Source organism: Canis aureus, chromosome 10 (genome assembly GCF_053574225.1).
Source record: "Canis aureus isolate CA01 chromosome 10, VMU_Caureus_v.1.0, whole genome shotgun sequence".
Lineage (NCBI taxonomy): Eukaryota > Metazoa > Chordata > Mammalia > Carnivora > Canidae > Canis > Canis aureus.
This window is the reverse complement of record NC_135620.1, coordinates 2,608,671-2,676,457: the sequence shown is the minus strand read 5'-3', so window position 1 is coordinate 2,676,457 and position 67,787 is coordinate 2,608,671. Positions and strand designations below refer to the sequence as shown.

At 44.3% G+C, this 67,787-nt stretch overlaps 1 protein-coding gene across 6 annotated transcripts; it reads right to left on the bottom strand.

Annotated features, from left to right (window-relative positions):
* Positions 1–12,472: 12,472 nt before the first annotated feature.
* Positions 12,473–63,899, bottom strand: MAPK9 (mitogen-activated protein kinase 9). Of its 6 annotated transcripts, none has more exons than XM_077911099.1 (13): positions 49,061–49,201; positions 48,416–48,651; positions 37,585–37,714; positions 34,918–34,976; positions 34,603–34,739; positions 32,538–32,676; positions 25,473–25,638; positions 24,087–24,158; positions 20,781–20,963; positions 19,440–19,564; positions 18,313–18,376; positions 17,230–17,301; positions 12,473–15,575 (listed from the first exon to the last, which is right to left on the bottom strand). In XM_077911099.1, exons 5-13 carry the CDS (start codon positions 34,638–34,640, stop codon positions 15,433–15,435), a joined length of 1,002 nt encoding a protein of 333 aa, XP_077767225.1. In that variant the 5' UTR covers positions 34,641–34,739; positions 34,918–34,976; positions 37,585–37,714; positions 48,416–48,651; positions 49,061–49,201; the 3' UTR covers positions 12,473–15,432. The 6 variants fall into 6 exon arrangements, with proteins under 6 accessions (XP_077767225.1, XP_077767226.1, XP_077767221.1 ...); XM_077911100.1 differs by having other exon boundaries at positions 48,416–48,615; positions 49,061–49,200; XM_077911095.1 differs by lacking the exons at positions 24,087–24,158; positions 34,603–34,739; positions 48,416–48,651 and adding exons at positions 24,501–24,572; positions 63,759–63,899 and having other exon boundaries at positions 49,061–49,232.
* Between the last annotated feature and the right edge of the window lie 3,888 nt (positions 63,900–67,787).

Here is a 67,787-nt window from a genome sequence, read left to right as displayed (position 1 = left end):
GTCCCAGTGGGGCAGTGGGTGGGGCTGTGCCCTGTGGTGGGAAGAAACGGTCCCGCGAGGTCTGCTGTGTCTCTTCCTGCTGCACAGGAGGTCAGGTGGATGCCAAGGGAGCAGCACAGCCCTGCAGCCCCTTGAGCCGAGTCCTGATCTGGCCTTGGACAGGGCCACTCCAGGGGAGCTCTGGCTGCTGGCGCTGTGTCTGGGCCCTGCAAGAGGTCAGGCCCAGTGTCCATGCCTAAAGAGGAGGAGAGGGTGCGAGACAGAGCAGGAGCCCAGGTGGCAGGCGGCAAGGCCAGGCCGGGGCATCCTGGGGTATGAGAAGCTGGGACTCTGTTCTCCGGATGTGGCCCAGGGGAGGTGAACTGTCCCCAGGTGTATGGTCTTGGCATCCACGAACCCTTTCCTCACACCCCTCGCCCCTCTCCTGGTGGCCCTGGGCTCAGATGGTATGTCTCCTACCCTGAGACTCTGAGGCCACCTGAGCTTGCTCCACTGGCCCAGCACTGGGCTGGCAGGGCTGGGGTCCTCATCACCAGAGGGTGGAGGAGAGGGAGAGGGTGGTGGGCAGGGGAAGGGGCAGCGCTGGGGGTTATTGCCAGAGGAGAAGCGTCCGGGTGATGAAGGATGAGAAGGATGCCTGAGGAGTGACAGAAGTGGCTGGGGCCTGGCCAGAGTGGCTAGAGTGGACAAGGATCTGCTGAGACTGGGGTCAGGGAGGATACGAGGAGGACGCCTGGAGTCTCCTGGGCTGGGGTGCTGGGCCCTTCGTGGGCCGCCAGGGCTGGAGGGAGGGGACGCTGGGGTTCTCTGCACCTGGAGCCTGCGAGAGATGGCAGCATGTTTGTCCCAACCCTTGGCCCAGCAAGAGCAGATGACTCAGAAAGGAACCTGACCTGAGCAGGGCAGCCGAATGGTGTCACCAATAACATTTGTGAGTGGTGCAGACAGAACTTTGGGCTCCAGCCAACATTGTATTAGTGCAACTCCGAACTCATCTGTCCTTGGGTCTGGGGCAAATCCTCCACGCTTATAGCAAGGGCAAGGCTCCAGGGGAGAGCCAGCCACTGGCGGGGGTCACTGTGAGTGAATGGGACCCCTCCTTCCATTCATGGGTTGAAATCCTCAGCCCCAAGGTGATGGTATTAAGATGTGGGCCTTAGGGAGGTGGCGGTCTGGGTCCAGTGAGTGAGCCCTCATGAACGGGGTTAATGCCTTTCTATAAAAGACACCCCAGAGAGCTCCCTTGCCCCTTCTGTGAGGACACAGGGAGACAGTGTCCATCTGTGCACCCGGACATGGCCCCCCACCAGAACTCAGTGATGCTGGCTCTCTGACCCTAGACCTCCAGCCTCTAGGACCGTGAAAAGTAAGTCTCTGTGGTTTATGAGCCGCCTGGTCTGTGGCCCTTTGCTATAGTGGCCTGATGGGACCAAGACAGCCACATTTGATTCTTGTTCATGGGCCAGGGTCCTGACTACGCACCGATGCCCCCTGAGTGAGGGTCAGAGAGAGGGAGGGTGTGCACTTTTGCGTGTGTGTTCTGGTGTGTGTTCCGTCTATGTGCATGGTGCATGCATATGGCACAGGCATGTTTTATGTGAGTGTGTGTGTTCTGTGTGGTGTGCATGTGTGTGTGGGGGGATGAATGTGACTGTGTTCCCCATCTGCTCCTCACCCCCCCCCCGCCTGGCACAAGGCTCCAAGCGGGGCTGGTCTGAGGACAGAGGCAGGCATTAAAGGTGGGGTCCCCTGGTGGCAAAGCCTGAGGTCTGTGCAGATGGTTTGTGTGGGTGAGGACCCCGGGAATCCAGGGAGAACAGAGAGACAGAAGTAGAGAAGGGGGAATAGCCCGCAAAGGGTGCATTACTGGGATGGGTACACTCATGGCCAGCATGGGCTCAGATCTTGGGAAACTGTGTGGGGAGTGTCCCCGCCTCTTTTGCTGAGAGAGCTTAGTTATGTCCCCTGTACTTCCAGATGGCTCCTGCAGGAAGGCTGAGCAGACTTTGTATATCAAGCAGAATCCGAGGTGGAAACGCAGAACGGGAGGTGGGCCGCTCCTGACACGTGCACGGAGCCATCCACCCAGGCTCTGAGCTAGGTGGGACTCAGCATGGGGTGCAAAGCTTGCCAGCAACAGTGCCCCCACCTAGGAACATTCAGATTCCCTCAGGTTCCACGTTAGGTCCACATGGTCACTCCCCTCCTCCGCCACTCCCTGGATCCTCCGTACCCGCAGGCAGCAACTCCACTAGCCTAGGTGGCCACTGGGGACACCTGCTGTCCTGGAGGTATAGATCAAAGGAGATATAGATCAGAGGAGCCCCCACTGGGTCCCGGGGGCAGCATCCAGCACAGCCTCAGTCTGTGGGCCCGGGAAGCACCTCCCTAGCAACCTCAGCCTCCAAGCTCAGGGAGGCAAAGTTGCAGTGTGATGTGACTGCTGGGTTCTAAGGGGACTGATGGCATGAGCCTCCTGCCCCCTCTGAGTGCTCCTAGCTCCTGCCACACTGGAGACCTCGCTTTTCCAGGCTGTCCAGTGCCACCATGCAGAGGCATCACCCAGAACTTTTGGAGAGGCAGCACCCCAAGACCCCCATCGAGACTCAGGTTTGGGCATCTTAGTGGTCCCTCAGTCCCCGGGTAACGCAGATGCTGGCAGGAGATGGGGCACATTCTGGAAAAACACTGACTGTAGGGGATGCAATGTGACCACCCCCATTTGTGGTGGGCAGATAGCGGCCCTCAGGGGCTGTCCACATCCTGATCCCTGGAACCTGTGAGTAGGTGACCTGACACAGCAAAGGGCACTTTGCAGGTGTGGTTCAGTTAGGACTCTGAGATGGGCACATGCTCCTGGATTATCTGGGTGAGCCAAGGAACGTGGCCAGCCTCTGGAAGTGGGAAAAGGCAAGGAACAAATCCCCCCTCACCCCACCCCAAGCCTCCAAGAGGACCTGGTCCTGCACACAGCTTGCTTCAGCCTACTGAGCCCCGTGTGGGACTTCTGACCTACAGAACTGCACGATAACGTGCTTGTGTTGTTTTGAGCCATTAAGTTTGTGGTAAGTGGCAACTTGAGACAGCAGCCAGTAGGAAACTAAGACACCATTCCACAGAAGAGGCTCAGAGTGGGCAGGCAGTTTGTGCAGGTGGCCCAACAGAGCCAGCACCCAAGTCCTCCCTGCCTTCCTCTGGCTGCCCCGTGTGGGGTGGGGGAGGCAGAATGGCTGGGGTAGGGAACTGTCCTCCGCAGGGCCCACGCATGGCTGAGCAGAGAGGATGTATGCTCGGCCTGGTCCTGGGAGCTCATTTATGACACAGATGCTAGAGACCCTATCAAGGGCTGAGACTCAGAGGGTCCGGTGGGCACAGGAATCTGCATCCTACAGCAGTGGCACCATCACTGCAGCATCAACATGGTACCGGCCTTCGGTTCTTTATGATGGACCAGCAGAGAGAACACAAAATGCGCTTTTGGGACATCCATCGGTCCTAAACATGATGCTGGTGACCCCAATAATATACAGGTAAAGGTGTAGCGGTGGCAGTGGGTGGGGACTCAAGTTTGAAAAACAGCCATGTGGTCCACTGGGACCCACAGAGGTTGCCATGGAGTCAGTGGCACGGTGGTCACGGCTGTGTCCTGGAGGCTCATTCCAGGGCTGGGTGAAGGGCAGGCAGTAGCTGGACAAGAGTGGATGCCGGGAGACCCTCTGGCACAACAGCCGAGGTCCCTACGCATAAGGACAGGGTTGCAGCCCGGTGGTGGTAGAGATGGGGAGAAGGCAGCAGAGCTGACTTATCTTTTGGTGATGGAGGTGAGGGGTTAGGTCCTCCTTCACCCAGGTGACTTCTCCTTGTCTTCAGTTGTCAACTCTCCTGCATTAAGTGTCTGATTGCAGCCACAGAGCAGAGTGTCCAGGGGTAGGGTCTGTGCTGGTTTATGGTCCAGGTATTTATGAGCTGCTCGGTAAGCATTTGTGGAACTAAATAAAGGAATGGCCTGTGATTGGGTGAGGAGAAGAGGGGATGGGGGCGGGGGGGGGGGGGTGGACCTGGGAAGGGGAGCTGGGGAAGCACTGCAGCCCGGGTGAGGAGGGTTAGGATTCTGCATGTGGTCCTGTGGAAGGATGCATCTTCGTTTGCACGGAGGCAGCAGGACTTCCCTGGGGACCAGGGCTCTCTACCTCCAGCGGAGCGGCTGTCTGGGGCATCGGCAGGCTAACAGGACACAGGCACTGCACCTCAGCAGTGCTAGGCCTGGTCTCTGTCCTCTCACCGGGTGCAGCCACTGCCTACTTCTCCTGGTTGGTTGGGTGCCAGGCGGTCCCTTACTGGTGGTGTATCATGCGTTTCTGGTGGCCAGCTCATATGTGGGTACACACACACACACACACACACACACACACACATATACATGCATGTGCTCCAGTCTCCATCAGGAGGTGGCTTCAGGCTGTGGCTTTGGGATGTTTGACATTTCTGCTTCCCCCTGCTCTTCCCTGAATAAGCCCTGCCACTCCCCAAAGGAAGCTCTTTTCAGAGTTTTCTGAGCCCTTTTTTTTAAAACAAAAATAGGTTATTTATTGAAACAGTTGTGTTGAGTTACCCTCCCATTCTGGAAGCCAGACAATGTTGGATTCAGTCAGCATCCGTGGAAAGGGCATATGATCTTGATTTTTTTCCTTTTTTTTTTTTTTTTAAGATCTTATTTATTCATGAGAGACACAGAGAAAGAAAGGCAGAGACACAGGCAGAGGGAGAAGCAGGCTCCATGCAGGGAGCCTGACATGGGACTGGATCTCAGGTCTCCAGGACCACACCCTGGGCTGAAGGCGGCGCTAAACCACTGAGCCAACCGGGCTGTCCTTTTTCCAGTTTTGGAATCAAGAGGATACCAACCTCCTAAAGGTAGTTGGGTGGTTTGGAAATCTTGGATTAGGTAAGGTTTTTCTGTTGTGTGGCAGTTTAGTACAAACTGGCTTGGAAGACTGATTTGTCCTGGAGAAATTTCAAGGGGTAGGGGTGGCCTTTGGTTGCCACTTCCCCTTCTCTGATGGTCACTGGTCTGTTGGACTTTTCTGGAGACTGTCCAGAACTTGCAGTAGCTATGAGCATGGGACTGGCACCTACCTGACTGGTCCAGACCCTGTTTGCACATAAGCTGGCTGTGGGAGCTCATGTTGTCTGCCTGCCTCTGTCCCCCAACTTCACGATGGAGAAAATAATGCTGAGCTCACGGGAACTATAGAGAGTGGATAAATTCACCTGTACCGTATACTCAGTCGTCACTCTTGAGACAACTGCAGTCTTTTTAGTGCTATTGAAAATGATCTTTTTGCAGATTATCATATGCATTGGAACATTGCAAATATCACATCTATGATTATCTCCCTTCGCTGTTACTTGTATATTCTTTTTTTCCTTGACTGGTATTGCCAGAGATTTGTCTACCTTAGTAGTGTTTTGATTTTGGTGATTTTCTCCTCTCATTTTTATTTTTTAGTTTCTTATCCTTGTCCTGTTTCTATTACTCTTACTTTTTTGTTTCTTTGGGCTTTGCTCTGTTGCTCTTCTGCCAATCCCTCCAGTTGGATATGAACTCAAGTGTAACAGTTTGTCTTGTTTTTTTTTTTTTTGAAGATTTTATTTATTTATTCATGAGAGACAGAGAGAGAGAGGCAGAGACACAGGCAGAGGGAGAAGCAGGCTCCCTGCAGGGAGCCCGACGTGGGACTCGATCCCAGGACCCCAGAGTCACGCCCTGTGCCGGAGGCAGACACTCAGCCGCTGAGCTATCCAGCCATCCCTAGTTTGTCTCGTCTTATGATAAATGTATTTAGGTCTTAGCTGAGGGCTACCAGATATGGTATGTTGTGTTTTTGAGAGGCCATGCTCTTTTAGGAATATCTCAATTTTTTTTTTCATGATTTCAGCTCTTTCACGTAGATTGCTTATAGTGCACTGCTTAGTCCCCAAATGGGGGAGATCTTTTCTAATTATTTTAAATTTTACTGCATTATCATAGAAAAGCAGTTGTGGGGCACCTGGGAGGTTCAGTGAGTGAAGCATTTGCCTTCAGCTCAGGTCATGATCCTGGGGTCCCAGGATCGAGCCCCACATTGGGCTCCCTGATCAGTGGGGAGTCTGCTTCTCCCTCTGCTCTTCTGCTATGCCCTCTCTCAAATAAATAAAATCTTTTATAAAAGAAAATCAGTTGTATATTGCTTGACTTTGGGATTTACTGAGATGCCCTCTGTGGCCTGGCACATAGTCTGCTTTCCTTTAAGTTCTATGTGTGATGAAAGGGAATTTGCCTATTGGGTATAACACTGTGTATGAGCCCAAGTTAAATTGGCATTCCAATCTTCTAGATCTTTGCTCATTTTTCACCTGCTTGACCCGTTAGTTTCTGAGAGGAATGGATTCCAACTATACTTTTTTTTCTCTCTGTGGTACCATCAGTCATTTTACACACACACACACACACACACACACACACACAGATTCTTCAGCAGATTTTCTCAAGTCATGTGGACACATTTACCCACAAGAACGCTGCTTATTATAAACCCTATGAACACACCCACTTTTGATATATAGGTGTTTATGTGCATGTGTCTCTGTGTACTTACATTTTTGTCTGCAAAGTGCAAGCATGCACCTCAGGTATGCATGAGATTATAGATTTTAAAAAGTCTGGTTGCCCGTATGTAAAAATAAGTAGGGGGAGATTTGTGACTATAGATATATCAGCATAAATGCATGTATTACCTACACAGGTATATACCCTGCGCAGATACAGAGAAGGCTAAAGTGCATGTGGTAAAGTGTTTGTATCCTGGGAACCTGGGTGAAGAAAGGTATACAGGGAATCCTTTGAATATTTTTGCGACTTTTTTGTCACTCTGAAACTACTTCATTATCACTATTTTTAAAATTTTCAGTAGGCTCCAGGCCCAACATGGGGATTGAACTCACCACTCTGAGATCAAGAGTTGCAAGCTCTAGCAACTGAGCCAGCCAGGTGTTCCCACTCTGAAACTACTTCAAAACAAAAAGTTAAAAGCTGAATGCGGTCAGAGGACTGGTGGGAATCAGGAATTGAGGAGCTTCCCTGGCCACAGTTATGGCCATTTAAGTCTCAAAAAGAATGGTTTGAAGGGCACTTGGGTGGCTCAGTGGTTGAGCATCTGCCTTCAGCTCAGGTTGTGATCCTGGGGTCCTGGGATCGAGTCCTACATCAGGCTTCTCACAGGGAGCCTGCTTCTCCCTCTGCCTATGTCTCTGCCTTCTCTGTGTCTCTCATGAATAAATATTTTAAAAGTGGTTTGAATACTCAACGAGAAGAGAAAACAAGCCCTCCTGTGATACCACTTGAGGCAGCGATTAAACCCACATCCTACTCTGAAAACTGGTGGCTGGAGAGAAGGGACAGGTGTGGAGTCCACCCTTCAGCCAGGCTGCCCTTGGGGGCCACCAAGCAGCCCCAGCTGATGCCATGAGGCTCTCCCTGAAAGCGGAACCCCAGTAATGGTGTCAAGAGGTGGGGGAGGGCAGAATCATGGGCCTCCATCTTCCTTTAGCTCTCATGAGATTCCTGCTTGTGGCAAGGATGACCACCTGGGGTTGGCAGCACATGGCACCCCCAAAGTAAGCCCACATGGATGACCTTCTGGTCAGGGGGAGAAAGATTGTGACTCTATATGGCTGTAGGATACAGGAATGGGCTGGAGACCCCCAAACCCAGAGGGCAATTTTAGCATCTCCCACAGTGGGTTAAAAAGAATGAAAAGATCTTCTGATGGGAGTTCATGCAAAGGACACAGTATCACCCAAATGAATTATAACTAAAGACATACATGTATCTATCAAACCTTTAGATAAAATCTGCTAATCCAGCAAATGCTGGAGATGAGGAACAGGGTCAATGCACCACTGTGGAAGCAGCCACATGGCGCTAGAGGGCGCCCACATTCTCAGGACAGTCTGCTGGGTCCCACAGGCCACTGTCCTGGGAGATTAGAAGTTTTTTAGGGACACAACAAGCAGAAACGGCATGGGGGGAGGGGGGGGCACCTGGGTGGCTCAGTTGGTTATGCACCTGCCTTCAGCTCATGATCCTGGGATCCTGGGATCGAGCCCCACATTGGGCTCTCTGCTTAGTGGAGAGCCTATTTCTCCCTCTCCCTCTACTGGTCTCCCTGCTTGTGCTTGCTCTCTTCTCTTGCTCTCTGTCAAATAAATAAAATCTTGAAAAAAAGAAAAGATAAAAAAGGAAAAGAAGAAAGAAAGGAAAAGAACAAATGGCACCAGGAATGTGAGGGCCGGATATACCATTAAAAGACTTTGGGGACACTAGGGAAATCCCAATCCCTAGGTACTAGGCTGGATGAGAACTTGCAGGCACGGATAGTTAGAGATCAGTAAATGAAGAATGCAGGTTATAAAAAGCATGTACAGTAGGACCTCATTTGAGCAAAACCAAAAAACCCCAAACAAAAAAAAACCCCGTCTGGATGTGCATATGTCCATAGACCACCATCTGAAAGATACAGAACAAGGTTATTAACAGTGGTCATTTCTCAATGGGGGAATAGAGCATGTTTAGTTTCTCATCTTTGATTATACTTTCTAACATATATATATGAGGAGAGAACATATATATTTCACATTTTTTTAAAACAGGGAGCTGATGAGAGGTGATGAGGTGGAGAAAGTGAATATAGAGTGCTCTTGATTTGTGTTGCAAAGAGGAGCGAGTCAAGGGGGATGTCAGGTTAGGAGCTCACTCCCTCTAACATGCGTGACTGGAGGTGGGGAATGGGGCAGGAGACTCTACTGCACATCCGGAGAGGGACCACCTCTGATGGGATGTGAAAATAAACTCATACAGCTGAATATTGCTGCTCAAATACTTCTTACAGATTCTTGACAGTAGTGTGATGGTTATTCCTTGAAGAGAAAACCAAGGAGGCCTCCCGAAACGGCGTGTGTGCTCAAGGCGCTAAGCCTCTGCACTCATCCGAGGCCGGGGCCAGGCTCTGCCTGACACATGCTTCTGTCGTGGATGGGCCACGTGAGAGCGTCTCAGTGTCGGGGCCAGACACGGAGACAGGGTAAGGCCACCATGTGCTTCTACCGTGGCCCCTACCCACTGACCTGCTGATACTAGGACAACTGGCCATGGGCTGTCAGGAACATAGATATAGAAGAGGAAGCTGGCGCTCTGCACCTGCTCTGCCCAAGAGAAAACGAAAGCATGAATTCTGAGCACCAGTGCACAGTGACAGATGCCTTTCTCCTCCTGAGATGTGACCAGGAAGTAGCTCACAGGATGCTGCCAAAGTGCCTTCATGATTTCTGTGTGGCGTCCATCAAGGTCCTGCTTCCTGACCTGGTGGCAAGATGACACGCTGCACGAGCTGGATGACGTCGCTGTTGAGCGGAGGGGCTGTCACCAAGGAGGCGACAAAGCACTGGCCACCTGGGTGCCTCTCTGTGACAGATGGGGTCAGCCTCGAGGCTCTGTTCTGCCACTCAAGGCTGTTAACACTTGGATGAATTTTCACGAGGCATATTCATGTTCTTAAAAACTGACAGAGGTCACAAGCTGACGGAGAGAATGCTTGTGAAGGATGACAGAGTCAGGATTAACTGCAAGAGCACAAAATCCAGTGACCCCAATGGACTCCAGGCATCATGTGTGCCATGCTGGTCAAGCTAAGGCCCCCGAGACTGTCAGTTGCAGACTGTTACACTGCTCAGGCTCTATCTGGAACATTACATTCGCCTTGGAACCCACATTTGTAGGGGCACCAAGATGGTGAGGTTCTGGGGTGGGGTGGGGTCATGTGGGAGAGGGCTGGACAAACTCTGAGTTGAAGCTAGAGAGATGAAGATTTAGAGCTTAGCTTCTCAACAAATGGAGGGAAGCCTGTCTCCTGAGATGGATCAATTTCTTCTGTTTCACACAAGGGCGCCTGGGGTGCCGTCATGGAAGCTGTGGGAGCCAGGATTCAGTTTTGTTTAAGGAAGAACTGACAGTCAAAACTACACAAGACTCCGCGCACATGCGTGGAGGGCCTTCCTTTCATTAAAGCCATCTAAGTGGAGGATGGGCAGCCCCCTCAGTTGATTTCCTGCCCTTGAGCCAGGTGTTGACTGGAGGGTCTGTCCATCCATCCTCACTCTTTTAAAAATTTTTTATTTTATTTATTTATTCATGAGAGACACAAAGAGAAGCGGAGACATAGGCAGAGGGAGGAGCAGGCTCCCTGCAGGAAGCCCAACGTGGGACTCAACCCCAGGACCCCAGGATCACGTCCTGAGCCAAAGGCAGACGCTCAACTGCTGAACTACTCAGGTGCCCCACGAACTACTTCTTTAAAATGAAGAGATGGGACTTAATTTTATCCGTTTATCCATGAAGTCTGTAATATAATCCTAGAGCACCTTTCAATCTTGCACTTAAATTCCACATGGAAGGAATAATAGAAATGATCCATTTCATGGGACTTGAACCCCTATGTTCTCTTTTTGAAACTACTGACTAGTGCTGGGGCTCAGAGTGAAGACGTCCCTGATGATGTCTGACATCCGTGTGAAAGTGTCACAGTTGGTAAGAGTGGAACAGGCTTCTTGTGCAGGCTCTGCTTCCCTTCCCACACACAAAGCATCTAGAAGCTGCTTCTAGAATGGAGCTCTTCACACAGAAGCCACCAGGGGCCAAGACTCCTCGAAAAGTATGGCAGAATTTTGTGCTCATGGCATTTTCTTGGGAGGGAGTACCATTTGCCTCAGCCCCCCTCTCCTCCAATGGGACTTATAACTAAAAGATGAGTTGGTTCTATACCTGCACGAACACCAGGTGTGCTCGGAGGCATGCCTGTGCTCCCTCCTCACTCAGCCTCCGGGTTGTGCGGGGCTGGGGCTATGTTAGAGAACTCACTCTGAACTTCCCTCTCATCTTTAAAGCACCAGCAGAGAAAGGGCAGAAGCAAACACCCTTGCTCACAAGGACTCCAGGCCCTCAAAGCCTTGCTCTTTCAAAGTGTGAAAGGAGTGTGTGGCCACGGGCCTTGAGGACACAGCGAACAAGTTCCCAATGGCCACTCGCAACAAGATGTGATCGACCGCTCTGTCAGTCTGTTACCAGTTTTCCTTACTGGAAGCAAAATATTGAATAACTGCCTTATTGCCAAAGATAACCTTATGCTTAAATTCATACAATAGCCAGAGGAGCCTCAGGAACTTTTGAAAGATTACCCTCCCCCCTGCCAAAAAGCTCCTGCTCCACTCCATTTACCCTTTCAGTCCATATAAAAAAGTATTTTAGTACTGTCTGCATTGAAAGTCTGAAGGGTGTAGGAAAAAATGGGACCCAGATCTGTATCAAGAGAAATATTTTCCTTCTCTAGAGAACTTTAAAAATAAGACTAGGGCAGCCCGGGTGGCTCAGCGGTTTAGCGCTGCCTTCAGCCCAGGGCATAGTCCTGGAGAACCCAGGATCGAGTCCCACATCAAGCTTCCTGCATGGAGCCTGCTTCTCCCTCTGCCTGTGTCTCTCTCTGCCTGTCTCTCTCTCTCTCTCTCTCTCTCTCTCTGTGTCTCTCATGAATAAATAAAATCTTTAAAAAAAAATAAGCCTAACTCTGGGAAACGAACTAGGGGTGGTGGAAGGGGAGGTGGGCAGGGGGTGGGGGTGACTGGGTGGCGGGCACTGAGGTGGGCACTTGACGGGATGAGCACTGGGTGTTATTCTGTATGTTGGTAAATTGAACACCAATAAAAAATAAATTTATTAAAAAAATAAGACTAACACTCATCTATCTGGAACGATTCTAGCTCTTTTAAGCAGAGAAGAGAAAGCGAGGCACTGAGGACCCTTGTAGTCCTGTGATTTTAAATAGTGAACATCTTTTTTAAGTAGGCTTCATGCCCAGCATGGAGCCCAAAGCAGGGCTTGAACTCATGACCCTGAGATCAAGACCTGAGCAGAGATCAAGTTGGACACCTGACCAACCGAGCTACCTGGTTGCCCCGGAGTAGTAAATATCTTCAAGTACCTCAAAACTAGGAGTGAAATCAAAGTGGCTCATCCTGTTCACAAAACTATAAGCACATAGGCACCATTAAGGATTCTAAGTAAGACAAGGAAAGACCCCTCGGTGGATCCTCCTGGCCACACCTTGTGAGAAAAACACTTATACCAATACTCGGGAATATCTGATTAGTATACTTGCATATTTTTGAAAACTTGAGATTCAGAAATTTGCAGGACATTTTTAGCAACAGACGAAAAAGAAACGTTTTGCCTTTTGATTAAAAATATTTGCTAATATTGGAAGGAAATGACGACACTCCAACATCCACCCGTGTTCACGTTAAGTCTGTAATCAGAGATGGTGATGTAGAAATATAGCCAAGTGTCACTTAGAAACACACAAGAACTGGACATGCTATATACTTCTCTTTTAAAATGTATCTGTATTATTTTCACTAATCAAAACACACATAATATATTTTATTATAAAACATTAGGCAATGTTACTTTTGAGATCTGCAATCTGAAGGTCACACCTGTATTTACTACCAGCATGAAACACCAGAGGAGGACATTAGAAATCAACCAGACAGACTCATACATGGTCACCATGACTTACACAGTATTGAATCTGGATTAAACTGCTGGATTATCCCATCCAGAGGTTCAACCAGGGACTCTGGGTGTCAGCAGGGGGCCCTGCCAAGGGTTTTCTCCTTCCAGCATGGAGGCTCTGAGTTTCATGTCCCCAAGAGAAGAACAGAGCCCCACTTCCATTTCTGCGACCACGACTGATCAGCACTGAGCAGTCCGTGTTTCCACAATGTTCTCCTGCTCTGATAGACCCTCTCTGCTCTCTGAAACCTGCACCTGAGGTCAAGACCTGACATAGGGGAGGCAGTCGTTTCCTTTTTGACTGAAAACTAAGCCAACAAATAAAATAAACCTAGTCCCAATTCCAGGCTAATAATAAATTACCTGGTTTATAAAAATATGTGTCCAAAATAGTTACTTCCAGGGTTGTGTACAATATAAATTACAAAAATAAAATAGAAAAGATGAAAAAGCTGAGCACGTTTTAGTTCTTTTCCCAACATCAGCATTCATCCATAGACAGCAGTTTGAAACTGTCTGCAATGCACCAGGACCCTGGCACATTTTGGCTCAGGACGGAGGACCATGATGGGGGCTGAGGTATTTCTATGGGAGCTGTGCTCTCTGCGGCCAGTGGCCTGTCCCACCCTGGTGCACTCCTGCTGTCTGATGGGTGGTGGGCATGGCAGGAAGCCCACCCACGCCCAGACAAGCTCCATCCAAGAATATGCAGGAGGAATGATAACTGAGTAAAAAGCCAGTCTGCAGAGGCACCCAAGCTCCTCTCAGGATCCAGACCTTGGATGGATCCCCAGGCCGCGTTCACAGAAGCCAAGGGCAGTTCATACATTTAAAAAATTCTCCTCTCTCTTTTTCTATTTAAAGATAGATTTAGTGAAGTCTTTTTAAAGAATATGTATTAGAGAAAAGGCCATTTTAAGATGTTTATATATAGATAATGATAACTTTCTTCACTATACCATCAGGCCTCCAAAGCCAAAACCATCCTGAGCCATATCATAATAGGTATTTCTCCTTTAATCCAAGTCAGAATTTCCATCTTATACCTGAATGTGTCTAAACCTCACAATATAAAACTATTACCTTCAATAATAATTTTGTTCATCAAGGGTTCCAGTTTCCAGTGATCAGACCCACCAATAAGATACAACTGGTGCGAGAGAATCATATCTTTTTGATAATATTTATAATAAAATTTCTTATCAAAGTTCCTCCTCAGAACACATTCCTATAGAATGCTGACCCAATAGCTTCCAAAAACAGTAAAACACAAGATATGAATTTTTAACAGAATAAGCTCATGGGGCAAGCATTAGGAGCACAGGTAACCAAAAAAATGTGATCATTGTAACTCCATTTCTGCAGTGACACTTCAGTACTCAGTAGCTTAGTGAACTCTGAATAATTTCCACATCAGAAAGTCTGAAAGCATCAATTTCAGGTGAGCAGTTTTAAATCAGAAAGTACTCAATGGTTAATCACCACTCTTGAGGGCACTTCCTCCAAAAAAACCCCATGAGGAGGTTTCCCAGAAAATTCATGGGTTTCCCTTAGGAAAAGGGGATGCTCCACGAAGTGGAAAAAACCACCACCACCACCACACAGGCGTTTGGAATCACTTCGCTTCCTCGAACAGATCCAAGTGTGGGGAGGTTGGGGGTGGATGGATGGGGTTATGTGGCTTCTTTCAGCAAAGAAAGAAAAGCCAAATAAGAACATTAGGTTGGAAATTGGAAACGCTGTCCTGGGAGATGGTGCACCTCCCCAGGAATGAGGGAATGACCCTGACCAGGCTTGGGGAAAGCAAGCGCTCAGGAAGTCACTGCAGTCAGCTTCAGTGACCGTCTTGTCAAATTCTACTCTCACCGCTAATGGACTTGAGAATCTGCCATTGTGTTGTTGACATGAAGTGTTAGGTGCCTGATCAAGAAGGCGAAGTTTTAGGTGGGATTTTAAATTAATAAGTCCAGAAGACCAGGAAAAATGAGTGAGGGTAGATTAGGATTTTAAAGGTATATCTGTCTTAGGCAGCACAAAACTTAAAATTTTATCATGCAATAAAGATGAATGTACACTCATCCCAAATTCAGACAATTTAGAGGAAACAAAGTGTCCATATAAATGTCTAGATTTCAGCAGTGATAATTCTCAGCCCAAAACATGAAAATTTAAAAAAAAAGTATTTTTTTATTAAATAGATTTAATTATATTCCTTCTGAAATACAAAAGATAGAATAAATTGTATCATAAAAGGTAAGACGTGATAATATGATGGTGGCCAATTAACACATAAATCTATTTTTTCTGGACAGACACCAAATTACTTGAGAGGATTAAGAGATCATTCTAGAAGCAGCACTACCTGGAAGATTATTTGGCATTTAAATACTGATTTCCAAAGTGCTAGATGGCAAGTCTGAGCAAGCACATGTGGTCACATGCATGTAAGTCCCAACAGTTATGAGGATGAGAAATTGTCACTATGACCGCACAACTTAAAAAAAAAATTGTCTATTCTAATTGCTCACCTGAAATGACCTTGAACAAAATCTCTAAGAGTGTGGCTTGCACGTGTTTTCTCCAGACATAATCTGCTTCGTTGTAGAATCTAGGCAGGCAATCCTATTAGAACTGAGTAGGGGCAAGGCATCGTGTTTCTTACATGCAGAACATGGAGTTTTCTGTTTGGTTCCATCAACCCCCAAGCATTTCAGGCCCATGGAAGCGAGAGCTCCTTCACTGTTGACGAGCTTGTTACTTGTGACTTATCATCGGCAGCCTTCGAGGGGTCCCGTCGAGGCATCAAGGCTGCTGTCTGTGTCTGAGGCCAGCGTCTGCTCCGTGGACATGGATGAGATGTCGTTGATGGATGATGACCGGGAAGGAGTGGCATTGCTACTTACTGCTGCATCTGTGCTAAGAAAACCAAATATAATAAAATCTGAGGCACGACACTGCTGCAGGTTCGGGCAGTGAGACATGAGGCCTTTCTCAGCTCCATGCTTCTGTGGCCCCCCAGCCTAACTGCTCGTACTAACAACCCATGAGCCTGCTACACGTGCCCAACTTTTTCTGGAGTCTCTCTTTGGGTCCAGTATTCCAAAAATGTCTTGTCTGTCCCTACAACATTCTTCTTTTCTTCCTAGTGGCTAAACATCACATCTGTGCATGTGTATAATGTTTGAAAAATATGCTTCTTTAAAAAAGATATTAATAGAAAATTGCTGCATCTATCCTACAAATATAGGTGTCACAAAAGGCTGAAGCCCAAATAGGGTTCAACGGTCATCAGACATTTCAGCTATAATCATCAACACTTTGTCCAAGGGAAAAAACAGGAACCTTTGAAGAATTCTTTTGTAATATAAATGGAGTGGAAAGAAATCAGAGAGGGAGACAAACCATAAGAGGCTCTTAACTCTAGGAAACAAAACTGAGGGTTGCTGGAGGGGAAGTGGGTGAGGGGATGGGGTAACTGGGTGATACACATTAAGGAGGGCACGTGATGTGATGAAGCACTGGGTGTTGTATGCAACTGATGAATTATTAACTCTACATCTGAAACTAATGATGTACTATATGTTGGCTAACTGAATTTAAATAAAAAAAAACTGTTAAAGACTGTATACAAACAAAAAAAAAAGGAAAAAATTTAGTGGCCTCTTGTTCATTTTATTTTTGTTTTCTACATCCCCAATACTGATGTTTTTTTTTTTTTTTTTCCAATACTGATGTTTTGATTTCTGAAGTACACAAAACCATGCCATTACCGACTGTCCATATTTTAGGCTGGTTTGAGCAAAAATAAAACAGTTGAGCTCTTGGAGGCCAGTGCTTGCATTCTTAAATTTGTGCCTGATTAACCACAGCACCTAAATCTGTGCTAAAGTTACATAATCTCTAGATGCTTGACACATATGTCATGCTGAATATAAAATTCAAGAATGAGTACACGGTGCAATCTGCACTTCTGTGTGCGTGTGCTCCTGTGGGGGTGGAGGTGGGGGGTGGCAGAGGATGTGAAGTGAGAAGATAAATACAACTCAAAGGAGTTCACTTAGGAAGCAGGTGGGATCCTACTGACACATGTGTTAGGTCTCTAACAGTCACACGGTGTGAACAGATTCCCAGGCAGACCAAGTACAAATACAGGAGAATCACATGAATGATTTTCTCAAAAGAAAACCAAATTCCATTTTGCTTAGATTCATGCTAATTTTCTTTAATCACTGTGTGTGTGTGTGTGTGTGTGTGTGTGTGTGTGTGTGGTGGTACAAAGAGGGTCACACAAATTGGTAACATTTTAAATCAGCTCCCTCATCTGTAAACTGAGCTGACAGCAGCAGGGACAAGTGCAGAGCAGGGATGTCTATAACACAGTTTAGTGCCTGTTACATCAGTAACCCGTTAGCTGCTGCTACCACGACACACTGAGACAGGAAGACCATCTACCTCGGGGAGCTTTCAGGCCCAGTGCTGGTCAAGCCAGCATTTAGCGCACTGCTGCCAGTTTGGAAATGGGGTTGAGGGGGTGCTAAGATCAAACTATTAAAGCAATCACTAACCTGAAGGCTGATCTTTCACAACACCATTCTTGCTTCTTTCTTCCCAATCCAGCACTTCTTTATAAATCAGTTCTTCAAATGGAAATGCAAGTTAAAAGGCTTCATCAGTTTCTTTGTGTCTCTGAACCCTGCTTTCTAATCAATCAGAACCACTCCAAGGGCACTGTGATGCCTTATTTTTAATTATGGTATACAGTTAATTCAATAATATCATCTGGTTAACTCAATAGTATCACCTACAAAAACCAAAACACCCACGTCTTTAACTCAACTGTTAGGGCAGCCAAAAACATAGGCAGTTCTGAACCCACAGGGGGTTTTATAAGGGGCTGGAGACCAGCAAAAGGGCTCTCACAGAGCATTTCAGAGTACTGGATGCTTTCACACTGTTTGCACATGTTTCTCTCCATTGTTACTTGGGATTCTCCAAAAGGAACTGATATCTATCTATGGGTGAGAAGCCCCTCCAGACTGGCCAGAAATTAATCCAAGTTCCTCAGTCATTTCTTGGCTTCAACCTCCATTTCCTTGATTCTGCTTTGTGAGAAAAGCTAACAACATACTAAGGAAGCATTAGGGGTTCTTAAAATTTTGGCCTTTGTGAATCAAGATGAGAACACTGCAAACATTTCTGGAGGCCTATGAGCCAACCGTTGGCCACAGGCTGTGCCTGTGTGTGTCGGCCTGCTGAGCATGTGTTCATGCAGGTCATGGCACTCTGGACGCCCCGGAGCAAGGAGACATGATCTGCTTGGGCAGGGCACATTGCCACCTTTGACCTGCACTGACCATGGTTCTCAACTACTACTGATTCTGCTTCTTAATGGAAAATTGTTATTTGACCTCCTGATTATGGGTTTAGTTTATTGTGGGTTGTTTGGTTTATCTTACAGTCTTCAGAAGCAAACAATATGCAATCCATACCTGCTCCTCACTAATTGTTATCTGCAAGTTTCTTCTGTGCTAGGGATTGTGAAGAGATGGGCTGAGAGGGGCTGCATGGTCCCTAGCTCCTACCCTAGGAAGGCTACTGCTGAGAGTAAAGTGCCGCAAGCGAGTGGCAAAATCAGCTCTGTTCTTTACCTTTCCACTCTTCAATTGCATGCTCTCTTTCTTCCAACTGGGCATCGTAAATCTGAGGTGGTGGCTGAAAATTAAATTACACATGAAGTCAACAGTTAAAACCATAACGAGGCATGAAGACACTAAAATCACCAGGGAGAGTCTAATCTATGTATCATGTGGCTTTCATTTCATATGTAGCTTTTTAAAGATTTCTTTATAAGTGTGATATTACATCATTTTCAGAATCAAAATAATTAGAGGGAAATTAGCCCCCCCCAAAATGGAGCTATTATGGTCCTCTTAATTATAACATGACCTCAAGACACCCTAAAGGCATCTGTCCAAATGTAACTATAAAATCAGTAATTTGAGCCACTTCCTAGAGACCAGTCCTGGATAAGGACATGCCAGCTCAGGTTTACAGTTCATGTTAGAGCCCCTGTACCCAATCCGCAGCTCACATTGGGCCATCCCAAAAATTTCCTTAAAAATCACATGCTTATTATAAATGGGACTTTCATATGAAACGTTATGTTTCTGTGGTGGTTAAATCTACAGGCCAAAAAAAAAAAAAAAAAACTAAAAAAAAAAAAAAAATATCTACAGGCCAGCCCTAAAATGAGCCCACCCCTATGCCAGTTATCTCGCTTACAGCCAGAGATCACCCATGCTGGTGCTGCTAAGGGAAAATGCGCCTGAACACTGAGCTCGGAAGTGGAACTCGCCCAGCAAGTGCCTCTGGGAAAGGATAAATAAACTTGTGCTTTTCAGCAAGTTTCTTAAGCCTCTCTGAGGGGGTGGCTTAACCAAGGTGTTATAGGCAAAGCACATGGCACCTTGCCAGGTACACGATGGAGGCTTAGTAAACCGTGTTATTACACTCATACATCAGCATCTGCATAAAGGAAGACAATGCTATCACCACAGCAGAAGCATGTCCACCCCTAAAGTACACTGAGCGACAGCCCCAGAGCAAAGGTCCCAGAAGCAGGCCAGGTCTTGGACAACCCCTGGCCTCTTTGTATTCGGGAGTCCTCTGAAATCTAGAACTTGCTATCCTTACTGAGGCATTCTGGAACGACAGAAGATCCAAGGAAGCGGACTCCCTGCCTTTACACACGAGTCTTTCCGAAACAGATGCTTACCGCTTCAGCTTCAGCAGGGTCATACCAAACAGTAATGTAAGGGTGACGTAAAGCTTCATCTACAGAGATCCGCTTGTCAGGATCTATCACTAACATTTTTGACAACAAATCTCTGGCTTGACTCGCTAGGATGAAAACAAATATCAGATTAATTAATAAATTAATGCTGAAACATAGAAAATCACAGAGAAAATGTGACAGTACAGATAGAACAAAGATGTATTAAAACTTGACATTTTTGATAGGTTCTGGATCAGCTGAGGCTTTTTCTTTAAGAATAAGCCAAGGAGGCACTTTCACTACAAATTTGGTCTTCCAACTCAGGTTTCTTGCCTCTGGAACTGGGAGGGGAGGAGTGGCAGGGCCTGGGAAAAGGGTACCAGGTGGACACAGGCCAGCCAGAGGCTGACATGGTGCCCGGGGAATGCTGCCACCAGGGCAGGCAGGGGAGCTGAGATAAGGATGGCGCTGCCTGGAGTGCAGGCACAGAGCATGAGCAAGGCTTTTCTCTTGATGGCCCATCAAAACAAAATTAGAACAGGCTTTTTAAGCCATAAAACAATCTCACATTTGCACACCATAGAATACTTTACAGATACCTCCGCTATGACCACAGCTATATATAATGTTGGAAACAGACACTTAAAAAAAAATCTAGAGGTTAGTTGCTAGAAAAAAACCAACAAGCTCAGTAACTTAGTCAAATGTAAGGCTCACATAGGTTTAGGCAATTAAAGTTCACATGGGTAGGCAAAGGAGAGACAGAGCTTTTCTGACCGAGGCAGTTTACCCTGATGTGGAGAGAAATTTATTCTTTTAAATCATGTTTTTGGTGACGGGCACAGGAGAAAGGGAGAAGCAGCTTTTTTTTTTTTTTTTAAAGATTTTATTTATTTATTCATGAAAGACACAGAGAAAGAGGCAAAGAAGTAGGTAGAGGGAGAAGCAGGCTCCCTGTGGGGAGGCCAATCTGGGACTTGATCCCAGGATCACAACCTGACCAAAGGCAGATGGTCAACCACTGAGCCACTGAGGCACCCACTTTTTTTTTTTTAAATCAATTATGGGCTAGAATCTTAATTCAAGTGTTCCATGGACCTGAAAACTGTGTGAATTCCAATTGCTATAATTAACATGAGTTTTTCAGACTGACGTGAACCTTTTTGTTTTGACCAAAGGTTTCCATGAGGCCATTCTGTTGAGGACAGAACTTTTAGGTCTAGAAGCCTTCAGGCTCACCTGTACCTCACTCAATTTGAGGGCTTCCACTATTTTATCTCCCCACGTCCAGGGGTGTCAGGCTGCAGAAACAGGTATGAGGGAAAATGAAGGGCATCTTACTTTTAATTTTGTCTCGTTCGGATTCTGATGGGAATATCCAATCTGGGAAGAGCTCTTCAAATTTGATTCCAGGGTATTTCGGTCTGTTTTCTACATAATTCCTCACGGTTGGCTGGAGTTTCTTCATAAAATCCGCAGACGGCGTTCCCAGCTGCTCAATGACTTTATTCCACTGATCAATATCTAAGAAGTCTCTTGAGGAAAATATAACTGAAGGACCTTACGGTTGCATTACACAGAGTAGCATCATTCACAGAAACGCTAAAATCCTCTTTCTACCTGCCAACAGGTGATTAACGAGGCTACCCCACTGGGGCAGCACAGGTATTCTGAAATAATATTGAAATACAGTGTGGGTTTCTGAGACTACTTTTAAAACCTCTGCACCTTTCTAAACTCTGATCACAGTTTATTAGACCAACACCTCGAGGGATGTATGCCATGCCCTTCTAGATCAACATAGTTATTCTTATTACTAAAGACTACCTGTGACAGAAGTGATTAAAGGTGAAATTAGGTAAAGATGACTTAGGCAAACCAAAATCAATTTTCACACCAAGGTGTCTTAAATTTGAAAGCTCCCTGAAGTAGACAGAGTAGAGTCCTGGGTTCACGCCTGGAGAAGCAAAGGCCCAGTGCGGTGCAGTGCATGAGCTGGGGCTTGGGGCTCTTGGAGCCCAAGCCTTGTCCTCTCCAACAGGGCCGTGAGCCACCCTGGAGCTGCACTTAGATGGACAACTTTGCAGGTCATTCTCTGATTGTCATTGCAGGACCCAGAGCGCATCTGACTTCCTTTCAAAATACATGCCCTGGGTTTCAGACTCCACCACACTTGCCGCACAGCAGGTGCCAGGCCCCCAGTCTTCCCTGGCTCTTCATCTGACTTGTTCATAAAATGTGAGAATACAACCGTGGCCTATTTTCCAGAGGTGGGGCTTGGCATAATAACTGGCATCATGAACTGGAAAGGAATTCTGAGACTGTAAACAATTATACAAAAGGATGTAGGAAAAAGAAATCATGGAAATAGCAATGTTTAAAAAGCAGTTTTCAAAAGTTAAAAAAGAAAATCTGATTGAGGTCTGTCTCAGAAAAACAGTCACATCACTGTGAAGGAACACAGGACGAGAACAGGCTCTCAAGATGGGTTCTGGCCTCTGGAGTAACGCATGTTCTCCTGCTTCACTGAACAGGCTCACGAGATGGGTTCTGGCCTCTGGAGTAACTAGCATGTTCTCCTGTCTCACTCCCTCATTTCCTGCGTGCAGCTGTAGCAGACTCCTGCAGCCCTCCAGCCCTTCTCGCCACCCTCCCTTCCCCTGGGTTATCCAAAACAGTCCCTCATCTCCTGCTTCTATTCTTGCTGGGACAGTCGACCGGACTTCCATGCAGCAGCTGCCATGACCTCTACGAACCTGAGTCAGATGGGAGCCTAGAAGTGGGTAGGCGCTCAATGTCTAGTGTGTTCACGATAAAGGGTCATTTCTGTAGACTGACTCAGGGCAGGTGGGAAAGGAAAAGTCAAACCCAACAAGGCTGGCTGGTCTTCCGGCTGTGTGCATGCATTATTGTCCCTTGGTGGCTATGGGCCTCTGGTTATACTGAGCAGGAGCAAGGCTTGGGGAGGCCCCGACTCACGAAGGTTGTTGCATGGCGCCCCATGTGCTGGAGGAGGGCTGGCTGCAGCTCCCTCCCTCTGCTGGGCTATTGTGGCCACAGGAGGTCCCCCTCTATCCCAGGTCATGCATCTGAAGCAAATCTCAGAGAACTGCAATCTTGGTGCCAGAATCTTTTTCCATCCTAGCAGTTTTTAATCTACTGTTTGAAAGAGTGGGCAAAATTGCCTTTGCAAAATGATGTTAATCTCTGTGTGTATTTTGAGAATGACATTAGATGGCCTTATATATAAAACTATCAATTACCAATACTGCAAGATGCTAATATGTAAGGAAGGATTTTAAATTGCTTAAAAATCCACCAAAAAGTATCCAGTTTTTGTACTTTCTGAAGAAAACATTTCTTAATTAATTCAAAAAAAAAAGAAAGACACAAAATGACTATGAATTGAGACTGAACATTAGGTAGATATTTCTAAATTATTTCTCTTTAGAATATATCAACTTCTTCCTTTTAAGCTGAGTCTGTTTCCAAAGAAAGACCTCCTTATTTACAGTTTAGAACAAGCGAATCAAAGCAAAGATTATGGAAAACTGCTAGGAAATTTATTAGAACAAATAAAATGCTGTATTCAACTTCACATAAAATCTGTGATATGAAAAACATCAAGGAAGGCAAATAAAATGATAGGAACAAAATCTTTTCATTCCATGTTTGTGTTGTAAAGAATTTATACTACAAGAAAATCACCCTCATAAAATTATAAAAAACTAAAATAATTTCAATAAAATACATTTAAACACTGACTACACAGCTTGAGTTCCTTTAAAAATAACCATCAATCTGCCAACAGACAGAGACTACTTTAGGCTTTGATAACAAAAAAACAAAATCAAAGACTAATGAAAATCGTAAGTGGTTAGAACACAAATGAAAAAGGGAATATGTCAGAGTAAAAAATGTTAAAGATGGAAGAATATGAGGACCACGAGGAAAGAAAGCTCTTATAACTGTTCTATTGTCTCTTTTGCTTTATGCTCTATGTCATTGATGTGATTTGCTGACCACAGTATAAGTTAATCTTCTGCATCATGTTTGTTTAGACTTCCCCAAGTGTGTCACAAAAGAACCTTCTAGATGGATCTTTAAAAAACTTCTATAAAATGTCAACAGGCGAGAAAATTAATATACTGTTCCTCACAAACTTTTCCTTTTGGTCTCTTTTACCTCAGTCTTATGTAGCACGCTTCAGTTCTTACTTTGGGGGAAGATATTTCAATCCATACTGATAACTAACAAAATGGTATAGTAAGTAAATGACACAATACTGGTCTATTAAATTTAGACAGCAACTTCCCTTGTTAAATTAACTCAGTGAACTAAATAAGCAGTATTTTCATTCAAATATCAGAATACATTTGTCAAAGAGTAAATCAATTTCTAAGCTATTTTTAATAAAATTAAGAATATCATCAGTTTAACTTAATTCTAAGCCTTAATAAAGTCATTACAGGTAGTCAAGTGAAAAAGAAAACAGAAACCTGAACCATTTGGTTTGTGACACTAATTTAACAAACATAATAAAGACCCCCTTAGGACACAGTCTAGAATTACAACATTTTCCATTTGAGCTCCTGCTGCCTTTCGCATTTATGGAAAGCATGGCCGGGAGCGTCCCGGGAAGGATACGATCAGTGCCTTGGAATATCACACAACCTTTCACCAGCTCTCCCATGATGCAACCCACTGACCAGATATCAACTGAAAATAAAATGAAATGACAAAATTATGAAGTGCCATGAACAAAACAAAGGTGAGGAAAAGGAATTCTAACAGTGTACTAAACACACAAAAATGGAAAAAAATTTCTAGCTAAAGGTGAGCTTTTTACACAGTGTGAATGATTGCTGGCTGCTACTTTGGCCTTCAGCTTGCAGCAATCTGGGCTTTAGTGTCAAAGATTCCAGTACTTTATGGCTGAAAAGACAAACAAAACCCCAGAAAAAAGAGGTGCCTGTCCCCACAAAGCTATCTGTAGGCCACATGCCCTCCCCCCATGCCCACCCCGGTGGCCATTGCGGGGGCTCTCCCTGTGAAGGATACAGTCTCTTCCTGGAAACAGGACTTTATGGAGGACCATTTCTGCCATGATGCACCCGACAGACCAGATGTCCACTACCAAACACCAGGTGATTAAAACCAGCCAGAGACCCCCATGCATCTTTCTCAAACCCCCTCCCAACAAAGACAAACCCAGCTTGTCAATGGGAGCTTTTGTGAAATACGGACACAATGCTTCCTAAGTAATCCTCTGCTAAACTGCCATGTTGGCAGGTCTTCACAGGGGTGGGCTTGCTCATCTAGGCTTCCTTGGGGCCCATCAGAACCCCAGGCCTCAGATGGCTGGACAGAGGGCTATTTAGTACCTCTCCTTGGCGCTGGTGGGAGGAGCCAACAGGGCCAACACGTAGCCACAGAACCGTGTCTGTCAGGCTGGGAGCACTGGTTACAAAGCACGTATATCTTAAAGCATGGCTCAGTCCAGATAACCTGTGCAAACTTTCAGACTCAGCAAATAACTGTGATTGAGCTCTTTTTGACAAATTTGTCAAGAGCTCAGTTACAAAGGGCTCTGGTATCGGTAGGGTAAGTTTTAATGTTAAAGAGCCAGTCTTAAACAAAAGAGAACATGTATTATTCCATTTGTACCAAGTTCAAAAATAAATAAAACCAAGTTTTGGCCCCATGAACTAGGATAATGGCTCCCTTTGGGGTTTGAGACCTGGAGAAGGTCTGGGGAGGTTCCGGGTACTGCTGGCGGTATGGGTCCACATACTTCTCTATACTAAATACATTATACTTTGAGAAAATATTCGTTTTGAAAGTATATTTGTAGATATGGGTGACTTCTGCCAGTGGAGACGGGAGATGAATGACTTCGAGTCTGTGGGCCATGACAACCTGCGTATAACGCAGCCCCCACGTGGTGTTTCCTCTGGCTCAGGGGACCTGGCTAGTGGTGAGCTGCAGCCGCACAGGAGCGCCACGGCCTCTGCCGGTGCTGCCCACACTCACCATTCTCTTTGTAGCCCATGCCCAGGATGACTTCAGGTGCCCGGTAATAGCGCGTCACCACGTACGGTGTCATCATGAAGTTGGTGCATGCCGTCCGGGCCAGGCCAAAGTCAAGGATCTTAAGCGTGCAGTCTGATTTTACTACGATGTTGCTAGGTTTCAAATCCTAGGGCAGAAATGGTTTAAATGAGTGCAACAAACCAGAGCATGCTAAAGAGACAAGCTTGTGTTGGTGGGGATTTGTGAGGCCGGGGTCTATGGAGGTACCTGAGTCCTGGGACACTGAGGAGGGTTAGCAATGAACCCTGTGATTTGGGAAAACCCTACTCTCTCAAATTAAAATGAATACAAATCAGCCTGCAGAAGTCAGATGGCTGCCCTCATCCCTGTGTGAGAAACTTCATGACATCCCTTTCCTTAAAATTTCCTCGGAGCTGCCACAGAACCCACTTATCCCTCCTCCCACCTGTTCATTCTTCAGTTCCCAGCTGTCCCACAGAAATCTAATGCAAGCCACACACATAATTTACATACATTTGCTTGTAACCATCTTAAGAAGAATGAATATAAACAAGTAGGTTTTAATAGTATATCTTATTTAACCCAATATATCCATAACATTATTTTAAAACATTAAGCAACATCTAGAAATTATTAATGAGATATTTCACATTCTTTTTTTGGGTACTGTCTATGAAATCCACTGTATATTTACAATTAGAGCCACATTCTGAGTCTCCACAGCCCTATGTGGTTTGTGGCTGCCATACTACATGGCATGGGGCTACAATTCTCTGACTCTGCAATCTTTGAACAGCTCCTTCTTCGCCCAGAAAAAAGAATGCCATGATCAGCAAGCCCACCCCACTGCACACACCACCTGTGAGGCAGCCCCATCTCCCCCTGCCAGTGCCAGGTCTGTGACAGGAGACTCTGGCTGTGCTCTCAGTAATCAGAGCCCAGCCGCATACAGCAGACGCTCAGGAAATACTTGCTGTGTGAACACACACATCACACTCCCCTCTACCCCACACCCTGAACATATGAACAAATTTCCAGAGTCTCTTCCCACAGGAAGTCCTGGGCCTTCCTTCATGGTGAAGCCCTCTCTGTCCCCAGACCCTTCCTCAGGCCACAGGGATCTGACTTCTGCCTGGGACAGCAGCCTGCAAACTCACCCCAGAAACTGCCTTCTAAGCTATGCTCATCTATTCTCTTCACAAGTCATGCCACACAGGAGGACCTGGGAGGACTCCATGTGGGGTGTCAGGCCCTGCATCTAACACTTTCCTGCACATTTGGGTACAGACAGGTGTGCAAGAGAGTTAAAAATTACATCAGCTAAAATTATGTTTCATGACTATTAAATGTTCTAAACTTCCTGGATTCAGTATAAATATGTTTGAAAAATGCAATGAAAATTCCCCACCAATTCCCAAGCAGATGCTCTGGCCTCGTTGGCCCCAGAACACTGCGTGAACACTACCTTCTCATATGTGTGTTCTGATGTAGGGGAGACCCAGGGGGTACCCCCACCCTGTACCTGCAACTGCTAGTCGGCCCCTCACACACACCAGCAAACCTTTCCCCTGAGGAGGCAACCATGCAACTAAGGCAAAGAACCAATTTGCTTCTAGTTTCTTTTTTTTAAAACCAAGCCTGTGGCAAGAATAGGAATTTTAGAATACAGCTGAGTGAAGTCAGTCGCAGAAGGACAAACATTATATGTTCTCATTCATTTGGGGAATATAAATAATAGTGAAAGGGAATATAAGGGAAGGGAGAAGAAATGTGTGGGAAATATCAGAAAGGGAGACAGAACGTAAAGACTCCTAACTCTGGGAAACGAACTAGGGGTGATAGAAGGGGAGGAGGGCGGGGGGTGGGAGTGAATGGGTGACGGGCACTGGGGGTTATTCTGTATGTTAGTAAATTGAACACCAATAAAAAATAAATTAAAAAAAAAGGAATTTTAGAATACAGCTTGCTAACAGGCGAAATAATGCTCAACTTCGTTAAAAAAAAAAAAAGTTTTTAAATGTCCAAATGACAAGGAACTATAGTCTCCCGTGTGGCAATGAGCAAAAGAATGACAACAACCAGGGCTGGTAAGAGAAGCTAACATAGAGCCTTACACTGTTGGCTGGGATGTCAACAGGTGCTTTCTTTTTAGGAAGCTGATTTTTTAAAAATTTGAAATGTCTCTACTTGGACACCTAGCAGCCCCTGAAATCCAGCCCGGCCTTGATATAAAGTGCAACCACAGTGATAAGAGTCAGTGGAACAGCTCGCCAACCGCCCACTCAATGAACCGCAGAGTGAGCTAGAAAACATGCCCGGCAAACGTGCCCGTCTCCAGCCACTTCTACCCTTGGAAGATTCTCCTTTTGCACAGATTTGGGTGGAACAACACACTTTCCTGCCATCTGCTGGAAAACTATGGTAACAAAATGCAAATCAAGCTGCTTGAGGATGTGGCCGGCAGTCCCGGCAGGCTTGGGAGAGGCAGCTGGCAACTGGATGCCTTTCACAGGCATCCGGTTGCCTCTCCCACTTCCACAGCGCTCTCATCAGCCTCCACATACAGCCAGCAGCAGTTTTCCTGAACAAAGTGGACTTAGAGCTTCAAGGTGGCAAAGACAGTTTTGCCCCTTCAAATCTTGAAAACCACTCCAAACAAGGAAAACAAGAAACACGTGTTAACATACAAAGGACATTTGAACTTGGGGCTTGACCACAGGGTGTGGGGATGGCTAAGAGAGCAGTGTCCCTGGGACAGACAACTAGACTGCATAAAACATCTGTAACCAAAGCAGGGGAAGATCAGAGGAGCAGGGGCCTGAAGGCATCTCCCTATAGAGTACCACCTCACCCAGTCAGTTCTCAGCTCACAACCCACTGACCAAAGCAGGACCTAGAAGGACCCTGCACATGGGGAAAAGTGTCTGCTGCCTTGACTTCCCCAGTTCTTCCCCCACAGTGGCTTCACGCTGTACCTGAGGCCTTACTGATCTAACAACTCTACTGTGGCCACCACTGCAGCTGCAGCCAGGACTGCGAGCTGGTTATGCCTTGGCAGTCCACATTCTCTAGGATCATCTAGTTTCCTCCAGGGCCGGACTAGGGAGTCAAACTGAGATATGACATGGACTGCTGTCCTTGCATTCCTGGAATTTCAATGGTGGCACTAATCTCTATCCCTCCTGCCCCCTGAGATCAATAATACTTTTGATTTATCTTGTGAGGAACTTCATGTTTCCACTTGGCCTTCCCCATCGTGACACCTTTTACCTCGTAGGCCAAAGAACCAATGCAGGGGTCACTCCAACTGCCAAGTGTAGCCCTTCCAATCATACACTTGCAGGGTTGAGGAGATGACTGCTGGGTGGATCCATGGACCCAGAAGCCCATTCTGAGGCACCAGGGTCACATGTAGGCAAGCCATGGAGACCTGCTGAGGTGATGGCTGAGAGCATAGAGAAAGAGCACCTGCTAGGGCCCAGATAACAACTGCAGTGACAGGAGCTAAAGTGTTCTCCTGTGGCTGCCCTCTTCTCAATTTCCCCTCAGGAAGAGAGGTCCATGGGGAGAACCGGGGAGCTTCTCCTGACCTGTGTGGCTCTTGGCCTGTGACTGTGTGGGGCAGAAACCCATTCCTGTGAGACAGCAGACTCCCCTGACAGATGGCCCATGGACTCTGGGGTGGGCAAAGTTGTCTGAGAGCTGTACCACAGTTGTGGCTCTTCCAGGGGGTCAGACCTGAGCTGTCTTCTGTCTGCCTCTCCACCCCCTCCAGCCCACTCCCTGGTTCCTCCTCACAGGATTTCTTCCAGAACGTGTCTTGTGTGTCTAATCCTATCCTGGCATGCCAATGTTGTGCATGAAAGTCCCCACATGCTCTATAGGGACAAAAAGCAGCAGAGAGGCAGGAAATGAGCTGGCTGAGTGCACTGTGGGTATATAACATACTGCTCGCTCCTTGAAAAACAAAACAACAAAGGCCAAAATGCAAACTAATAAAAGACAGGTGTTGTTAACTCCACAGACAAAAAGCTGAAAGGAAAAGAAATCCAATCACAGTATAAACAGAGGAGTGTGCATCAGAGAGCGTTTAGGGATCATGGTCCAAATCCAATGATGCTGTAAATACCTGGGAGGTCAGGGAACAGGAAAGGTGGCGGGGTAGGGAGGTCTGTGTTGATGAAAGGGAGCTAAATTGGTACTTTATGCCCGAAACTGAAAAAAAGGCCAATGAATAAAGGTATGATATTATTTCAAGGTATGGGGATAAACACCAAAATAACAGCTGAAAGAAATGAGTTTGCTTCTGGGGAGTGAGAAATTCGGAGGACATGGGGACTTTGTTTTTTTTAATATATATTTGTAGAACTATTTGATCCTTGATTAAAATAAGGAACATACCAACCAAGTTGTTTAGTGAGTTTCAGAACAATTACATACAAGAGGATCTTGTTTGAAAAGGATAAATTGGAAAGGACATAAGTATACACAGATATGTTGGTATTAGCATAAGTAAGAAAAGAGCATCACTGTCAAGTTTGGGAGGAAACACAACCAATTGCTGTCACTGGCCACCTCCAGGCAACAGTGGAGAGCTGGGGGACTTTCCCGTCTTTTAGTTTTTTGAATTGTAAAGATAAAAAGTCGTGGAACTATTGGTGTTTTATTTTTCAAATAATTAAATTTTGCTTTTAATACAGAAGCATTTTAATAAGCAAAACTGAAAGTGCACACCTTGAGTATGGTGTTGTATACAGGAAAAAGGACTAGAATGGCTCGTGGACAACCGTTAACTCATTAAAAGGCTCTTGCAACTCATCATCTCTCGTGGGTGGGCTGGGCCAACTCAGGCCTCTCACTATTTGTTCTATCTCCCTTTCCCATAAGGAGCATGTGGTACTTTCATGAGCAAACATAAAGCCTGGTAGACCTATGAATGTGTGCGCAGGTACAAGGTGAGAAGGGGCAGTGGCAAGGCCTGGTGGGGTGGTGGACAGGATGGAGAAGTGGTCCATGGGATCATTTGCTCGGGTATTCTCAGGTTTCTAAACACTGTGCTGGGCAAAGCAGACACCTCTTTGAACTCCCTTTGACATTGTGGTTAGCGGGAGTGGGACCAAACTCCAGGGACTGAATATTCCCTAACATGGGCATGTGTCCTGCAGCCCTGAATAGGTCCCCAGGAACGGGAGGATATTGTTTCCCCACACATCTCTGGGCCTGAGAAGAAAGACACAAGTCAGGCAAACTGTGTTCATTTACAAAACCAATAAGGCTTAATATAATGAAGCCTAATAATAATAAGTCTGGAAACTTATTCTAAAGTGTGAATTTAAAGCAAAATCTGTTTAAGAGCTGCTAAGAGTGTCTTAATTTATGTAATGGCCTGTAAAATTTTAGGCAGACATACAGAATGGTGTATTGGGAAATCTTTTTTTTTAATTTTAAAAAATGGGTACTATTATGCTAGGTGAAAGAAGTGAGAGAAAGACAAATGCTGTATGATTTCACTCATGTGCAGAATTTAAGAAACAAGTAAGCAAACAGAAAAAAAGAGCGAGACAAACCAAAAGACAACCAGAGGGGAGAAAAGTAGGTGGATGGGGGAAACAGGTGATGGGAGTAAGGAGGGCACGCATGATGAGCACCTGGTGATTTAAGGAGTACTGAATCACTGTTATGTGCCTGAAACTAATATTACACTGTATGTTAACCAACTGGGATTTAAATAAAAACTAAAGAAAAAAATGAATAGTACTATTTTTTTTAAATAGTAGTACTATTTTAAAAGCAAATTTGTCAACAGAATTTATATTATTTTAACTGAACACCTGGTGGCAGCAAAGGCTGTATTTTTCAGAAATAGCACTGTCAGGAGCTGGGTGCTTTACAAGCGTGTTAGGCCCCAGACAGGCCCTGGGAGGAGGACCAGGTATGATGCCCAGGCTTACTGGCTTTGAAGTCACAGACCTGAGGCTCATGGTATGAGGCAAGGGCAGCTTGGTTCTCTCCGGACTGGCGGGCTGTGCCACTGTGGCCAACATTTTCCTGGCACCTAACAAATCTACTGCATCATTGAAAATCTCTCTATTCTTTTCTATATGAATAGGCTTCATTGTTCTGGTCTCACTATCTTTCTCCCCACACAGATTTTGGTTCAGAGAAGTGACAACTTCTTGATGTTGGAAATATAATATCTAAAGATAGTCTGTCGACAAAATTAGTATGGTAATAACTTAGGGAACGCCAAGAATGTTTCCAACAAAATTCTATTATCTCTGCCTGGAGTCTCGCTCAACATTCTAGTAGTTAAAGAAGATTCTATCATGATGTTCTGCTTACACAGTGATAGAAATAAAAAAAGAAACAAAAACTAATAAAATCAGCTTAGAGAGTTACACTGTATCCCGCTGGTTTTTCATGGTTACTTCCTGACCTTAATGGCAACTCTGTCATCAAATCCCAGGTTAGCCCAGTGAAGACGCCCACCCAGGGCCATTCTAAAAGTTCCCATCAGTGGGGCCAGAATGCTGGAGTGGCAAAGTTTTACAATATGAGACATGGATATTTGACCCATAATTTATGTATGATTTCTCAAGCAACGGTATCATTTACTACTTAGCCTCTAACTTTTCCCCATCCCGAACCTAAATTCCTGCCTCATTAAAAATGGTATTTCAAATATGGCAAATGTATTAACAATAGATGATTCTGGCTTAATAATACTTGGGAGTTCTCTGTTCCATTCTTATAACTTTAAAATTTTACAATACTTCAAAATTAAAGATTAAAAAGAAATAAGATTTCTTCCACAGCATCAAACAGAGTAGCTCAAGCCTGCATCCAGAGTAGCTCCTGTGAATGAAGTGCTCCACAAATGTCTTCTAATCTCAATGGTATTTGGGGACTTTAACATGATTCCATAGGTTTTTGGATGCTTGACACTGATGACTTTTTAAAAAATAGTTCTTTTGTACCTAGACAATCACGATAACAAAATGATTGTGATTTTAAAAATAAAACTGACATGGTGTCAGCACTTACTCTATGAATTATACCAGCTGAATGCAGATGTTTAATACCACAGAGCATCTGGTAAAGAAGGTAGGACATTCTTTCATGGTCTAACTCCATGTGAATAACCTGACATAAGTTAGCATCCATTAGCTCCATAACCAAATACCTGGGAAAGAAAAAAAGATCAGCCATGTACATATAAAAATCACCCTAAATTCCTTTATGCTTACTGAACTATATTTCTATGAAACAGTAATAATTTACTACCTAGTTATTGCACTGGCTAAAGTTAAAAAAAAAAGATAACTTATTTTCTCTAAATATTTATAAGGTGTCTTGTAAAAAAGTTAAACATGTAATGGAACTTAGTAGAAGTTTTAAAAAAATGATACATTTCAAATTAAAACAATTTTTATGTAATAGTAAACAGAATCTCAAACATTCAAAATCTCACATACATCTTTATTTATTTGCTATTGGATCATACTCACTAGTATAGAAATCATGCTGCTACTTTTTTTATGTTAAGAAAACTTTTGACCTTCTTTCCCCACCAGCTATGCCCCATATTCTCCCTCTCTTTGTAAGCAAAACTCCCCAAAGAGGTATCGACACTTGGCATCACCAATTCTTCTCCCATTTTTTTCTCCATCTCACTCTGATGGGGCTTGTGCCCCCACACACTGCTGAACCTGTCCTCGCCCAGGTTCCTGGGCACTTCCTTGTATGTTGCTAAACCCAACGGCCTGTCCTACAGTCTTGCTGACTGTGCCCTGCTCCTCTCCCCAACACCTTACTGTTGGGGGGTGTTGATGCTTGGTCCTTGGCCTCCTTCTCTTCTCTGACTATCCCAGTCTTACTGATCTCTGGTCTCAATACTTTAAATACCATCCACTGACTGTCAGCTCTCAAGTTCATATCTTGCACCCAGACCTCTCTCCTGAACCCCAGGCTCATGTATCCACCTGCCCACATCCTAGGCCTACTTGGGTATCCAAGAGGCACTGTGAGGCCCATGTCTAAAACTGAGCCTTTGATTCCACCTCACTTTCCAGTCTGTGCTGCCTTAGCCCTCCTCGGCTCAGGTGGGAGCACTGTCAGGCTGCAAGGGGCTCAGGCCAGCACCAGGTGTCATCCTTAGCCTCTCCCTCCTCATACTGCAGTCCTCCACCATAGCTTCCCCTTCAGGACATTTCAGCCTCCAGTCTCTCCCCTTTACCTATTACCCTCTGGTCTAAATGCAACCACCATAACCTTTCCCCTATGTTGCTGCAACAGCCTCCTAACTGGGCTTCTGTGTCACCACCCTTTGTGGTGAGTTCCCAACACAGAAACTAAAGCTATTCTTTGAACATGTAAGTCAGGGAAGCTCACTCTGCCTTGCCTTGGAGTAAAAGGAAGTCTTTCCAATGGCTTAGAGGCCCAGCAGTGTGTGGCCCCATCACTTCCCTGAGCCCACCCTCTTCTCTCATCTGCTCCCCTTGCTCCAGCCACACTGGCTACTCGCAGCTCTTAAAGCACACCAGGTATGGCTCCACTTCCACTCCTTTGTACTACCTGTTCCTTTTATTTGAACCTACCTTCCCTCAAATATCTATAGGACTAACCCCTCACTTCCTTGAAGGCTTTCTTCAGATGTCACCAATACAGTGAGGTCTTTCTCCAACCACCCTGCTTACAATCTCAACCTGACTTCCAAGTCCCAGCACTTCTGATTCCCTAAACCCAGTTCTGCTTCTTCCAGAGTATGTGCTAAGTCCTTATGAGCATCATTTCCTGACTTTTGTTGGTTATTTTTCTTCTCTCTCTCAGAGCTCTAAAAGTGAGTATGACTACATGCAATTTTTAATAATAAAAGGGATTTTTGCCTGTTTTGTTCCCTCAAGTAAGTCCAAGAGAGTGCCTAGCACATGAGTGGCAATCAAATATTTGTTGAATGAACACACCAGTAAGTTTAGCATTAGTTGTGCATTATACCTCAATACGATAAATTAATATTTTATTGCTAGTAAGATAATTCTGTTTCAGATTTTGGAAACACATAACATTTAATGATGTAACGATTTCAAATAATAATTATAAACCCTCAAACCCTGTAATCCTGGCTTTCAGGAGGCTGGAGAAAAACATTTCATATTTCAGCAAAGCAAATGGGCAGCATTAATGGTCACTGTTTGCTCTGAAGAATTATTTTCAATCATCCTTTCTCTGTTAGGGAGATGATAATATCTAGGTACAAACAGTTGAATATTATTATTTATCTTCCTTACTATTTCTCCTCCACAGAAAAAAGTGGCTAAATATATTGCTACCTACATTTCCTAAATAAAAAAAAAAGCAGTTACTTTCTTTTCTAAATATTTAGTCTTTGATACATAGTGTATTACTGAGTAAAAACGATACTTACACATCTTGAAATTCTTCTAGAGTCTTTTGTGGTGTAAACACATTTAACAAACTAATTATCTGAAAAGAGAAGGTTTATTATACCTCAGCACATCAGGTAACTCTAACTCTACATAATTATAAAAATTAACATGAAAATGTATTAAAACTGAAAAACAAAGCATAGCAGAGCTCAGTATTTATTATTAGTTTTACCAAAACATCCTGTTACATGGTATATGAGAAAAGTTAAATGATTAGGATTCTCATCCTGGAAATAAGATGTGCTTTTAATCACATCACATTTTATGTGTCTCTAGTATCTTATTATGACAGAATTTTAACACATAATGTCATTCGGGCTCTGAACATAAAAAAAGTAGAAATTACGGGCAAAAAAATATGAAAGCAATATGTTAACTCTGAAAACTGAAATACTATCTACAAATTTCTAAACTTTTGAAATATGAAGCTTGTATTTTTAGAATGATGAAGATGAATCCCTCACAGTATTATGTATTTACTTAAGAGAGTTCTAGAAAGACCTTTACCACAAGACATTGGTCCTGGTACCACAACAGTTAAACAGTGAGTCCCACTGCTTGAGAATCACACATGTCCTCTATCATTTTAAATGACCAAGGGAAAGATGAATGATTGAGTAGATAGGATTGGGGTGGCTGGCTGACCGAGTGCAAAATAAAACCAAATCCATACTTTGATCTTCACATCAACTCAAAATGGAACAAAGATTTAAATGTAAACCACGAAACCACAAAATATTAAAATGTGGATAAACATTTATGTAATCCTGGTGAAGAACCGCCTTTTCTAAGCATGATAGGAAACCAAGGACATGTGTTGTGTTAAACCCAAACCAAGACCAACAAACCAAAAAAAAAAAAAAAAAAAAAAAATTTAGTATGGCAAAAGCAACCTAAATGAGTTGAAATGGAAAAGAAGTGAGGGTTGATAGCTTTAATATACAAAGATCCTCTATAAATGCATAAGAAAGAGAAAAACAGCCCAAGAGAAAAATTGCCAAAGGCCATGGGAAACAAGTTCTTTAACAATAAATGGCTTAAAAAGTATGGAAAGAAATTAACCTCACAAGTAAGAATAAAATATCATTTGTCATTTCTCAGGTTGGTAAAGTACAACAACAAAAAAATGTATAATATGTACATAGTCCTGAGGGGATTCTGAAATAAAACACATTCTTTGATATTCTTTTTTTCCCTCAGATAATCTTAATGAAAGTGCAAAACTTTCATTAACTTTTCATTGACAGTCTTCCTTGAGGTCAATTTGTCAGCATATATTAAAATTAGAAATGTGCAGTATATGCTCTGGCTAAGAAGTTCACCTGGACAGGTGTGCAAAGATGCATGTATAAGGATGTTTATTGCAGCATTGGTTATAATAGCAAAAACTGGAAGCAATCTAAAAACCAGTAACAGGTGACTGGCTAAATAAATTATTGTGTATTAATGATAGTACACTATGTAATGTATTTGAGGTCCAGAAACATTCCTAAGGGAAAAGGCAGGACTCACAGTAACATAGCTGATTGTGCTCATGTACATATGATACATGTGTAAGAATGCTCACCAAAACGTTAATGGTAGGGTTCTGAGGGATTCAATGATTTTTGCCTTGTTTATTTTATTTGAATTTAAAAAATAATAATCATAGTTTCATGTAACCTGAAAAAAATTTTAATGTATAAAAATAAAGTATGCATTGGAGAAATTAAAAACAAATTCAAACCACAGACTCAAAAGAATAAACCTATCTTAGTTTTGTACATAATGTTCCTGTACCATAAAGATCCAGCATAAACACTAAAACAAAGGGAGTCACGTAGAATTGAGTGTAGTCTTGAATACTCATCCCCCCACAACAAAAAAAGGGGTCACAAGGGGTGATCTCCAAAGCCCCTTCCAGACATTACATTTTATGATTTTTATAACATGGCAAGGTTATCAGAATCATGCTCTGAGACCAGTAGTGGACATACAATGTGCCTGAGTACCTCATTTTCTGAAGACATACAATTTCTCCTCGAAATTTACAGTGCTTTGATTTCTGTGGAGATGTCAAGTACAGCTATCTTGAATACCACACCATCTACTCACATTTATTTAGAAATGAAACTTCCATCATACAAAGTAAAAAGTCACTTTGTAGAACAATGTTTTTCTAAGAAATTATCTAGGTGTTTCTCAGTTTGTTAGGTCAATATTGTTGCCATTTTATAGTAACAGAAATAGTGAAAGTCAAATGATGCAGGGTTAATTGATATTGCTATCAGACCTAGACTGAACCATGATGCTTCTGGCTGACTTCAATTCCCCCAATGCTGATTAAGAATTATGTCAATAAGGGGCACCTGGGTGGCTCAGGCGGTTAAGTATCTACCTTTGACTCAGGTCATGATCCCAGGATGGAGCCCTACATCGGACTCCCTGCTGAGTGGGGAGTCGGCTTCTGCCTCTGCCCCTCACCTCACTCATGCTCTCTCTCAAATAAATAAAATTAAAAAAATTTTGTCAATAAAATAGAACCATTTAAATAGCTACTGTTATTACTAGTTTACTTGAGTTCTGAACTCAAGGTATTTCCAAAGACCCACAAGATTACCATATTGTTGACCATATTATCAGAGGAAAACATAGACATAACTTACATTTTTATGATTGACACATTTTAAGAGGACGAGTTCACGGTAAGCTCTCTTTGCATGAGTCTGATTCTGAAAAGGACGACTCAGTTTCTTGACTGCAACATTTATCCCAAGAACTGTATCAAAAGCGGCACTGTAATCAGGAAATATAATAAGGAACCCATTAGGATGATTCTGGAAAAGACTGCAGTGCACGGTCTTTGTTCAATGTATTCTCTTTTTGGTCTTTGTTCAATGTATTCTCTTTTTGACTAAGTAACAAATAAGGAAATACCTTTCAGCTTGTTTCCACTTAGGGTACCTCTACACACCAAGAGCAAGGCAAGGAGGCTAAGAGGGTAGAATGGACTGACTCCTTTGCAGAAGCACGAACATGCCAGCTGCAGTTAGGAGGCACACTGACTTCTCATTATATTGGTTGACATTATTGTATTTGGAAACAAGTAATTCAATACAAAGCATGTAAGACCAGTCAAGAAATGAAGTCTTCAGTTTAAATATGCCAATAAATTGAAACAGTCACTGGTTATCACAGAATAAAATATAAATATATTCTGGCATATCACGGTGGAGGAGAGGGTTGAGCTCATGAGAAGAATATTATGAGAAGCTTTGTTTGTGTTTTTCCCCAGACAAAAGAATCTAAAAGAAAACAGAAGCCAGCATCTCAGCTCGTGGTAAAATCCCTAAGATACAAAACCCCTAATGTAAGCAATTACTATATATAAAATCCTGCTAGAAATAACTCCTTGTACCATTATAGTATGAATAAAATCTTGCAGAGGCTGTGTTTCTGGCATCTCAAGTTCCCAGCTGAAAGCCATGGTTCCTTTTTCTTCCAGAAAATAGGAAAAATTGAGTAGCCTGATTGTACATTCTGTACAAATTAGTACTAATGGCACTCCTGGTGCTATTATTACCCTTCAGCTACTCATCAGAGGCCAAAAGCTGCTAAGGACCACCTAAGAACCGAAGCATCATTTAAACTATGATGCTTCGCTCATAGTTTACCCAGGGGGGCGCCTGGGAGGCTCAGTCAGTTAAGCATCTGCCTTCCACTCTGGTTGTGATCCCAGGGTCCTGGGATCGAGCCCTGAGTTGGGCTCCCTGCTGTTGGGGGAGTCTGCTTCTCCCTCTCCCTCTGCCCCTCCCCCCGTTTGCACCTTCCCTCATGCTGACTCTCTCAAATAAATAAAATCTTAAAAAATATATTATTTCTATGTATTTATTTTATTCAGTTTGTAACACTGTTTTCACTTATTCATTTCTATTAGTGTTTTTCTGCCAACAATCCTCAGGTCAATCTTTTTTAAATCGAAGGCTAGAGATCATGTTACTTTGTAATTATTTCTAATTCAGGTCACATTATGTGTACATGTATACACATATGTAAATCTTCATGCTCATATGAAAATGCACCATTCATACAAATTATAAAATGTTAATGATAAATCTACTTGTGCAACAATTAATATACACGTGTACTTGTACCTATATTTATCAGTCTTAAAATGTGACAACAGTTACACCTTTTTTGATCTCAAAAGTTTTTGTTCAAAATGAGCCAAATGGGCAGACGTGTACAGACACCTATTTCCACTACTAGTGCCAATCCTTGGAAAAACCACCTTCAATTACTTCTGGTTTGAATTCTTGTGCTCACTCCTCAACTCCAAATATACTTTTATCATTATTTTCTCATTTATCAGTTTCAGAAATTGTCTATCTACTCCCCCAAAACTAAAGATTTAGTCACTTTACTTGAAACCCCGAACTCCTCCCAGTTTTTTGCTCTCATGTTATTTTAAACTTTTCCCTTGGTTACCTTTATAACTCCAAACAATGTGCCTAAACTTCTTGTTCTATCAACTTTCAAGGGAACCTCAGGACCTCCAGTATGTAAGATGAGGCCATCACAGTCCATCTCTTTGGCCTTCAGCACGCTCTGCTCTCTTTCCCTTCCTCCAAACTCTGTCTCAAATAGTCAAGCCAGAGAACATATCTCCTTACTCTACAACTAAGTCTTCTGGGCTTGTTTTGGATGTGTCCAAAAGTTGAAAACCAAGACAAAGAGACTATGTATGCAGGCACATGTCAAAGTTCCTAATTGCAGAGCTGAGATGACATTTCATTTTCTAAGGATCACATGACCCTCATTGCCACTCACAAGAGAATGAGACGACTTCTGGCATCAGTCAAATGGATTTTCTTTTCTTATTCTTTTCAATTCCATCAGTTGTTCAAACATCATGTCCTTTTAAAGCTGTTTGGCATGTGGACCATGACTTTCTAGCTTTTCCACCACAAGTTCCTAACCAAGGATTGTTCTTATTAAAAGAAAGGGAGCCTGGGTAGCTCAGTTGGTTAAGCATCTGCCTTCCTCTCTCTCAGGTGAGGATCCCAAGGTCCTCAGCAGGGAACCTGCTTCTCCCTCTCCTCCCTGCTCTTGCTCTCTCTCTCTCAAATAAAAGTTGGGGGGGTGGGGAGAAGAAAAATACCCCTTTCTGAAGGCTATCCCCAGTACTTTCTACCTTCTCACTCACATATTGTTTGGGGTCTATTCCATTCTTGAAGATATTTTTTTCTTGCAATTTCTTTCAAGACCTGCTGCACAGCTTCATCCCTGGAATTTTTTTCACTGGCCCCCATGTTTCTGGTCATACATGTTCTCATATTCTCTTTCTTGGTAGAATACATACATCCTCAAGGAATTTCCTCAGAAAAAGTGTATGGAAGATAAATGATCTTATTTTGCTCTCAGCCTTGACTGATGGTTTGTCTTCTGACTTCACATTCAATTTTCTCTGAGAACTCCACAGATTTCCAACATTGAGTACTGGTGATATTCATTCCTCAACTTCCTGTCCTGTTCCTCAGCTTAATGATTTATCACAAAGAGCCATGTTTTGTCGGCATCACTCCAATAACCCCCACAACATCTACTAATCACTATCCCTCCTGTCCCTCAAAGATGACAGGAGGGATACTTCTGACTACATCTGACTTTTATGATAATCACTTCCTTGCTTCAACCAGCTAAACATGAATTTTCAAGCTCCCTCTCCCCACCTCCCATGGCTTATTTTTGCCTAGTTTTTGAAATTTGACTTCTTTCACTCAACATTACATTTGTGAGACTCGTCTGTTGTTGTGTGTAGCTATTCTGTGTCATTGCTATAATATGCCTTTGCATGGCTATATGACATAATGTTGATAGACACTTTGGTTGTTTTCAGTTTGCAAGCGATTACAAAAAACATGGTCATAAATGTTCTCACACAGGGCTCTGAGTCCCCTATGCATGCATTTCTGATAAGTACATAGCTAAGGATGAGACTGTATATATTTTAGTAGATAATGTCAAACCACTGTCAAAGTGGTTCATTCTACCAATTTCTAGACATTTGATTTTTACGTATATTGACCCATGTCCTACAACAAGGCTAGGCATACTCTCATTAAATTAAGAAACAGGAGCTGGGGCTAATCTAATCACAAGAGCCCTTTAGAAGCAGAGTTTGTTCTAGCTGCTGGGAAGAGGAGAAAGTCTGAGATTTTTTATCGTGAGAAGGGTTAGACGGACCACTGCAGCCTAGAAGATGGGGGGGGGGGGGCGGCATTGTAAGAAGGAATGTGGGAGGCTCTAAAAGTGTGGTGGCCCTTGGCTGACAGAGAGCAAGGGATGGAGACCTCAGACTTACAGCTGCAAGGAACTGGGTCCTGTGACTGTGCTTGGAAGCACATTCTTTCTCAGAGCCTCCAGATGAGAGTGCAGCCCAGCCAACATCTTGATGTCAATTTGGTGAGATATTGAGCAAAAACTTGGGCAAGCCCATGCAGATTTCTGACCTATAGTACTATGATATTATAAATGGCTGTTTTTTTTCTTTAAACACCAAGTTTGTGGTAATTTATTATGCAGCACTAGAAAACTAATACATCTGCTCTTCTGTAGTTTTCTATACTTTTGTCTCTTTGGGCTTCATCCTGGAATTTTTTCCTGATCCATTTTTCAGATTGATAAATCTCTCTTCAGTTATATGGTCTGCCTTAATTTCCTTAATTATGGAAATAATTATTTCCTTAATTATGGTCCCTTAATTTCATAATTTGATTTCTTATCTTACAGTTCTAGAGTTTCTATTTAGTTCTCTTTTTTTCTAAGTTCTCATTTTTCATCTTCCCTTTTACCATCCTGAACATAATATCATAGCTACTTAAAAGTTTGGATCTAATAATACCAATTTCCCCTCTGGATCTGTTTCTTTTCTGTTTGTGCTGGTGAGCATGTTGTCTAATCTCCTCAGTGACTAGTTATCTGTGATTATGTGTTGCTATCTAGAAATAATTTACTATCCAGTATGATACTGTTTTCCTCTAGGGAGAATTTAAATTCACTTCTTCTGGGTACCTGGTGCAGGGCACTAGCAATTTCAGTTCAAGTTCAGTGAACTGAGGTGATCTGAAGCAGAGTGGCAGTGCCTGCAGGGAACGGTTTCTTTCTGGTTCATTCTCACTTCCTGGATGCAGTCCTTTAGAGGACTCCACTCAAAGTGAAGAAGTTCACCAGGCCCCTTACAGGGCCCTGGGCTCCAATGTCTGTCTGCCAGTGCCCCCCAAGGCAATCTCAAGTATTACTCAATACCTCAGCTGCCCATTCTAGAATTTTCAAATGTCCTCAGGGGAAAGAGCCCCAAATCCGGGGCTCCCCTCACTAGGCTTCTGCCCTCCTCTGGATCCTGTCTTAGTAATTCTTCATTCACCTACTTGCACTCTAAGTGCAAATGCTGAGTGCGAGGGTGAGGACGGGAATGCTGGGAGCCAACTGGCATGAATGTTTCATAATGAACACTCCTATTTCTAGCCACTTGTGTCATCTTCATTTTCTGTATTTGTCATCTCTATACCCACAGCCTCTTTGGGGTTTTACTATAGATAGGTCCTCTTCCTTGTGCAAATGTCTTGTCTACTTATTCTCACTTCCTCTGCTCTGTTTATCTGCACCCAGTTCCCAATTACTTTTTACATTTGAGAAACTTGTTAAAAGCTCTTCTGCACTAACTGTCCTGGATCATCTTGTTAGCTTCTGATCCAGAAGCTGTAAACCACTCATTTTAGAGATGAAACTATTAAGACCCACAAAGACAAAAGGATTTGCCCAAGGTCACAAAAGACTCCTGCGATGTGGATCACAGCTGGCCTAGGAACCCAGTCCTCTCGAATCACACTCTTCCTGCACTTTAAGCTATACACCTTCTTCATCATAGAAATGTTGTTGCAGAAAGTTATGTGTTTATTTACTTGCACTACTAGAAAGAAAATAAAACGGTGTGAGAGCAGGGCAACATTCATGGGTACACAGAACCAGAGAGAGGAAAAGGAGTAAGAGCTAGACTAACCATTTCATGTTCAGGTTAATGGTCCCTTCTAGGGACTGCCGGATCCAATATTAAACATTTTTTTAAAAATATACACTTCCTACAGCTGTCCATAAAACAGATAATCCTAATTTGGTTGAACAACCTGAGATTTTAGAAGGACAAAGAAAAAACTGAATTGATATAAAAGAAATGTACACACATTTTCCCCACTACAGCGTCAAAATCTTCCAATGACTTAATTTTATTAAATAATTTAGTTGATGCTTATGAATAATCCAAAGCTATTAACATTTTAAAACTTACTTCCTAATTTATTTTACTAATATTTTTAATGAACAACAAAAACATAGAAACAAATCAAGGACAATTGCAGAAACAATTAAAAATTGTTTTTACTCTGATCACAGCTCTTCCATGTAATCCCATTCCAGTACTGGTACCTTGGCTTGCCCACACTCCAGTCCCTAGGTCTTTATAAAGCTCTACTTTGAACAGACAATGAACAAGTTTGGTAAACCATGTACTATTGCTACTATGATATTTTATTTCTCAAAAATGTAAGAACATGGGATGCCTGGGTGGCTCAGCAGTTAAAGTGTCTGCCTTCAGCTCAGGGCGTGATACTAGAGTCTCCGGAATGAGTCCCACATCGGGCTCCCTGCATGGAGCCTGCTTCTCCCTCTGCCTATGTCTCTGCCTCTCTCTCTCTCTCTCTCTTTCTCTCTCTCTGTGTCTTTCATAAATAAATAAAATCTTAAAAAAAAAAAAGTAAGAACATGCATGCCCCCTGTGTTAGTTTCCTATTACTATTATAAGAAATTACCACAAATTTCCTAGTTTAAATAACAGATTTACTATTTTATGGTTCTGGAGTGAGAGTGAGATAGTGTGTGTGTGTGTGTGTGTGTATGTGTGTACACGCACGTGCACTTGCACATGTGCACATCGATCAAGCATTTGGTTCAACATAGCGGAGGCTGGATTCTAAACATGAGCTGAGATTACCTGGGGACATTTCATACACGAGATTAATCTTGAAAGACCAGGGATAGTGTCTTGAAAGACTGGTGGGTTTCTGAGGACAATCTAACTGAACATGCGTTGGGAACAAAAGTGATGGTCATGGGAAAGAACCTGCCATGTTTGCAGGGAAAGGAACGCTGGAGAGAACTGGTTATCTAGAAGTTAGGGCTTGATGGTGGGGACATTCAGGTCTTTCTGTCACTGATGGACAGAAAGGGGTCTGTCTGGCACCATTAGTAGTTTCTTGCTCTATTCACACTTGATCTTAGCCAAAAGGTCGAGAAGCGATTTCTTGCTCTATTCAAACAAGGGGTAAGGCTGCTCCTTGCACCACGTACAGAACATTTTTCTTCCGAGAACTTTTAGCAAAATGCCAATACCCAAGATGCTAATAATGCAAAATAGAGCCAAGAAGAAGTCCTCAGAAGATGTGGGGAAAGTCTCATGGGAAAAGTACTCTCCTCTCAGTTTGAGGACCACCACTGCTGCAGCTCAACGGGACCACGAAGCCTCAAGCCTGGCAGGAAAGTGAGGGGCAGTCACCCACTGCCCTGGCTGACAGCAAGGCAGCACCAGCTCTGGGGGGAAGGAGCAATGTAGTAATCACAGAAACCAGGTCTCTAGCCATGTAGGCCCAAATCCCAGGATGACACTTCATCTAAAGGCCAAAAGATGAAACATCTCAGAAGTTTAAGAATGATTTTCATAATTGTACCAACATTTCTAAAAAAAGACATCAATGATCTGTGTCACATTAACCCCCTTTGCACGCATCCAGTAAAGTTAACCCCAGCCAATAGGCTTTGATCTGGTAATGATTAATTGGCTGTGTTACAAAGGTAAGTGAATAGTGACATCCAAGACTGTGAAATAAACTGTAGAGTGTGCCTGGGCTCATTAAGTTTTAACTAATTAATTAGGCTTAATCAGCTCCAAGTATCGACTTCTTTCTTTTTTTTTTTTTTTTAAACATTTTATTTATTTATTTATGAAAGACACAGAGAGAGGGGCAGACACACAGGCAGAGGGAGAAGCAGGCTCCACGCAGGGAGCCTGACACGGGACTCGATCCCGGGTCTCCAGGACCACACCCCGGTGGCTGAAGGTGGCACTAAACCACTGAGCCACCAGGGCTGCCCCTAATGACCTCTTTCTTTCTTTTAATTATTTTTTTTAACTTTTATTTATTTATGATAGTCACAGAGAGAGAGAGAGAGAGACAGAGACACAGGCAGAGGAAGAAGCAGGCTCCATGCACCGGGAGCCCGATGTGGGATTCGATCCCGGGTCTCCAGGATCGCGCCCGGGGCCAAAGGCAGGCGCCAAACCGCTGCACCACCCAGGGATCCCCTAATGACTTCTTTCTTGAGCAGAAAGAACAGAAACCCAGTGTTTGATCTTTCCTTTGAATCAAAACTCAGGCTATGGGAATGGGGATTTGCAAGAGATAAGATTTAGAATGGTGTTAAAATTTTAGCCACTACAGGGGCACCCGGATGGTTCAGTTGACTAAGCGTCTGCCTTTGGCTCAGGTCATGATCTCAGGATCCTGGGATCAAGCCTCACATTGTGCTCCCTGTTCAGTGAGGAGCCTGCTTCTCCCTCTCTCTCAGCTCCTCCCCCTGCTTGTGCTCTGCCTCAAACAAATAAAATCATTAAAAAAAATTTTTAGTGACAACATACTTCTTTCTTCCTACCTTTCTGCATGTGAAATAAAAACTGCTCCTATAAATATTAATAAAATTGTCATAAAATCATGTAAAGGAAAATATTAAGAGTTAGTGAAATTACTGTTAGGATTCTGTGAATATATAAATTTAGCTACTACAGGAAAATGACAACATATTTTATACATAATATAGTATGAAAATGTCATCATATATGATACTATGGTATCAGGAGTTAAATATCCACTATAAATGACAAAGATCCTTTGTTTAAGGCATCTTCCAGTTTGCTTTTTTTTAAAAAAAAAGTCCGAGGTGAGATTCACTTACACATGAAATTCACCATTTGAAAGTGAATGATTTCAGTGTCGTTTGGTATATTCACATTATCATGTAGTCACCACCTCCGTATCCAGATCATTCCAAAAGATTTTCATCATTACAAAGGGAAACCCCACACCCACTAAGCAGTTGCTTCCCACTATCTTTCCTCTGTTAACCACAAATTTGTATCTGCCTCTATGGATTTACCCACTTCGGATGTTTCTCATAAATGTCTGGCTTCTTCTGTGTAGCATGTTCTTGAGGATCATCCATATTGTCAGATGTGCCAGTGGTCTGTTCCTTTTTATAAATATCCCATGTATGCATATAACACAACTTGTGCATCTGTTCATCCACTGATGGACATTTGGGCTGTGTCCATCTTTTGACTATAATGAACACTGCCACTAGGAACATGTGTGTACAAATCTTTGTTTGAATATCTGTCTTTAATTCTAGGTGTATTTACTGGGACCCGAGGAACTCCATGTTGAGGAGCTGTCAAACTATTTTCCACAAGTGGTTGCACTGTCTTACATTCTCACCAGCAATGTGTATGGGTTCTAATTTCTTCAATCCCAGTGGGTATGAAGTGGTATCTCACTACGGTTTTGATTTTCATTTCCCTAATGACTAACGATGATACCCTTTCCATGTGCTTGTTAACCTATTTACAGATCTTTGGGGAAATGTCTGTTAAAGTCCTTTGCCTATTTGTTTTTTAAATTGGATTGTCTTTTTATAGTTGTAAGAGTTCCTTATACATATGGATGCTAGACTCTTACTGCATATGTGATTTGTGAACATTTCTCTATTTTGTGAGTTGTTTTTTCACTCTCTTGACCATGTCCTTTGATGAACCAAAGTTTTCAATTTTGATGGAGTCCAATTTTTAATTGTATTGCTCATGCTTTTGGTGTCATTTCTAAGAATCCAAAGTCATGAAGCTTCCCACTTTTTCTTCTAAGAGTTTTATGCTTTTAGCTCTCATACGTAGGTCAATGATCCACTCTGGGCTAACTTTTACAGGACATGAAGTAAGGATCTAACTGCATCCCTCTGCATGTGGATATACAGTTGTCCTGGCACTGTTAAAGAGACTGTTCTTTCCCCACTGAATAACCTTGGCACGCTTTTCCAAAATCAACGGGCCATAAATGTATGGGTTTATTTCTGGACTCTGAGTTTTTAAATTTTTTTTTAATTCAGAATTTTCCATCCTGTAAAATTCTGTCACTGCTTTTCCAGAGGAAGTTTAGTTTATAATGGCATATTAGGAACTTGTGTTTGAAACTAAAAATTTTTAAATGAAAAACACACATCCAGGGCAGCTCCGGTGGTGCAGTGGTTTAGCGCCGCCTGCAGCCTGGGGTGTAATCCTGGAGACCTGGGATCGAGTCCCACATCGGGCTCCCTGCATGGAGCCTGCTCCTCCCTCTGCCTGTCTCCCTCTCTCTCTGAATAAATAAATAAAATCTTAAAAAAATTTTTTTTTAATTAAAAAAAAAACCACACATCCATAATGAGTAATTTCATTATTAAACACTTCTTTAAAAAATAAAGATGAAACGTGGCCTATGCAACCTGGAAGTCAAAACCAATCTCTGTAAAATAGTATTTCATCAAGTAGCACATGATTTTACTGTTATTCACCATGCTGTATTGAGTCATTAATTTTAGCTGCCTGCCGTTTATAAAACCTTCCATTTTACAATGACTTTTAAACTTCCAGTCAGGCTCTCACTGTGGTTACTACATTAAATGCCCTTGATAACAGTCTTGCCAAATTACCTGTGTCAAATGACCAACTGATTCCAAATAAGAGATGGATTATGAATCAAAAGAATGTTTTGTTGTCTAAACCTTTTTATACGAATTGAAGTGTCCTCAATCGGACCATCCAGTGACTTTAAAACTTCTCTTGGCACACTGGATTTTAGTACCAGTACAGCATGCTATCATTTGGAAATTGAGATTACCGTTATTTTAGACACATGCCTACATTCCTTCCACACAGCCCCTTCTCCTGCATTAGCTCTGAACTGAGAAGCTCTGAACTGCAATCTCCTCTTAACCCCCTGGGGCCTCCAACCACCTAGGCTGAAGGAAGCACCTGACTTCCTGATTGCAGGTCTCTATAACCAAGGATCATTACAAACCACTGGTGCAGAGTCTCTAAACTCAAAATCTCTAATGAAAACAAGCACCCCTACCAGAACATCCAGAAGAGTCCTCTCTTATCTGGAATCCCCTCTGCCTACAAGCAGTTAACATTTGATATTTAGCTTTATCAGGGTTTCTTTTAGAGGCAGAGATGATCTTGTTTTTATTGACCCAAAAAAGGAAAAAAAAAAAAAAGTCTTGCCCAGGAAAACTATGGGATAAAAAGTTGGAGAAGTGCTGAAAACTGTAGTCTAGAAAACACGTGAAAGACTTTACCTTTAGCTGGGCAGTGATGTCGCGGCAGCTGACTGTCTTACCATGCAAGAGACTAAGGCTCACGGTCAGACCAACAGTTCTGACGGGCTGGACACATGGCTGAAGTGAGACACCAAGGAAGAGACGGCCAGCCCAACCCCTCACACAGCATCCCTTCCTGGTTAATCCATGGGGTGATAATGACACTGAGTGGCCTCGTCCTGCCAAGGAAGGGCAAGGCACTGCAGTGACGGCGCCTAGAAATGAATAGGAGTGATTGGGGGTAAAAGGGGGGGAGGGAGAGGTGGCCAGGATGAAGAAATGAATAAAACTCCAAATTTCTGTTACAACTCACTGTCATACCTATTACTCTAGTTATCTAATGACAGGAGGAATGAAAAAGAAAGAAAAAGAAAAAAGAAAAAAGAGAAAAACTGCTACCTATTTAAATTTATGCAGCATTCTAAGAATTTAGGTTTGTATCCTACAATATGACTACATATAACTAGAGCAAGAGGTTGACTCAATTTAGTTCAAAAACCTATTGCAATGAAAAGAGTATTTTTTTTTTATCATCAGTGTTTTCTAAGTCCTGACAATTTAGTTTTATTTAGTTTTTTTGATGAAAAAAACTCAGTCCACGCTACTGAAACAGATCATACTTACCAAACAATTCCTTGGGCTCCAGAGCCAATTGGTTTCAACTGCTGATAACGTTTTAAGACAGTGAAAGTTGAGTCTGCCACTTGCACACTGTAAAACTGACTGTCACATTTACTGTCACTCATGATGTAGTATCATAGAATATTCCAAAGAGTTGGTACAGTCGTCAGGTTCCCTAAAAGGAAAACAGAATGAACATACATTCTGAGATTACACATGTGTAGCTCACTTAAAGAGTGCTGCAAATTTTCTGGCATAAGACAATGGGGCTGTAAGTTGATAAACTCAGTTGCACCAAGTTCTGAACTTCAGCAACATGCAAAAAAAAAAAAAAAAAAAAAAAAGGCAACATTTCAGAGGTACGAGGCCCTCGTGAAAGGAAGGAACACTCAGGCCAGGGATGACCAGGTTTCCAGGGAATGGACTAGGAAATAACAGCCTTTCTTTTACTTGTACAGTTTGCTAGCCATGACAAGATTATGTCACTGTATGACTCTTATCAGCTTGCTTCCTGTGGAACTGGCATATGCTGGGCTGTCTCAGGGATGACGGCATTCGGGAGAGGTTTCAAAGGGATCCTTCTATGATTCCTGCAAAAACTACAAAAGGAAAAAAAAAGGAAAAAAAAAAAACTACAAAAGGGCCTATCTTCTTCTAAGTCCACAAATTCAGGTGAAGTGATGAAGCAGAAAGCAAGTCCTATGTCAAAGTGACTGTAAAAGGAGAAAGTTACAGAACAATGGGGTGGCGGGCCTGATGACATGGGTATGTGCCTGGGCACATCCTGGAGCGGACCTGCATTGCCCAAACCCCACATCCAGCAGGCTCAGTAAAATCCCTAGATGGAGAACTGTTGTAACCTATGGTCAATGACATGGATGCTCTGACATTTATTTATGATAAATTAGTAAAAACTGGCAGTCCCAAAGTGGCCTTTTGGTGGTTCAGGCAATAGGCTGAGATCCCTACCATGCAGGAGCCTGTGTGATTTTATACAGAAAACAAGCAAACAGAAATCAGCAGGCAGCTACATTAATTTGGTTCCCTGGCTCTTGTCTGAAGACATTTATTTAAAAGTCAGCAAGCTATTTATTTTGCTCTTTTTAAAAAAATTACCAAGCCAACAATAACATTCTGTATGCCTTAAAACAGGAAATTTTATTGCACAGCTCCAGCAAATTCCTGTTTGTTCTACCATCTAATATTCGATGTCGACCTGCTGAGTTTTCTGGAGTGATAATTTTGATAATTTGTATTTCAATAAAGTGATGCCTAGAATTTCCATTAAACCTGGAAATAGGTTGATTAATAACAAGTGTAAACAAAGAATCTGGATCGAATGAATAGTTTCTCCAACTGGATAGTTTCTCCAACTGGCCACTCCTTTCACTGCCCCTTGCCAGTTTTTTTTTTTTTTTTTTTTTTAACCCATTTTCATGATTACCAGAAGCCGCTGTGACAGACTCACTGCACACTGGCAGGGAGTACCTCTGGGAAGCCAGCACTGCGCTAGATGAATGGACTCACGGGCTTGTGACAACCCAGAGCAGGATTATCAGTGCCTGGTAGGCTGTGAGCTAAATGGCCTGGCCAAGCCATGCCTAAGGTCCAGGTGTACGGGAACTGGTCTGTCTTGCTTACTGAGGCATCTCACACTGCTGGGACAGGATGACAGTATAAGCATTCAATAAACTTTTGCTGCCTTGATCCATAATTCAGTATCTAGTGATTCTCTCATGACGTTGCTTCATTTTACTGACATCTGAAGGAATATCCATTTCTAAAGAGGATTTTTTAAATAGTTTTTATGAGGCTGAGACAATTCAACTCAACACTCATGGGGTCCTTTTGTACAAAAAGGTGTTAAGTGACATAGGTAATATAGCAAGATCAGCTAGTCCTTTTTTTAAAAAAAGATTTTATTTATTTTGAAAGAGAGAGAGAGAAGGAGAGGGCAGGCAAGCAGGGGGAGGGGCAGGGGAAGAGGGAATACTTCAGGCAGACTCCATGCTGAGTGTGGAGCCCAACAGGGGTCTGGACAACAGAGTTGGATGCTTAACTGACCGAGCCACCCAGGTGCCCCCAAATCAGCTAGGCTGGAAACCACACATAATTCGCTAGTTGAGGGAAGAAATGTGAGACCTGAGGCTGCTATCCATATTATAACACAAATTACAATAACATAAGGGCATAAGCAAGAAGTAAACTAATTCAAAAGGCAAAAGAGGTGCTACACACTGGCAGGGGTGCAGAAGGCAAGGACGACTTCATGGAGGAGGTGGCATCTGCCTTGGACTCTTTTGCCAGAGACAGACAGCAGAGGTACAGAGCTTGAGCGGACTGTGCCCAGACCTGAATTGCTCAAGTTGGTAGATTGGCGTGCAAGTGCCAAGGATCAGAGGGAGACCCAGAGGAAAGGCAGGTGGCCACTACAACCCGCTGTTTCTTAGCCCTACTGCAGTACACCAGCACTGTTGGCCTTCAAAAAGCACTTCCTGACACCACTGTGGACAAGGTAGGTCCTATGCTGGAACAGCCAGTGTGTCTGTCCTTGGTAAGCTGACACTGTGGGCATACTCAGGAAGAGCCCCCGACACAAGGAGACCCCTAAACCCAGAGGATAGACAAGGCTCTGGGCAAGAGAGGAGCATGTGCAGAGAGGTGGACGTGCCTTCTGAGCATGACAAGTCATTGGATTTCGTTCTGCTGGGCAGTAGGGGAAGAAGCAGGAGAAAGAGAAGGACGCCAGATCACCATGGGCCCTGGAAGCTGCTGGGAGCCATCTGGGCCCGGGCCTGAGGGCTGTGGAGCCATCAAGGCAGAGAGGCAAGTGCTCTGATGTGCTTTCCAGAGTGCTCATTCGGGAAGCTGAGAGAACGGTGGCTTGGGTGGGCAGGACAGAAGACAGATCTGGAGAAACACAGCAGGGCCATGGCGGGTGTGGAGAGGAAAGGAATGCACGGTGTGGAGGAAGGGTGTACAGGACCCAGAGAAAAGGAGGAGAAATCAGGTGAAGCAAGTGGAGATAGGGCACACATGCAGTCTGCGAGTCTGGCTTGGGGCAGAAGCATGTGCAGTGCCTGAGAGATGAGCAGCATGATAACCCCGGGCTGCTGACGAGCTCCAGGACCCACGCCTCCATCTTTGGTTTTAGTACAGAAGCCTCCGTGCTCTGGCTGGACGGATGGCTGCCCAACCAGAGATGACATCTGACTGCGTTCCTGACAGCCAGGAATGGCCAGATGACCAGCTTTTGGCTGATGAGATACGAGCAGAATGATGTATGCCACTTCAACATCATTTTTCTTTTCTTTTCTTTTCTTTTTTTTTTAAAGAAAGCTGCTTGCCATTCACCTTACCTTTCTTCCTTGCTGCTGGCTGGGGGAATAGCTGTCATAGATCCCAGAGTTGGAAGTCACATGCTGAAGACAGCAGAGCCACCCACCAGCCAGAGTCCTGAATGATCTTGTGGCACAGAGCCGCCCCCTGTTCTGGTCCACCTGCCCACACTGAAGCTAAGTCAAGCCTTGTTGAGCAGCCCTGCAACTCTCTCTGCCACAGCTGCTGTAGCCTAGATTCTGACTGGTACACCAATAGGTTAGCTTTTGTGAATATGGGGAGAACATAATGTCATTAGGTTTGAGAATTGATGTATTTTCATCTCAGGATTTAAATAATTTTTAAATTAAAGCATGTTGCCCTTAGTTGCCAAAAACAAAACAAAACAAAACAAAACAAAAACAAAACAAAACCAAAAACCAAAAACCAAAAACCAAAAACCAAAAACCAAAAACCAAAACAAAACAAAAAAAACCAAAAACCCAACCAACCAACCAACCAAACTCACCTAAGAGAGAAGTTGTCAAAGCCACCTTCTCTGCCCAACTTGGGCTTCGTGAGCACCTCAGGGCAACCCAAGGAAGCCAGTAATTTAGCCAATAATGAAATCAACTCTGCTGAGATTATATTTCAACAAAATGGACGTCAACTAGGTTTTAGAAGACAGTTTACAAATTGGGAAGAGTATGAATTTTTGTGCTATCACCACACTGAAGGTGCAGTCAGTGCATTCACTTCCCTCAGTACAGGGCGCTAGTTCCTCCCCTGGGATCCCTGCAGTGAGACCCAGTCCCTGCCCATCCCAAGTTGCTTCTGGACTGTCAGTTTCCGTAGGCCTGTGTCTCCCTCCCCCAGGCCGGGAGCACCTCACAAGCAGGGAGGGTCTGTCTTCCCTCTCCTCCATCGAGAAATGTAAGGAAATGTCCAATGTCTACCAATCAGCCATTGAAGAAGCTCCCTGGGGGCCACGCTCTGCTCCCTGGGTTCTTCAGACTTGAGTGTGCTGGGCGAACCCCTCTGGGGAAGGAGTGAGCACAGCCCTTGCTAAAGGCATCTGGCTCACATCCACACCCTTCCCTCTTTACCATGCTGCTTCAATGAACCCTTGTTGAATGAAGCACTCTGATCTAAAATCCCTATTTGTCGAAGACTGAAGACTTGTAGAATCCTCTCCAGGATTCTGGAGTAAAATCTACCCACTCTACAGACAAGCAGTGGGTAGGAGGAACATCCTACTTGTTTAGAGCCTAGAATAAGAAATGTTTCTTTAAAAAAAAAAATTCTCAAAAAAATTTAAAACATTAAAAAATAAAAAATTCTCTGACATTCTAAATATAAGCAATTCAACTACTATAAATACAATATTAATGTCCAAGTCTTGCGGGGACATCAGGTATCATCCGCTGGGACCTCCCAACATTTCATGAGGGCGTCTTGTGCACCAAGCACAAGGCAAAGGTTGTTGAAAGAGCACTAACCAGATAGACCCTTCCCATGAACAGCCAAAAGTATAATTATCACACCACCTAGGAAGTGGCTTGGGGGGAGATGTGGGCCTAAGAGCAGGAACCCAGCAGAGTGGTGGGGGTGGGTATGGGGAGCCAGTGAATGAGCAGGAGTATGTGAGTGAGAGTGGATATAAAGGAAGGTTTCCCAGAGGGGTCAAGACCTGAGTGCAAGTCTGTTCACAGTATCAACCCAGGTGTGAAAGAACAGGCATTCTCATACATGCTGGTAAGCACCGTAAATTGGCACAACATTTTTGGGGAGGAGAATATGTAATATCTAATGAACATTTTAGATGCATGCGACTCCTAACCTGGAAAGTACAATTCCTCAAATGTATCTGATAAACATATATGTACAAATATTCAAAGATATTTGTGCAAGAATGTTTCGTGGCACTTCTTGTAACTGGCAAAAAAAAATGAGAAATAACCTAAAATGTACACTTGGAATGAGTGAATAAACTATGGCATAAAAGCATAATAAAGCCATTAAAAATAATGTAGGGATTTGTGTCCTGAAAAGGGATGATATCTAAGATATATAAAGGAAATAAAGCAAGTTAAAGAGTGCACGTATTAAATGTCAATCTATGGGAAAAGCCACACACACACATACACACACATGCACGTGTGCATGCACAAACACACCTGTGCATACACACACTATGCTAGCAAGTGCTGAGACACAGTGGAAAATGAGACTTTCACTCTTCCCACTATAACTTTCTGTTGCTTTTTCTTAGTCATGCACATATTTCACATAAAAAAAACAAAAAACAAATTAAATCTTTTTAAATGAAGAGCTGAGACCTAAATGTAGGGTAGGTTTGGTACAGCTGAGACTGGAGGCAGGAGTGGGCCAGGCTCTAAGCTACATGGATATAAATGCCCTCCACACAGTCTGGCAGGTGAGCAGGACTGCTCCCACTCTACAGCTGAAGACAAGAGCCGGAAGACAGGAGGGAGCTGCCCAAATCCTCAGCTGGAGAGTGGCGTGGTCTGGGGTCTTAATTTAGGTGTGTCTGATGACAATATTCATGTCTTTCCCAATAGACCATTCTAATTCATCTCTCTCACTGTATTTAGGTATGTCCAAGGGCTGGTCAGGACCAGGCCAGGAAAAAACACAGGCCTTTACATCTCATCCTACTGGCTTCACTCCACCAAGACTGTTTTTCTTTGATGATGATGAGTCAGTCATCTACAGATTCAGGCCAACCAACCTTCAACCACAGGAATGGTTCAGAATACCCAGGACATGCAATATCTACAGATTACCTGACCACTGCCATTAAAAGCAGGTTTTCACAACTGCCCTCTTAATTTCAGTACTTGCTGTTCAAGTTTTTAATCCGTTTATTTTTTCTACTTTGTTATCAAAAATGGCACAGCATAACAACTTACTCTGTTTTTGATCATCAAGAGACTTACAGCATCTCAGAGACATCCTTCCGGATGTCAGTTCTTAAACTACACTACAAACTATGATAAAGGACAACCACTAGTGTTTGGTGATCACAGTCCCCACGATTGGATTGGAAAGGAAGGATCCATTGAGGACTCCTCCCTACAGGTCCCTTGCAAATAGCTGGGCCTGTCCATTTCCCCTCCTCAGCCCTGCCTTCCTCTGCTCTGGTTATGGCTTTCTCAGAGCTCCCTCGATATGGCAACTGCCCAAGTGCTCTCCAGGCCTCCATTCCTGCTACCTCCAAACCACTGTACACATGCCATTTAGAAAGGGAGATCTGCCCGCATAAAACACTGCACATGACAGGAGTGGGGTGGGATGGGGCGCCTGCCTGGGTGGCTCAGTTGGTTAAGTGTCTGCCTTAGGCTTAGGTCATGATCCCAGGGTCCTGGGATCAAGCCCCACTTGGGGCTCCCTGCTTAGTGGGAAGCTTGCTTCTCTCCCTCCCTCTGTCCCCCACACTATCTCTCTCTTAAAGAAATATATAAAATCTTAAAAATAAAACAAAACTATGCACGGATGCTCACAGCAGCTACATTTTTAACAGCTCAAAACTGGAAACAATTCAGGTGTCCTTCAGTGGGTGAATGGTTAAGCAAAGTGCTGTACATCCGTACCATTACCAGTCAGCAACAGAAATAAACCAACGACTCTTACACTAAACAACTTGGTAGATTTTAAGGGCATTATCCTTAAGTGAAAAAGCCCATCTGCAAAGTAGAATTTCATTTACACAGCATTCTTGAAATGACAAAATTATAGAGCTGTGGATCAGATTAGTGGTTGCCAGGGGTTATGAATGGTGGAGAGTCAGGGCGGGGTATGTGGCTGTAAAGGGTAGCACAGGGGAGATCTCTGGGATGATGAAACAGTTGTGAATCTTGACTTTGGTGGTGGTGTTTATGCCGACCTCTGCGGGTGATACAACGCCATAGAACTGTATGCACACACTTTCCTGGCTTTGGTATTATACTGCAGTTATGTAAATATACAACCAATGGGGGAAACTGGGTGAAGGATGCATGGGACCTCTCTGTACGACTTTTACATTATCTTATGAACCTAGAATTTTTTCAAAATAAGAAATTCAAAAAGATTTGTTGAACATGCACAGGGATCATACCACTCTCTTGCTTAAATTCCTTTGATGGTGACCAACTGCCTGGAGAGTAAAGCTCTAACCCTTTAACATGGCAGGACCTCTGGCCCACTCTCAGGCAATATGAAATCACCAGAGACCCAGGCTGACATCACAGCTCCTGGCCACCTTTGGTCCTCTTCCTGAGTTCTTCCCTCTGCCTGAAGTGACTTCCCTCCCCATTTTATTCTCCTGACCAGCTTCATCCTCCTTCAAAATCTAGTGAATGCACCCGCTTCAAGGTTTCGTCTACAGCCTCTCCCTTCCCACTGTGGGGGCCTTGGCCCTGTGTTTGGCAGCACAACTTATATTCATTTTATACTGCATGGCGAGTCTATCTCCACTTCACTCTGTGAGCTCCTTAAGAGCAGAAAATGTGTCTGATCCTTTACTAATTACATAGTGGGTGCCCAGTAAATGTCTGTTAAAGGCAAAACTAAGTAGGAGAATAAATGTGGTAGGGCGGTGGGGTGCCATGGTTAGCATTAGGATGCTGGAGTCAGAGGGCAAGCTCCTGGGCAGACTCTATCAAAAGACTGGTAGAATAAATGAATCCTGTAAAGATGCAGGATACAAATTCAATGCACAAAAATCTTTCATGTTTCTCTATGTTGGTGAACCATCAGAAAGAGAAAGTAAATGATGCTTTCATAACTGCATCAAAAAGAATACAATACCCAGGAATAACTTAAAACAAACCAGAAGACATTAATGAAAGAAATTAAAGACACAAATAAATGGAAAAGATACTCTGCGTTCATGGATTGGAAAAAATCAATATTGTTAAAATGTCCATACTACCTGAGGCAATTTAAAGATTCAATACAATTCCTATCAAAATTCCAGGGGCATTTTCCATAGAAATAGAACGAATAATCCTGAAATTTATATGGAACTATAGAAGACTTTGAATAGCCAGAGCAATTTTAAGAAAGAACAATGCTGGAGGCATCATGCTCCCTGATTTCAAAGCTATAGTAATTAAGTATTACAAATCTATAGTAATTAAGACAGTATGGTACTGGCAAAGAAACAGACACACAGATCAGTGGAACAGAATAGAGAGCCCAGAAATAAACCCACATGTATATAGTTGATTAATTTATGACAAAGGAGCTGATAATATATAACAGGGAAAGGACAGTTTCTTCCATTAATGGTCATGGGAAAACGGGACACCACACAATGGTGGAAAATGCAAGAAAATAAAACTCAACCACTCTTTCACTATACACAAAAATTAACTTAAGACGGATTAAAGACTTGAGCATAAATCCGGAAATTATAAAACTTCTAGAAGGAGACATACGCGGTAAGCTCCTGGTCTTGATAATGATTTTTTTAATCTGGCACCAAAAACAACAAAAAACAAAAATAAACAAATGGAACTACAACAAACTAGAAACTTCTGCACAGCAAAGGAAACTATTAACAAAATAAAAGGCAATCTACAAAATGGGAAAAATTATCAGTTAATCATATTTCTCATAAGGTACTAATATCCAAAATATGTAAGAAGCTCATACAGTTCAATGGCAAAAAGCAAAAAACAAAAACCTAGACAATCTGGGGCATCTGGATGGCTCAGTGGGTGAAGCATCTGCCTTTGGCTTGGGTCATGACCCCAGGGTCCTGGGATTGAGTCCTGGGTTGGGCCCCACATCATCAGGCTCAGTGAGGAGTCTGCTTGTCCCTCTCCCTCTACCCTTCCCCCCACTCATGCTCACACTCTCTTAAATAAATAAATAAATAAATAAATAAATAAATAAATAAATAAATAAAATCTAAAAAAAAAAGACAAATACTATATGATCTCTCTTATATGTGAGATCTAAAAAAACAAAATAAAAACCACCAACCTTATAAATACAGAGAACAGATTGGTGGTTGCCAGGGGTGCAGTTGGGGGTGGGAGAAATGGGTGAAGGAGACCAAAAAGTAGAAAGAAAAAACATGTATTACTCTCCTCTAGAATATAGTATATAGAGTTAAGATTTAGAGTGAGTATTTCTTGTAAGAATTATCAAAATAGCTGTCTAGATTAGGATTTCTATATTTTCTCTTTAGATATTTGTGACACATAATAGCACAATAAAGATATCTACTTAAAAAAACAGATTAGGGATGTCTGGGTAGCTCTGTCGGTTAAGCATCTGCCTTCAGCTCAGGTCACGATTCCAGGGTCCTGGGATCAAGCTCCGCATCGGGCTCCTTGCTTATCAGGGAAACACAATATTGCCCTCCCCTGCTTGTGCTTTCTCTCTCTCAAGTAAATAAATAAAATCTTTTAAAAAATAAAAAAAAACAGATTAGGACTCCGGGGTCAGAGGGCAATGGGCCTGCCACGTAGCCAGATGATCTTGGACCACAATCATCAGTATAACAGAGAAAAAGCACAGGATCAAACTCAGGGGACAGTGAGCACAGTGCCCGCAGAGGGCAAGGTCTCAAAGTCTGCTGCCATTAGGACAGATATTACCACACCCATTCTATTTACTTCTCCCCCAAACAAACAATTGCATTCTGAAAATGTGAACTAAGATCAGGTAAGAGGAAAGCTGATGACATGGCCATTACTGGGCGAGCATCACAGTCAAAGACAACAGACAGGGGATGCCTGAGTGCCTCAGTGATTGAGCATCTGCCTTTGGCTCAGGGTGTGATCCTGGAGTCCTGGCATCGAGTCCCACATCAGGCTTCCTACATGGAGCCTGCTTCTTCGTCTGCCTATGTCTCTGCCTCTCTCTCTCTCTCTCTCTCTCTCTCTATCTCATGAATAAACAAAATCTTTAAAAACAAAACAAAAACAAAAACAACACACAGGAGGCAATGCACAGAATTCACTTTTCATTCTAGATTGGGCCCAGCAGGTGATATTTCAGGACATTTGTTGAAGACATCTACTTCATAAGAGGTGCTATGTTTCTGAGAGGAGAGTTAAGAGTCGGTGAAACAGATTTTGATTTCAGAATCAGAGCTGGTGGATTCATTACCTGGGCTGCACCCTCACCCCTTGATACACTAAAATCAAACTAGTAGCAGCACTGGATGAGATGCACAACACTTAAGTAGTCTAACGCATTAAATCACTCATAGATCTATACAAATCCGTATATACACACATACATATATATAGTTTTTAAAGGAAATTCTTTTAAAAGCAGTCATTCTTTCTCAATTATCCTTTGCACTGTTGTGGCGGAGGGAGGACAAATTGTTTTTTAAACGAATCCCTAAGTTTTTCCTATCCTGGCCTATGGAAAGACAAACTTTTAACATACCACTACAAGGTGTTCACAGTGTTTGTTCTCCTAAAGCCCAAAATCCACTTATAGAAATACTTCAGATTACAACTTCAGGGGACACCTGGATGGCTCAGCGGTTAAGCATCTGCCTTGGGCTCACATCCTGATCCTGGAGTCCGGGATCGAGTCCCGCATCGGACTCCTTGTGGGGAGCCTGTTTCTCCCTCTGTCTCTGCCTCTCTCACTCTCCATGTGTATCTCATGAATGAACAAACAGAATCTTAAAAAAAAAAAAAAAAAAATTACAACTTCAGAATAGGCAAGAACCCATTTAATGTACAGGTAGTTAATACTAAGGCCTCATTTTTTAAAGAAAAAGGTAATTATTTCATTTGTTATCCATGTATCCTTAGAGTCCAATTTTACTATTTCTGAAAAGTTTTAGAGTGTGTAGTCTTTGCGTAAGAAAGATACTAAAAATTAGTAAAATTAGCTGGGGGCAGAGAGGAAGAGTGGAATATTTTACAGACGAAACGAAACCAAACCAAACCTCAACAAACAAACCCAAATGCATGAAATCAAATCAAATTTCTTGAATTTTACCTTCAAATGTTTAGTAAACTTCTTTAGCAATAAGAAAGTCTGATATTAAAACACTACTATCTTTGCTCATTTTTATACCTATTAATCTATACCCTAACGTTTTCCAAAGAGGATTTGAGATAGCAACTAAAAACATTTTAACTGGCAATTTAAAAGCAATATAAAATCCAAAACAATGAGCTTCTGTTGTGCAAAAGATATATAAACTTGCTTCCCAAATAATACAACCCCTAATGCATCAATGGGTCTAAGCACTGAGCACCAATACCTGCTAACATCACAGAGTGAGCTTACTTGCCTCTAGATGGAAGAGAGCACCCCACCTAGGGCATCCTGAATCTGACCAAGCCACATCTAGATTCAACTATAAATTTTCAGGAAATACAAAGAAACAGGTTAAATTACATTGCAGAGAGGCAGTCAGTAAGACACCAACCATGGAAATGGTATAGAACAAGCAACTGATTCAACAAATAAACTACAAGGAAAACAAACAAAAAGCAATAAAGGGGGAATCTACAGATTAAAAAGAAACTTAAGAGATGTATCAACCAATCACAATTATGCACCTTATCTAGATCCTGATTCCAATAAACAAACAGTTAAAGAACTATGACATTTATGGGACAAGTGGAAATTTGAATGTTGACTGATTATTTTATTATATTAAGGAATTACTGCATTTCTAAGTTTAAAAGAGTCCTTATCTCTTAGAGATATGACATATGACATTTAAGTTTTGCTTGACAAGAACAGGGGGGTTAGGGTATGAGTAGATGAGTTGTGTGTGAAATAAGATGGGGCAGGAGTTGATAACATTGGAAGCTGGATACTAATTTAATTTTGTCTGTTTGAAAGTTCTCATAATAAACAGTTAAAGACTGGCCTTGAAACTAGTTCATGCAATCACAAAAGGTGAAGTACAGATTTAATTATTCTTCAAGAAAATTCTGTAAAAAAAAAACAAGTCATCTTCTTAATCAGTGGTAAAGTATAGCTACATATTTAAACCACAAATAGCTGCCCTACTGCCAAATCAAATGTTAAGAAAATGTGGTTTCTGTTTTACCTTATGCATCACGAAAACAACTGCTTTACTCACTGTTAATTGCTTCATCTGGCACTTTTCTTTATCCAGAAAATTAAGAACATTTTATTTTAGATAGACAAATTGAATATGCCCTCCGACACTTATTTTAAACACATGTTAATCTGTCCTGGCATCCCAAAAATTAAATCCTCAGGAATATCAAAGCTCTTCAGAGAAGACTATGCCAAAACAGGATTATTTTTAATTCTACAGGATCCTTTTGAAAGAAAAAGAAAAGGTTAATGAAGAAAAATACCTTGGATGTTGTTCTTTCAGAACAAATTAAAAGCCAAAAGAGAACAGTGAGAGCAGAGGCACCCAGGAAAGGATGTTAGCTGGGGAGAGATCCCAGTTCAAATTTCACTTTCCAAGCTGCCTGCTAGGAAGCAGACTGTTGAAACTCTGTGAGCCTCCACGTCCTCTTCTGCAGAAATGGGTTTCACGGCTGCTGCACACAGGGCTCCAGGGACAATTAAGTGAGAGTACCTGGACAAACAGGGCCCAGCTCCCCTGGCCCTGGGCTACCTTTCCAGCTCGTTGCAGTTCTTCCCTCCTACGTAACCTGCCCTGGAGATCGACAGTCCTGCAACCACACGAAGTGAATTTTGCATGGCTCAGAGCATTTAAAAATTTTTAAGAATTAGCTATTGCCAACATTTAAGAATCAGGAGCACAGAAATACAGCATAAAGTTCTGACTTCTTTTAAAAATTGCTGGTTGAAGTTTAGTTTTCCAGGGTCCCCACCAGTCCATGATCTTTTACATTTGGCCCTGCAGGCTGATTCCTGACCCCACGCTGGCCTACAGTCCTTCTTTCGCCTTTCCCTGCCTGGCAAACTTCTCACCACCCTTCAAGGCCCAACTCTAGCACCACCTGTTACTTCCTCCATATTTCCACAGTGTGGACCCCCCACTACAGCAAGCATCACACTGTCCTGGCACTAACCTGTCCACATGTCTGCTGCCTCTACCGGGCTCTCTGGAGGAAGAGACCCTGTTGCTATTGCCTTTGTGTCCCCAGTGCCAAGCAGAAAGCCTGACCTAGATAAAGCAGAATTTGGTAAACGCCTCCTGAATGTGTGGAAGGCAATTAGAGCTAAAATATTACAAAAACGTAAAATTTTATATCCCAGCTTGTTCTGACAGTTACCAAATAAAGGGGTCAAGGACGTTAAAATGTTTTGCAAAATGAGAACAAGCTTCCATCTGCTTACATATTTCACAAGTTAGTCAGAAGTCACTAAATAAGCGGACAGAGCAAAAGCAACAGCAGGCAGGGTCATTCATTCGTTCACTGAACTGCTATCACTGAATACTTTACTGTGTGCCTTCTACGCACTGGGAATAAAGCGGTGGACAAGTGAAACAACTACCTGTTTTCATAAAGCTACATCCTAGGAGGAGAAACAAAATAAACAAATAGTTTCAAAGCAGAGTGAATGCTAGGAAGAAAATTAAACAAAATAATGAGATAGAATGACTAAGGGGAGAAAGAGAGTGGTCAAGGAAGGCCTCGTGGAAAATGAGACATCTGACCAGCAAGAGACTGTTGTGGAATGATCCCAGAGACAGCTCGAAGCACTGGAAACGAAAGTGCAAAGGTCCTGAGGTAAACGGGGCTGCACGGTCAAGGCAGGAGAGACGATGGATGGGACAGGAACGCGTACTCTGGGTGGTGGGAGCGGCGGGGGAGGTGGGCAGGGCCCGCTCGGGCACTTGAATGTGCGATGACTAGGCACCGGCAGGGCGCGGGGGCCGGGTCTCCGCGCGGACGGGGAGCCGAGGGGTTCCTGCCCTACTCACGCCACCATGGGGCAGGATCCCGCCCGATTTTCCACCTATAATCCGGGGGTTCCTGCCCAGGCGCTTTCACACACGTTCCTACCGCCTGACAACAGCCCTGTCCCAAAGGGTAGACATCTCCCCACTCCCCCAGGGGAAGGCAGAGGATCGGCGCGGGCCAGCGCCTCAGCCAAGGTCGCGGGGGCCAGACCCGGGATCCCGAGCATCCCCGCGCGGGTACGCAGCTGCGCGCCTCCCGCCGGATCCTGGGTGTCTGGGTCCGCGCAGCCGGGCCGGGAGCAGGCCCGCAGCCCCTGGATGCTGACGGCGGCGGGAGGGGGACTGCGGCAGCCTTGGGGGCAGGGGCGGCGGCCGGGGCCGCCTGCGCCCCGCAGAGCCCGGCCCGCTCGGCAGCCGCCGCCCCGCGGCCCCGCCGCCCCCGCCCCCGCCCCGCGGCCCCCGCCGCCCCTGCCCGGTGGGGCCCGGCTCCAGCAGCCCCGCCAGGCCTCGCCCGCCAGCCCCGCTCACCTCGCCTCCAGCCGCCGCGCCAGGGGACAGGGCGGGCGGGCGGGCGGGCGGCGCTGCGCTGCGGCCCTCGCGGCTCCGCTGCCGGGGTCTCGGCCGGCCGCCCCGCCCCGCTCCACCCAGCCGCCGCCGCCGCCGCCGCCGCCGCCGCAGTGGGTGTGAGGGGCGCCGGGGCTACTCGACCCTTCCGGTCCGGCTCCCTTCTCCTCCCCCTCCGCCGCCGCCGCCGCCGCCGCCGGCCTGACGGACTCGCGCTCCCGCCAATCAGCGCGCGGGAAGCCGGAGAGACGCGGCCAATCGCGCCGGGGGGCGGGGCGTGACGGGCGGCGCGGGAGGGGCGGCGGGCGAAGCCGGGGGCTCGGAGCCGAGGGCCGCGGGGTTGGCGCCCGCCGCCGCGCAGCTGCTCCCGCCGGTGCGGAGCGCTGCCTGCCTGCCGGGGGACGCGGGCCTGGCGAGCCGGCCATCCCCCCGCCGGGGCCGGGGCCGGGGCCGGGGCCGCGGCGCAGCGGCGGGACGTGGAGCCCTCCGCGCTGCAGGTGCACGGCGCCGGCGGAGAGGCGGCCCGTAGGGGGGAGCCCAGGGCCAGGGGAGATCCGAGCCCTGGCGTCGCGCGGCCAGGAATCGGAGCCGTGTGGCCCCGGAGGGATGTGGACCCGCAGGCGGCGAGGGAGCGGGAAGGAGAGGCAGGGGTCTTGCACCCTGCGGCTTTCTGCGAACTCCCAGGAGTGGGGAGCCCGGTGCGAGGAGTACGGGTGGCCGCGTGCTCGAGTCCCCGGCGGGTCCTTCACAGAATGGAGGAGGGGACAGGCGGGTGTATCCGGGGCTGGGGTTAAGCCTCTGACTCGGAGAAAGGCAAGGCCTTGAAGGGAATGCAGTGCTAAGGTCCCCCTAGGGCCTGGACTCCGTGGACGCTGACGTTTTGAGCCAACTTCTGCAACACTCTGGCCCTCGGTCAGGTTCCAGCAGGCCTGGGTCGTGTGAAATGATGGGAGAGGCCAGGGTATCGCGTGTTGCCAGATTTGCGTTTGTAAAAGCAAAGCTGGAAGTGAGGCAAGGGGGCTGGACACGTTGGAAAGAAAGCTCAGAGGTCCGTGAATAGGGTGGGGGGCGATGCACACTTTGGGGACCGGATGAGTAGAGGATTGTGAAAGAGGAGCAGCCTTCACAGGATGCCAGAACCCACTGCGTGATAAGGCAGGGGACAAACGGAGAGGAGGAAGCAGGACCCTAGGGAGGTCAAGGAGCTGGGGGGCATGGAGGGTGCTGAGAGAATTTGGGAAGGATGGCAAGTCTGAGATTCAGGGCCAGACCGAGGGCTCCAGGGCCTCCGCGAAGGAGTGGAAGAGGAAGGGATCCAGCCCTGGTGTCCTCCCTTAGGCCACTCCTTACCTTGGCCACCAGAGGGAGTTTTCTGAACTTGAGTATGGCCCATCCTTGCTTGAAATTGTAGCTTCTGAGTTGAAGGCCCATCCGGTGGGTTCCTGCCCACACTGGTCCTCACATCAGCCTCACCTGCCCCAGGTGCACAAGAGAAAACACATCCAAAAATTGCTATCATCAAGGATTATGGGAGACTAGTAAAGCCTGGCTGTCAGAGCTGTCGTTTCATAAAGAAGCACTCATGGCTGCTTCCCCTTAGATTAGGATGGGACACCCATTGCTACACCCTTCAGTCAAGTTTACAACATGCACCCCATGAAAAGTGAGTACCTAAAATCATGTGCAAACACACACACTCACACTTATAATTTTCTAAAAGGATTCTGCCTTTTCTGGTTTAAGGAGCAAAGCTGAGGACACAGCTGAGGTGATGAGGAAGGATCTAGTCCGTGCTTGGAAAAGTGCACAGAATTTTGGTGGAGGCCAAGTGAATAAAGGGTGCAGGGGGAAGGGAGAGGGTCTTTGCACACATGAGCATGACTAACAGCTGACTTAGCCTGCCAGGTGGTGAGAAGTAGTTGAGAAGGCCTGGATAGGAGGAAGCCCCCACTGAGGCGGGAAGGCTAACAGGAATGTGCTAGGCCAGTGGTTTAGGCAGAATGGGCCCTGAGACCCAAAACTCAGACATAAGGACCTACATGTGTGTTCAGGAAATCAGAGGTCACCTGGTCTTGCTGGAGATGGGGAGAGGTGGACTGGGGGTTAGTAGGGCCTTGAGGTGGACTGGAAACCCATGGGCTCACTTCAATTCACTGATATGCCTTGTTTAGCCCAGTTTGTTTGTTTCTTTAATTGACTTAGTTGCCAACATTTGAAAATTGGGAGCTTTCACTTGGAAAAGAATCTCAATTGCTGGTTTCTCTTGAATAGTTAGAAGCTCTGGCAACATGGGGCCTGCATTCCCAGAAGGCAGAGACCAGCTGGAACTGAGTGGCAGCTTTTAGGGGCAGCTCCTAGGTCACCATAGTCCCTGCTACTTCTTATGACCCATCTCTGGTCACGACTTCATTAGCTGGCCCTTGGGGCATTGCAGCATAGGGGCCCATCCATGGAGGTAAAGGGCAGCTCTTGAAGGATTTTAAGAAAGGAAGTGAATGATGTGATTAGGTGTTTATTTTGGAAATATCAGTAGAGCACATGAAGTTTCAGGGACGAGGGGCTTATGTTCACAAGACCATTTAGGGAGCTATTGCAAGAGAAGACCCTAGTAAGAGAAGGAGAGGCCTGGCCTGGGGCAGGTGTGAAGAGGAAGGAACTGATTTGAAAACTATTTCAAGATTTGAGGGATGTGACAAGTCACAGTGAGCTACCACCCCACAGCCGCTAGGATGGCTATAATAAAGACAGACAATATCAGGTGGTGATGATGTGGAGCAATTAGAACTCTGATCTGCTGCTGGTGGGAAAGCAAAATGGCATGTCTGCTTTGTAAAACAGTTTGGCAATTTCGTGTAACATCAAACATATACCTATCATACCACCCAGCAATCCTATTCCTGGATATGTATCCAGGAGAAATAAAATCATGTCCACACAAAGAGCTCTACGTAAATATAGCGACTTTATTCAAAACAGAAACTAGAAACAACCCATGCCCGTAGGTTGTCTGATGGGTGAACAAACTGTGGTACATCCATACAGTGGAATATTACCTAGCAACAAAAAACCCTGGCCTGACAAATGTACAACATGGAAAAAGTACAAAAGACATTATACTGGGCAGCCCCGGTGGCGCAGCGGTTTAGCGTTGCCTGCGGTCCGGGGTGTGATCCTGGAGACCCAGGATCGAGTCCCACATCGGGCTTCCTGCAGAGAGCCTGCTTCTCCTCTGCCTGTGTCTCTGCCTCTCTCTTCGCTCTCTCTGAATGAATAAATAAATAAATCTTTAAAAAAAAAAAGACATTATACTAAGTGAAAGAAGCCAAACAAGGCTGCATCCTCTATGATTTTCTTTATAGGGCATTCTAGAAAAAGCAAAATTAGATGAGTGATTGCCAGAGGTCAAGGTAAGGGGCATGGGCAGGAATGATCACCCAGGGGCCAGGAGGGAATTTTGGAGGATGATGGGTAAACTCTGTATTTTATTATTATTATTTTTTAAGATTTTATTTATTTGACAAAGTGCACAAGAAAGGGGGAGCAGCAGAGATAGAAGGAGAAGCAGGCTCCTCACTAAGCAGGGAGCTTGATGCAGGGCTTGATCCCAGGACCCTGGGATTATGTCCTGAGCCAAAGGTAGATGCTTAACTGAGCCACCCAGGCAGGTATACTCTATTTTAATGATGATAATGGTCATATCACTATTTCAAGTTAGAGAACTAGGCATCTAAAAAAGTGTAACTTCTAGTGGATGTAAATTATACTAAAAAACTTGATGTAAAGAAGTCTGTTTAAGAAAAAATTGTCAGCCTTAGAGGTGGGATGTGGGGGTGATGAAGGAAATGGAGTCAAGGAGGATGCCAGGGTTCCTGGCTTGATTTTTGGGGTGGGGACCTCTGGCCTTGGCTGCTCCCTCTCCTGCTGAGAAGAAGGCCTTATTGTACCTGCATCACGACTGCCCACCTGCCTTCTGTCACCTCCCCCTTTCCTGTC

Excerpts from the sequence above, each read along its gene's own strand:
- MAPK9 (XM_077911095.1), bottom strand. The coding sequence starts at position 49,182 with ATGAGTGACAGTAAATGTGACAGTCAGTTTTACAGTGTGCAAGTGGCA. Across the intron at positions 32,677-34,917 it reads CTAGAAGAATTTCAAGATGT|GTATTTGGTTATGGAGCTAA; the intron begins GTAAGTATCGTT and ends TTTCTTTCCCAG. Across the intron at positions 19,565-20,780 it reads CGAACGAGACAAAATTAAAA|CGAGTCAAGCCAGAGATTTG; the intron begins GTAAGATGCCCT and ends TTTTCATCCTAG.